The sequence below is a fragment of the Mobula birostris genome, chromosome 20 (genome assembly GCF_030028105.1).
Source record: "Mobula birostris isolate sMobBir1 chromosome 20, sMobBir1.hap1, whole genome shotgun sequence".
Classification (NCBI taxonomy): domain Eukaryota; kingdom Metazoa; phylum Chordata; class Chondrichthyes; order Myliobatiformes; family Myliobatidae; genus Mobula; species Mobula birostris.
In genome coordinates, this window is record NC_092389.1 from 64,484,931 (window position 1) to 64,557,019 (window position 72,089).

Consider the following 72,089-nt stretch of genomic DNA (forward strand, 5'->3'; position numbering starts at 1 on the left):
TTATAAACATCACAAACTTCATTTTATCCGGCAGTGAAGTATCTTTGGTGGGAGAACTGTGATGCTGGCATATCCACTGACGTCACAGTCTGTGCTCTGACTGGGAACACTTTATCCAGTTTACCTGCTCTGCTTGCTGTACTTGTCCATAACAGGCCCTTCTGCTCCTTGTGTTGTTCTGAACCAACTGAACCGGACATTTCATGCCTTACTAAACCAATCCCTCTGCCTACACAAGGAACACATCCCTGTATTCTCCACACATTCAGGTGGTATCTAATAGACTCCATCACATCTGCCTCCACCACCACCCCTGATATTCATTCCAGACACCCGTCACTATGAGTATAAAAAACAAAACTTGAAACACAAATCTCCCTTACAATTCTGAGTCAGGTTTTTAACATCTTTTATAACTGTTTTTTTTAAGCAGCAGCTGTGCCGAGAAAAGATGCAAAATTACACTAAATTACAAAATTCATAAATAGTGCAAAAAGGACCAATGAGGTAGTTTTTTTCTCTTTTCTCCTGAAGTGCATGCCCTCAGGTATTAGACATTTCCTCCATAGAGATCAAAATACGGGTTGTCCACTCTGTCTGTGCTTCTCACGTTCCTGTAAACATCTGTCAGACCTCCCTCAGCCTCAGCCGCTCCAGAGAAACTAGATCTCGAGATTGTCCATTCTCACTTTATCCAGGCAGCATCCTGTTTAGCCTCTTCCACTCACCATCCAAAACCTCCGCATTATTCCTACATTAGAATGCAATTCTCCAGATGCAACATTACTGCCTGACACTGGAACCAGTATCTGGAGTTGTGAACTCGGATTCCAAGTTCCCTCAGTAGATCAATACTGTCCAATCCCGCCCCATGAATATAACCGCAAAGGGGTAATGCTGAGCCTTTATAACACTCTAGTCAGACCACACTTGGAGTATTGTCAATAGTGTTGGGCTCCATATCTCAGAAAGGATCGGTCGTCATTGGAGAGAGTCCAAAAGAGGTTCAAAAGGATGATTTTGGGAATGAAGTGGTTAACATATGAAGAGCATTTGGCAACTTTGAGCATGTACACCCTGGAATTCTGAAGAATGCAGAGGGGATCTCATTGAAACCTGTTGAATGATGAAAGGACCAGATAAGGTGGATGTGGAGAGGATGTTTCCGATGGTGGGGCTATCAAAATCCAGAGGGCACAGCCACAAAAAATGAGGGTCCACCTTTTCAAACAGAGGTAAGTTTATAGTTTTTTATTAGACAGGGAGTATTGGATCTGTGGAATGCTCTGCACAGACTGCGGTAGAGGCCAAGTCTGTGGGTATATTTAAGGCAGAAGTTGATTGTTTCCTGATCGGTCAGGGCATCAAAGGATATGGTGAGAGGTCAGGTGTATGGAATTGAGTGTGATCCGGGATCAGCCATGACAGAAAGGCAGCAGACTCGATGGGGTGAATGGCTTAATTCTGCTCCAATTACTTATGGTCTTATGGACACAAACCCCCTTAATCATGATGAATCTCCTCTGCAGTCTTCCAGCACTAAACATCCTTTGTATGGAAAGCTAAGAAGAACTGAATACAACTTTTCAAGAACTTTGGCAAGTCAGGCACCATCTATTGGGGGGAATGGAGTCGATGTTTGGGACAGAACCTCTCTCTTACAGCACTGACACAGACCTTTCGGCCCAACCTTTCCATGCTGTACTGCGGTACACTTAAACAAATCCCTCTGCCTGTCTTTGACACAGAGCGTAGAAATCTACAGCACATTACAGGCCCTTCAGCCCACAATGTTGTGTCGACCATGTAACCTACTCTAGAAACTGCCTAGGAGTTCCCTATCGTATAGCCGTCAATTTTTCTAAGCTCCATGTGCCAATCTAAAAGTCTCTTACAATACCCTATTGTAACTGCATCTACCACCATTGTTGGCAGTGCAGTATGACTTGGATAGTTTAGGTGAGTGGGAAAATTCATGGCAGATGCAATTTAATGCGGATAAATGTGAGGTTATCCGCTTTGGTGGCAAAAACAGGAAAACAGATTATTATCTGAATGGTGGCCGATTAGGAAATGGGAAGGTGCAACGAGACCTGGGTTTCATTGTACACCAGTCATTGAAAGTGGGCATGCAGGTATAGCAGGCGGTGAAAAAGGCGAATGGTATGCTGGCATTTATAGCGAGAGGATTCGAGTACAGGAGCAGGAAGGTACTACTGCAGTTGTACAAGGCCTTGGTGAGACCACACCTGGAGTATTGTGTTCAGTTTTGGTCCCCTAATCTGAGGAAAGACATCCTTGCCATTGAGGGAGTACAAAGAAGGTTCACCAGATTGATTCCTGGGATGGCAGGACTTTTATATGATGAAAGACTGGATCGACTAGGCTTATACTCATTGAAATTTAGAAGATTGATGGGGGATCTTATTAAAACATATAAAATCCTAATGGGATTGGACAGGCTAGATGCAGGAAGATTGTTCCCGATGTTGGGGAAGTACAGAACAGGGGGGGGGGGGGTCACAGTTTGAGGATAAAGGGGAAGCCTTTTAGGACCGAGATTGGGAAAAACTTCTTCACACAGAGAGTGGTGAATCTGTGGAATTCTCTGCCACAGGAAGCAGTTGAGGCCAGTTCATTGGCTATATTTAAGAGGGAGTTAGATATGGCCCTTGTGGCTAAAGGGATCGGGGGTATGGAGAGAAGGCAGGTACAGGGTTCTGAGTTGGATGATCAGCCATGATCATACTGAATGGCGGTGCAGGCTTGAAGGGCCGAATGGCCTACTGTACCTATTTTCTATGTTTTTCTATGTTTCTATTCCAGACACCATCCACACTCTGTGTGAAAAACTTAACCCCTGACATCCCCCTTGTACCGACTTCCAAGCACCTGAAAACTATGTCCCCTCCTGTTAGTCATTTCGCTCCCTCTTTCATATCCACATTCCTTTTGTAGTGAGGTGACCAGAGTTGAACACAGTACTGCAAGTGCGGACTAAATGTCTCCTAATATAGCTTCACCATTCCCTCACAGCTCTTGAACTCAGTCCCACGGTTGATGAATCCATCACACCAGACGCCTTCTTAACAACACTGCCAACCTGTACAGCAGCTTTGAGTGTCGTATGGACACGGACCCCAAGATCTCTCTGACCCTCCACACTGCCAAGAGTCTTACCATTAATGTTATATTCTGTGTTCAAAACTGACCTGTCAAACTGATCCGCTTCACACGTATCTGGGTTGAACTCCATCTGCCACTTCTCAGCCCAGTTCTGCATCCTATCTATTTTCCGCTGTAATCTCTAACAACCCTCCAGACTCTCCACAACACCCCCAACTTTTGTGTCATCAAGTCAAGTCGCTTTTATTGTCATTTCGACCATAAACTGCTGGTACAGTACACAGTAAAAACAAAACCATGTTCCTCCAGGACCCTGGTGCTACATGAAACAACACAAAACTACACTAGACTGTGTGAGACAGCACAAGGCTACACTAGACTACGTAAAACAACATAAAAACTGCACTAGACTACAGCCCTGCACAGCACTACATAAAGTGCACAAAACAGTGCAGGGCAGTACAATAATTAATACACAAGACAATAAGCACAGTAGAGGACAAATTACAATATAATAATAAATGATGTAGATGTCAGTCCAGACTCTGGGTATTGAGCAGTCTGATGGCTTGGGGGAAGAAACTGTTGCACAGTCTGGTCGTGAGAGCCCGAATGCTTCGGTACCTTTTGCCAGATGGCAGGACGGAGAAGAGTTTGTGTGAGGGGTGCAATAGACAATAGGTGCAGGAGTCGGCCCTTCGGCCCTTCGAGCCAGCACTACCATTCACTGTGATCATGGCTGATCATCCACAATCAGTACCCCGTTCCTGTCTTCTCCCCATATCCATTGACTCCGCTATCATTAAGAGCTTTATCTAACTCTTTCTTGAAAGTATCCAGAGAATTGGCCTCCATTGTCTTCTGAGGCAGAGCATTCCACAGATCCACAGCTCTCTGGGTGAAAATATTTTTCCTCAACCCCGTTCTAAATGGTCTACCCCTTATTCTTAAACTGTGGCCCTGTTCTGTACTCCCCAACATTGGGAACATGTTTCCTGCCTCCAGTGTGTCCAATCCCTTAATAATCTTATATGTTTCAATCAGATCCCCTCTCATCCTTCTAAATTCTAGTGTATACAAGCCCAGTCGCTCCAATCTTTCAACATATGACAGTCCCGCCATACCGGGAATTAACGTTGTGAACCTACGCTGCACTCCCTCAGCAGCAAAAATGTACTTCCTCAAATTTGGAGACTAAAACTGCACACAATACTCCAGGTGTAGTCTCACCGGGGCCCTGTACAACTGCAGAAGGACCTCTTTGCTCCTATACTCAATTCCCCTTGTTATGAAGGCCAACATGCCATTAGCTTTCTTCACTGCCTGCTGTCCTGCATGCTTACTTTCAGTGACTGATGTACAGGAACACCCAGATCTTGTTGTACTTCCCCTTTTCCGAACTTGACAACATTCAGAGCATAATCTGCCTTCCTGTTCTTGCCACCAAAGTGGATAATCTCAAATTTATCCGCATTAAACTGCATTAGCCACGCATCTGCCCACTCACCCAACCAGTCCAAGTCACACGGCATTCTCATAACATCCTCCTCACATTTCACACTGCCACTCAGCTTTGTGTCATCTGCAAAGTTGCTAATGTTACTAATAATCCCTTCATCTAAACCATTAATGTATATTGTAAATAGCTGCGGTCCCAGCACCGAGCTTTGCGGTACCCCACCAGTCACTGCCTGCCATTCTGAAAAGGACCAGTTAATCCCTACTCTTTGTTTCCTGTCTGCCAACCAATTTTCTATCCATGTCAGTACCCTACCCCCAATACAATGTGCTCTAATTTTGCCCACTAATCTCCTACGTGGGACCTTATCAAAGGCTTTCTGAAAGTCCAGGTACACTACATCTACTGGCTCTCCCTTGTCCATTTTCATAGCTACACCCTCAAAAAATTCCAGAAGATTAGTCAAGTGTGATTTCCCCTTTGTAAATCCATGCTGACTCAGACCAATCCTGTTACTGCTATCCAAATGTGCTGCTATTTCATCTTTTATAATTGACTCCAGCATCTTCCCCACCACTGATGTCAGATTAGCTGGTCTATAATTCCGATTTCTGTCTCCCTCCTTTCTTAAAAAGTGCGATAACATTAGCTACCCTCCAATCCACAGGAACTGATCCTGAATCTATAGGACATTGGAAAATGATTACCAATGCGTCCACGATTTCTAGAGCCACCTCCTTAAGTACTCTGGGATGCAGACCATCGATTCTGGGGATTTATCACCCTTCAGTCCCATCAGTCTATCCAACACCATTTTCTGCCTAATGTGAATTTCCTTCAGTTCCTCCGTTACCTTAGGTCTTCCGGCCACTACTACATCTGGGAGATTGTGTCTTCCCCAGTGAAGACAGATCCAAAGTATCTGTTCAACTCGTCTGCCATTTCTTTATTTCCATAATAAATTCACCCGTTTCTGTCTTCAAGGGCCCAACTTTGGTCTTAATTAATGTTTTCCTCTTCACATATCTAAAAAGCTTTTACTATCCTCCTTTATATTCTTGGCTTGCTTACCTAATCTTTTCTCCCCGTTTTGCCTTTTTAGGTATCTTCTGTTGCTCTTTAAAAGTTTCCCAATCCTCTGGCTTCCCCCTCATCTTTGCTATGTTATACTTCTCTTTTATTTGTATACTGTCCTTTACTTCCCTTGTCAGCCACCGACGCCCCTTACTCCCCTTCGGATCTTTCTTCCTCTTTGAATGAACTGACCCTGCACCTTCTGTATTATTGCCAGAAATACCTGCCACTGGTGCGTGGGGCCCTTCACAATACTGTGAGCTTTGCGGGGCAGCGTGTGGTGTAAATGTCTGTAATCAGCGGGGCCTTCTGGGAGTTGTAGTCATACTCCTCGCCTCCTCGCACGCTCCCTGCAAAGACATTTTTCCTCAGCTGCCACAAGTTTTGCCGGAACGGACTGACTGAGGCGACGAAGGAGAACCGCGCCCGTCCTTGTGGACGCCGAGTCCGGCGACCATCGACAGCAGCGACTCGCTGAACTTCGCCATGGCCATGGAGCGGAAGAGGAGGGGCCGAACATGGGGCAGATTTCTACCAGCCTATCGTAGCGCAGACCCACCACTAACCCCTGCTGTCAGTGGCTACAGTGGATGTCGGTCAAATCAGAACTCACACGGTGATTAGTTAATATGAACGTCAGTCAGCCTCCTGTCCTGACGCGCTTGAGTTTGGATTTACTGTATATCGGGGACTGGAAGCCCATATATTTGAATGTGTTTGGTAAAGCAAATTGGGAGAAATGTAAGTTTTTATGTGATGACGCATCAGTCTCCGAGTAACACTATTAATAATAGAAGGGCACAGGCCGTGATGAGGAAGGCGGTGATTTACTGGAATTATATTGAGATAATATTTGAAGGGATATTAAACTTGGAGGTGTTTGCGATGTGGTTAAGGAAATGGGGGGATTTGAAATGATCATATTATTCCAGTGTTGATTAATGAGGGCAAAATGATTGTGACTGAAACAGGGGAGGTTGTGTTACTGGCTGGGTCATTTGCTGTCATTCAAAATCAAGACCATTTAAGTGAAGAAGTTAAACAATGTAGGGATATGTTTTTCAGTGAATAAATACCCTGATGTGTTGGAACCCAGTCATAGTATCACTGATGTAGAGTTTTCTTTGCAGAAATTTAAGAAATCTATTATTAATTCAGGTCAGGCACCCCAGGGAAGTGTGATATATGTAATTGTAATTCTCTCTTGTGAAAATATTAAATTTTTGAATTGTGTTTGGAGATCAGGCCATCTTCTTCCCTCATGCAATATGGCAGCAGTTGTGCCTGTTCTGAAACCTGGGAGATCCCCGTCTGATCCTTCTCGTTTTGGGCCTATATCGTTAATGTCTCATTCATGTAAACTGATGGAATGTATGGTAATCGAGTGCTTGAGTTATATTTTGGAAAAGAGAGGTGATATAGCATTTTATCAGAGTGGATCTTGGAAGGGCAGAAAAACATTAGATTCAGTTTTAGATTTGGAAGATGATATTAGGAAAGCACAGTTAAATAAAGATGTTGTAATAGCAGTATTATTTGCTATTGTTACCACATATGATATGTTATGGACGGAAGGACTTTTGATCAAATTTTGGAGATTAGGAATGAGGGGAGATTGCATAATTTATCTGAGTTTTTTATTTGGACGGACTGTGCAGGAATGGGTGGGCACATGATATGAAATTATATGATTAAATTCTTGAGGAATAGTCTGTCATAAGTTTTCCAGACATGCGAATGGATAATAAACTGACATGGAAGCACCCTATCAGTAAAATAATTTATATGTGTGGCTATTCTAGGGTGCAACAGGAAAATCTTTGTTGATTTTCTATATTTGGTTTAATTCAATCTGTTCTTGATTCTGGCTATGTGGCTTAAGGATCAGCTTCATCTTCAACTTTATTCTGTTTGGGTGTGTACCAGCACAGGCTTTAAGATTGTGTTGTGGTGCAGTAAGGTCGCCTACTGTTTCGGCTTTACTGGTTGAAATAGGATAATTGCCCTCACAATGACAGAGGGTGAAGTTGCTGTTAACATACTGGATTAATTTGAGGGGTAAAGAAATATCATCATGTTAAAGGTGTGCTAGAGGACTGTTGGGAACATCACAAGAAGAATGTTTTTAGTTTTGGGTGGCTGGGTTCTTATCAAACTGGGAATATGTGTGTATTGGATGATACAACATCTCCCACTGTAGCTTCCTCTGTAGCACCACCTTGTTTTTCCAATGACTTCAGTTGATTTTAGGTAACACAATAGGATTATGTTCTGCCTGAGAGTCTGCTGGTTCATCGGTATATTAATGAAAGTTATTATTATTCGGTAACCATTTTTACAGATGGATGAAATGATAATTTAACTGGGAATGTTGGTGTGGCTGTTTTCTTTCTTTGTGTCTGAATTGCAGGTAATGATAAAGAAATGACTTACCAGCCACTAATCAGTACATGAAGCATAATTCATTGTCATCCTTTTAGGCTGACAGTGGGTGGAAGAAATTGGTCCGTGCAAATTTGTAATTTCTTCAGAATCCTTTTCGGTTTTGATAAGACTTAAAACAGGTTATTCTAGCAGTAGGTCAGATTTGCCTTTAGAAACTCATCAAACAGTATTTCATATACAAGGTTTGGTTCATATGTCTACACATTATGGATCCTGCACAGCGCACTGTTAAGGGAAATGATCAGGCTGACTGTTTAGCAAAAACACCTGTTAAAAGTTCAGCTGTGGAAATCAACCTTCCACTTAGCAAATCAGAAGCTAAGGGTTAAGAACTAGTGGCTTATGGCAAGACTTGTAAGATAATGGACACAAGGACAGACACCTTTACAGAATACATAAACCTGTTGGGTTTATAGAAGAAGGCCTGAAAACAAGAAGGGGGAAGAAATTATATTGACAGAACTTGGAATTGTCCACACTATGCTTAATTATACCTTGTATCTAATTGGAAAACTTCATTCTGTGTCATGTACATTTTGACATTATGAAACTGTTAAACACATACTATTTCAGTGTGAAGCGTATCAGGCTGAAAGATCAATTGCAGTCTCAGTATGAACTTTGGGGGCCAGATGGGAGTGACTTTAAGCTAATTCACAGCATTTACTGGGAAAAGGCATGTAATAATGGTAATGTCACAATTGTAATGAGGGATTTCAATATGCAAGGGGATTGGGAAAATCAGGTTGGTGTCAGATCACAAGAGAGGGAATTTGTTGAATGCCTACGAGACGGCTTTTCAGAGCAGCTTGTGCTTGGGTCTACTTGGGGAAAGGTCACCCTTCATTGGGTGTTGTACAATAACCCTGACCTTATTCAGGAGCTTAAAGTAAAGGAACCCGTCAGAGGCAGTGATCATAATATAATTGAATTCATACTGCAATTTCATAGGGAGAAGCCTAAGTCACATGTATCAGTCTCACAATGGAATAAAGAGAATTACAGAGGCATGAGAGAGGTGAATTGGAGGAGGATACTGGTGGGAGGACGGTGAGCAGAGGTGGCTGAAGCATCTGGGAATAGCTCACAAGGTGCAGGATAGACATGTCTCACAGAAGAAGTTCTCAAGTGGCAGGGGTAGGCACCCGTGGCTGACAAGGGAAGTTAGGGACTGCTTAAAACCTGAGGAAATGTCATATAAGGTAGCACAAGTGAGTGGGATGCTGGATTATTGGATTCTTTGAAAATCCAAAAAAAGGCAACTAACAAGCAATAAGAACGTTAAAGATGAAATATGAGGCAAATGAGCCAATAATAAAATAAAGCTGGACACTCAGAGTTTTTTTTCCCAGTTAAATAAGGAGTGAAACGGAGACGAGAGTTGCCATTGGACGACTGGAAAATGATGCTGATGGGGGACAAAGAAATGGCAGATGAACTTAATGAATACTTTGCAACAATCTTCACTGTGGAAGACACAACAGGATTGAGTGACTTTGCTGTTACAAAGGAAAAAGTGCTGGACAAACTCAAAGGTCTTAAGGTGGATGAGTCATCTGGACCAGATGGACTACATCCCAGAGTCCTCAGGGATGTTGAAGAGATAATGGATGCATTGGTCACGATCTTTCAAGAATCACTTGATCCTGGCATGGTCCAGGAGGACTGGAAAATAGAAAATTGCACATTTCAGAAGGGAGAAAGGCAAAAGAAAGGAAATTATAGGCCAGTTAGCCGAACCGCAGTAGTTGGGATAGTATTGTAGTCTTTTTTTGAGGAGGAGTTTTCAAGGTATTTGGCGACTAATGATAAAATAAGTCAATGTCAGCATGATTTCTGTGAAAGAAAACCGGGCCTAACAAACCTTTAGAGGTCTTTGAGGAAGTGAAGAGGAGGGTGGACAAATGAGAGGCAGTGGATATCATTTACTTGGATTTTCAGAAGGCCTTTGATAAGGTAGCACACACGAGGCTGCTGAACACAATAAAATCCTATGGCATTACAGGAAAGATACTGGCATGGACAGAGGAATGGCTGACAGGCAGGAGGCAGCGAGTGGGAATAAATAGGGCTTTTTCAGGTTGGCTGCCAGTGACTAGTGGTGTTCCTCAGGGGTCAGTGTTGGGACTGCTACATTGTTTGTCAGTGATTTAGATAATGTAATTGATGGCTTTGTGGCAAAGTTTGTGGATGATGCAAAGAAAGGTGCAGGGGTAGGTAGTGCTGAGGAAGCAATACGATTACAGCAGGACTTGGACAAATTGGAAGAAGTGTTAAAAACATGGCAGATTGAATACAGTGTTGGGAAATATATGATCATGCATTTTGATCCAAGGAATAATATTACTCAGTATTATTTAACTAGACAGAAAATTCACAGGTGCCAGGGGCTTAGGAGTTCTCCTGCAAGAGTCCCAGAAGGTTATTTCCCATTTTGAGTCTGTGGTAAAGAAGGGAAATGCAATGCTGGTTTTTCTCTGAAGGGGAATAGAATATTTAAGCAAGGAAATAATGCTGAGCCTTTATAAGACACAAGTTAGGCCGTACTTGGAGTTTCATCAATGTTTTGGGTCCCATATCTCAGAAAGGAAAGGGGAGTCTCATTGAAACCTACGGAGTGTTGAACGGACTAGATAGAGTGGATGTGGAGAGGTTGTTTCATGTGGTGGGGATACCCAGACTAGAGGACACAGTCTCAACATTGAGGGGAGACCTTTTGAACAGAGGTCAGGAGGAATATTTTTAGCCAGAGAGTAGTGACCCTGTGGAATACTCTATCACAGACGGCGGTGGAGGCCAAGGCTGTGGGTATATTTAAGGCGGAGGTTGATCATTTCCTGATCGATCAGGCCATTAAAATACATGGAGAGAAGGCAGGAGTATGGGGTTGAGTGGGATCCGGGATCAGCCATGATGGAATGGCGGGGCGGAGTCGATGGGCTGAACGGCCTAATTCTGCTCCTGTGTGTTATGGTCTTACCAAGATTCACCCTGACCCCCCTCTCCCAGTCAGCACCGCCCCCACTTGTCCGATTTAACCTGTCTCAGTGCGGATGGACTTAAGGACCCGGGGGAGCTCAGGACCCGCCGCCCCGCGGCTGCTGCTGAATCCGTGGTGTTTCTGTTCCGTTGTCGGATGTGGTGAACGAGTTAAAATTAACGGATCGATAATTCTCATTTCGTGTTTATTTCACTCTCCGCCCATTTATATTTACAGCGACTTTACTCCTGACGCCGGTCCCAGGACCCGACCCGTTTACAGACCCGGAGCGGAACCGGAGTAGATTCTCAGCCACCGGTTTCCATCCCAAGTCATGAAGAAAGGATAAAGTTTCCCCGTGAATTTATTCCCAGTGAAGGTGTGGAGATCGGACTTGGTCTCCGCGTTGTAAAATGAAACTGTTCCGGACGGGTAACTGAGATAAACTCCCACCCTCCCGGGGATGGGACCGGCAGGGAGACGGGACTCGGGGGAGAGGAACACGTCACAATCCCGATGTATCACGTCACCAACCTGCCCGATGACCCAGAATCCGGTCTCCGGACTCAGTCTGACCTCTCCTTCCCTCTCCACAGACTCTGCGGCGACTCCCAGACCCCAGACTCGATTCCCCGTCACCTCCACCTCCCAGTAATGCCTCCCCGATGTGAATCCCTCCGATCCCAGCACACAAGACCAGAATGTGAATCTCTTCCCGGTGTCAGGGAGATTCCTCCGGGACCCGGTCCATCTCACACTCTTCCGATCCTCAGACACCTCGAGACACGGACTCGCCGTTTCCACATCCAGGGTGACAGAGACTGGGGGGAGAAGCAGATAATTAGAGAGTCCCCGGGGATCGGGGGGAGACTCGGGCAGCGCAGCCCCGGGGACCGGGGGGAGACTCGGGCAGAGCGGTCCCGGGGACCGGGGGGAGACTCGGGCAGCGCGGCCCCGGGGATCGGGGGGAGACTCGGGCAGAGCGGCCCCGGGGATCGGGGGGAGACTCGGGCAGCGCAGCCCCGGGGATCGGGGGGAGACTCGGGCAGCGCGGCCACGGGATCGGGGGGGAGACTCGGGCAGCGCGACCCCAGGGATCGGGGGGGAGACTCGGGCAGCGCGACCCCGGGGATCGGGGGAAAGGCCGCTAGGCCTCAGGCGCGGTCGGGTGGCCGACACGAACCTTTCCCGTGGTTTGACCGAACGAAACCGGGTGGACAACTAATATCTCCCGAAGGGTTTTCCACTGGACGGAGAGCAGAGATTTCCCGATCAAACAGACACAAAATGCTGGAGGAACCGAGCGGGTCAGGCAGGAGGTGTGGAGAGAGATGGACAGTCTACGGTTCAGGTCGACATCTTCCCTCAAGAACAGAAATAAATAGACAGCAGAAACGATTGCGGGAAATGGGTGGATTAAGATGGGAAGGGGGTGGGTGAATAGATTTAAACTGGAGGTCACGGAGGCCCATCGGCCCAACTCGTTTGTGCTGACCAACTTACTCTAGTGAGCTAGTCCCATTTGCCCATTACTCCTTTCACCTTTTCTTATCCACGGCCCTGCCAAGATGTATTTTAAAACATTCTCCCTGTACCCATCTCTACAGTTGATCAAGACCCGGTGTAAACAGAGATAACCCTCTTCCCTGTCCACTGTACCATGAATTTTAGTGTCATTAACAAACCTACTAACTATGTCACCGACATTATCATCCAAATCATTAATAGGAATGACAAACAACCCCGGCCCCAGCACCGACCTCTGCAGGTTACAGGCCTGCAGTCCTCTGTGTTTAAGAGACACTTGGACAGATACTTCAATAGGCAAGGCACAGAAGGAGACTGACCTAATGCTGGCCAATGGGATGAATGTAGATGGGTAAATAGGTCAGCACAGATGTGATGAGTCGAAGGGCACATTTCTATGCTGTACGGCGATGGCTCTGTGAACTGAATGTATAAGAATTCCCAAACCCCCCTCTCCCTTCGGGTGCTGAGAATTCCAAACAGACAGTGACCCCTGACCCTTGACTCCTCAGACAGGGGAAACATCCTCCCTGTATCCTGCCTGTTGACCCCAGAAGAATTTTTTGTTTCCCTGAGATCTCCTCTCTTTCTTCTGAACAGGGAACAGGGAACATAGAACAGTACAGCACAGGAATGGCCCTCCATCCAATGTTAACATTCATTTGTGAGTGTGAAGTGTGAAGTGGGGGAGTGTGAAGGTTCGAGACAGTAAAGAAGGTGATAATGGGAACCAGCAGTGGAGAGATAAATGTCAGATTGAACCAGAACCAGGTGGGGGAGGGGTGGAGAGCCTGTCGGTGAACTGTGCGTGTAGACGTAACGAGAAGCTGGCGGGGACAAAGATGGAGATGAGGACCTCTTTGTCCCCTTTCCCACAACCCCATCGCCCGCAGCCCCTCATTTGGACGGGAGAGAATTTGCAGGGACCCTTAAACAACACAGGTCCTGTTGCAGGATTTCAGCCTGAACCATCAACAGTTCACTCTTTTCCATAGATGCTTCCTTGCCTGCTGAGTTCCTCCAGCATTTTGTGTGTGTGGCTTCACCTTAAATATAGTCAATGAAATATATTCCCTGCGGCAGATTCACTATCCTGTGGATAAAGGAATTCCTCCTCATCTCTGTTCTAAATGGACACCCTCTAGTCGGAGGCTGTGCCTTGTGTTCTCGACCCAGTCACTATAGGAAACATCCTTCCGACATCCACTCTCTCCAGGTAGGTTTCAGTGAGATCAAGCCAAGACCCTTCATCAGGACCTGTGTTACTTGGATTACCAGCATCTGCAGATTTTCTCATGTTTGATTTTTAAAGCAGAAGTTGATATGTAAACTTCTTGATTAGTCAGGGTGTCAAATGTTAATGGGGAGGAGGCGGGAGAGTAGAGTTGAGAGGGATAATAAATCAGCCATTCTTCTAAACTCCCATGAGTACAGGCCCAGAACCATCAAACACTCCTCATATGTTAACTCTTTTATTCCCAAAATCATTCTTGTGAACCTCCTGGACCCTTTCCAATGCCAGCACATCTTTTCCGATATAAGGGACCCAAAACTGCTCACAATACTCCAAATGTGGTCTGACCAATGCCTTATAAAAGCTCAGAATGACATCCTATTCGAATCCTCTCGAAATGAATGCTAACGTTGAGCTTGCTGAGCTTAACACTGACTCAAACTGCAATTAACCATCAGGGAATCCTGCACAAGGACACCCAAGTCCCTTCTGCACCTCTGATTTTTGAATTTTCTCACTGTTTACAAAATCGTCTGTGCCTTTACTCCGCCTGCCAAATTGCATGCACGACTTCCCTACTCGATAATCCATCTATCACATCTTTGTCCATTTTCGAATCTGTCTCCGTCCTTCCCCAGACTCTGAGCTTCTGCACCACTACCTTCCCCTTCACCCAACTTCATCTCATCTGCAAACTTGGCCACAAAGGCAACAATTCTGTCATCCAAATCATTCTTTGTCTATTTCGGCTTTGTGTTCCTCGAAGAATTCCAGCAGATTTGTCGGGCAAGATCTCCCCTTCAGGGAAGGCACGCTGTCTTTGCCCTATTTTATCATGTGCCTCCATGTACCCAAAAGCAGTTCCATTAATACTGGACTCCAGCATCTTTCCAAGCTCACCACATCCAGACTAACTCGCCTGTAATTTTCTTTCCTCAGCTGCTCTCCCGTCATAAAGAGTGAAGTGACCTTTGCAATTTCCAGTCGTCTTGAATGTCCAATTATCTAGTGATTCCTGAAAGATCATTACTAATACCCCCATATTCTCTTCAGCTAACTCTTTCCGAACACTGGGGTGTAGTCCATCTGGTCCAGGTACCTTCAGACCGTCAATCTTCCCACGCACTTTCTCCTCAGTAACATCAACAACACTCAATTCTGTCCCCAGACACTCTCACATTTCTGACATACATCTGGTATCTTCCACAGTGAGGATTGACACAAAATATTAAATAAGTACTTCGACAATGTATTTTGTCACATGTCTCCTCTCCAGTGTCACTTTCTTGGGGTCCAATATCCACTCTTGCCTCTCTTTTACTGTTTAGAGTTTTGTGTCCTCTTGAGTATTGTCGGCAAGCTTTCCCTCATATCTCATTTTCTCTCCTTCGGGCTTTGTAATTGCTTTCTGTTGATTATCAAAATCTCATCAATACTTCAACATCCTGCTAATTTTTGCTCTATTGTATGCCCTCTCTTTCACTTTTATGCTGTCTTTGACTTCCCTTGTTAAACAAGGTTGCCTCATCCTCCGTGGATAATACTCCTCTGTCTTTGGGATTTATCTATCCAAATTGCCCCCAGAAATTCCAGTCATTGTTGTTCTGCAATCATCCCTGCTGGCGTCCCCTCCCAATCTACTTTGGTCAGCTCTTCCCTCATGCCTCTGTAACTAACTTTACTCCACTCTAATACCGATACATCTGACTTTATCTCCCTCTCAAACACCAGGGTGAATTCTATCATTTTATGATCACTGCTTCCTAAAGATTCTTTTCCCTTAGTCTCCCAAATCATATCTGGTTCACTATACAAATCCCACTCTAGAATTGCCTTTCTCCCATTGGGCTCAACCACAAGCAGTTCAAAAAAGCCATCTTGGGGACTTTCTACAAATTCCCTCTCTTGGGATGCAGCACCAACCTGATTTTCCCAATCTACCTCCTTGTTGAAATCCACCATTCCGACTGTCACACTGCATTTTTTTTTTCATTTCCTAGTGTAATTTGTATCCCATTTCGACCCTGGTTACTATTTAGAGGGCTGTATATAATTACCATCAGGGTCTTTTTACCCTTGCAGTTTCTTAACTCTACCCACAATGACTCAACATCTTCCCATCCTATGTCACCTCTCTCTAAGGATTTCATTTCATTTTTTACAACAGAGCCTCCCCAGCCCCTCTGCCTACCTGCCTGTTCTTTGAATACAAGGTGTATCCTTGAATGTTGGGCTTCAAGCCAGCATCTCCTTTCAGCCACAACTCAGTGACGCCAACAACGTTATACCTGCCAATCTCTACCTGTGCTACAACATCATCAACCTTATTCCGTATACTGGAGCATTCAAATATAACACCTTCAGTCCTGTATTCATCAGCCTATTCGACACTGTCCACATGAACTTAAGCAAGATCTATGATATCAATGATAGACCACAGTTCGGGTATTGTCTGCATGTCCACTTCCTCGAATATAGTGAAACATAGAAACACAGAAAACATAGAACACAATACAGGCCCTTCGGCCCACAAAGCTGTGTTGAACATGTCCCTACCTTAGAACTACCTAGGCCTTACCCATGATCCTCTATTTTTATAAGCTCCATGTAGCCATTCATGAGTTTCTTAAAAGACCCTGTCGTTTCCGGCTGCAGCACCACCACCAGCAGCCCGTTCCGCGCACTCACCATTCTCTGCATAAAAAACATACCTCCGACATCTCTGTATCTCCTTCCAAGCACCTTCAAACTATGCCCTCTCATGCTAGCCATTTCAGCCCTGGGAAAAAGCCTCTGACTGTCCACACGATCAATGCCTCTCATCATTTTGTACACCTCTATCAGGTCACCTCTCATCCTCAGTCATTCCAAGGAGAAAAGGCCGAGTTCACTCTACCTATTCTCATAAGGCATACCGTCCCCGCCCCCCAGCAAAAACAGGCAACATCCGTGTAAATCTCCTCTGCACTCTTTCTATTGGTTTCCACGTCCTTCCTGTAGTTGTAGTGAGGTGACCAGAATTGAGCGCAGTACTCCAAGTGGGCTGACCAGGGTCTTATATACGTGCAACATTACCTCTCGGCTCTTAAACTCAATCCCACAATTGATGAAGGCCAGTGCACCGTACGCCTTCTTCACCACAGAGTCAACCCGTGTAGCATGTCATTACACTGCACAGGAAGTTTCAGGAGGATGTTACCGGGACTGGGGGGGGGGGGGGGGGTCTTGGATTAAAAGTAGAGAGTGGATAAGTTTGGGCTATTTAGCTGTAGTGTAGGACGTTGATTGTTGACCCCTTATCGAGGTAAATACATTCACAACGGGCTGAGATAAAGTGAGTCTTTTTTCTGAGAAACGGGAGTACAGAACCAGAGGGCTCAGATTGAAAGTGAGAGGGAAAAGTTTCATGAGGGATCTGTGGGGTAATATTCTTACAGAGAGGGAGGTGGGCAGATGGAATTTGCTGTCAGATGCTGTAGAAACAGGTAAAATTAAAATATTTTCAGATGAACTTACACAGGTACATAGATAGGAAGTGATTAGAGGGATCTGGGACAAACACACACAAACGGGACATGCTCAGGAAGACACCTTAGTCTTGCAGATGGATGAAGTTGGCCGTGGGTTCAATATCCGTCAAACCCTCCCAGATCATCCTCCTGAGGAATCTCACCCTGGAGTCTGTCTGTGAACTGTTGATGTGACATCACGTCAGAGGGCAGCTCTCTGCACAGAACAGACTGGGTAATGACGGCAGATTTCATTCCTAAGTCGGAACGTGGGCCTATTTCTTTGACCATGTGTCACACTCAGATATTATGTGTGTGTGTGTGTGTGTGTGTGTGTGTGTGTGTGTGTTGTTTTGGTAAATATCAGTGTGTTTGTGTGTACACATTGAAGGAGAGTGTGCACATTGAAATATTTGTATGTCACAGTGTGTCATCACATGTCTGGTGTGTGCTGACAATGTGTGACATGTGTGAACTGTTTAAATAAATAAATTACCGTGTCTGAAGAGAATAGTTTCCAGGTTACTGAAGGAAATATCAACGTACATTGCTGCGTGTCTGACTACAATCTGCCAATCCTTCCCGTGTATGTGTGTGTCGGGCTGTTTTGCAAGTCTGGTTATGCTGTGTGTGCTTCTCCTGAGATGAAATCCTGAATGATGTCAATGCTGGTTGCGTTGTCTGGGCTCATTCTCACAATGCTTCAATGTTGTGGTCTGATAACCATAAGCTCATAAGATATAGGAGCAGAATTTGGCCATTTGGCCCACTGTGACTGCTCCACCATTCAATCACAGCTGATCCTTTTCTTCTCCTCCTCAGCCCCACTCCCCGGCCTTCTCGCCACAACCTCTGATACTGTGTGCAATCTAGAACCTGTCAAGCTCGGCCTTAAATATGCCCAACGACCTGGCCTCCACGGCTGCCTGTGGTAACAAGTTCTGCAAATTCACCACCCTCTGGCTAAAGAAATTTTTCTGCGTCTCTGTTTTTAAATAAGACACCCCTGTATCCTGAGGCTGTGCCCTCTTGTCCCAGACTTCCCCACTATGGGAAACGTCCTTCCCACATCTACTCTGTCTTGGCCTTTCAACATTCAAAAAGTTTCAGTGAGATCCTCCCTCATCTTTCTAAATTCCAGTGAGTACAGGCACAGAGCTATCAAACGTTTCAAGTCTGATAACCCTTTCATTCCCGGAATCATCCTTGTGAACCTCCTCTGGACCCTCTACGATGCCAGCACATCCTTTCTCAGATGAGGAGCCCAAAACTGTTCACAATACTCAAGGTAATGCCTCACCATTGCCTTATAAACCCTCAGCATCACATCTCTGCTCCTGTATACTAGACTCCTTGAACTGAATTCTAACATTGCATTTACCTTCCTCACAACTGACTCTACCTGCAAGTTAACCTTCAGGGTGCTCTGCAGAAGGACCCCCACATCCATCTGCATCTCAGATTTTTGAATTGTCCCCCCATTTTAAATAATCTACATATTATATCTCCTACCACAATGCATGACCATGAATTTCCCAGCATTGTGTATCGTTTGCCACTTTCTTGCCCAGTCTCCTCATCCAAGTCCTTCCACAGCCTACCTGTTTCCTCAACACTACCGGCCCCTCCACCAATCTTATTATATGCCAACGTGTCCTAACTTGTCCAGTATCACCAAGTATTCCATTACCTCATACTTAACAATTGACACTAATGTCTTCCCACCCACAGAGGTGAGGCTAACTGGTCTATAACTTCATTTCTGCTGCCTTCCTCATGACTAAGAGTTGAGTGATATTTGCAGTTTTCCAGTCCTCTGGCACCATACCAGAGTCCAATGATTTTTGAAAGATCATTTCAAATGCCTCCACAATGTCTACCTTTACCTCTTTCAGAACACTAGGGTGCAGTTCATCTCGTCTGAGTGACTTATGTCCCTTTTTGAGCACCTTCTCCCTTGTAACAGTAACTGCACTCACTTCTCTTCCCTCGCACCCTTCAACACCTGACACAGTGCCAGCGTCTTCCACAGTGAAGACTGATGAAAATACTCATTTAGTTCATCTGTCATCTCTTTGTCCCCTGTTATTATATATCCAGCCTCATTTTCTAGTGGTCCTATATCCACTCTCATCTCTATTTTATTTTTTTACAATACTTTAAAATCAATTTGATACTGTTCGTTTGTTTGACCTGCTGCGTTCGCCAGCAACTTTGATGTGTGTTGGTTGATATTGGTTGCTTACTTGTTTTATAAAGACAGGTGTGTAAAAAGGGCCTGAAGGATCATTGGAGACCCAAGTCACCCCAACAACAAACTGTACCAGTTGCTACCATACAGGAACTGGTTCCGCAGCATAAAAACCAGAACCAACAGGCTCCGGGGACAGCTTCTTCCACCAGGCTATCAAACTGATTAACTCGTGCTGAGACAACTGTATTTCTATGTTATATTGACTAGAATGTTATACATATTATTTATCATCAATTACTATAAACTGCACATTTAGACGGAAGATTTTTACTGCTTGTTTATAGAAAGGATGTAAGTAATAAAGTCAATTCAATTCAATTCAATTCAATTCAATTCAATTCCATATTTCATTTTTCCCCTCCCAATCATCTTTTCAGTTCCTCTCTGTAGGTATTTAAAAGCCTCCCAATTATAAGATCATAAGACAAAGGAGCAGAAGTCGGCCATTTGGCCCATCGAGTCTGTTCCGCCATTTTATCATGAGCTGATCCATTCTCCCATTTAGTTCCACTCCCCCGCCTTCTCACCATAACCTTTGATGCCCTGGCTACTCAGGTACCTATCAATCTCTGCCTTAAATACACCCAATGACTTGGCCTCCACTGCCGCCCGTGGCAACAAATTCCATAGATTCACCACCCTCTGACTAAAAAAATTCCTTCGCATTTCTGTTCTGAATGGGCGCCCTTCAATCCTTATATCATGCCCTCTCGTACTAGACTCCCCCATCATGGGAAACAACTTTGCCACAACCACTCTGTCCATGCCTTTAAACATTCGAAAAGTTTCTATGAGGTCTCCCCTCATTCTTCTAAACGCCAAGGAATACAGTCCAAGAGCGGACAAACGTTCCTCATATGTTAACCCTCTCATTCCTGGAATCATTCTAGTGAATCTTCTCTGTACCCTCTCCAACGTCAGCACATCCTTTCTTAAATAAGGAGACCAAAATTGCCCACAGTACTCCAAGTGAGGTTTCACCAGCGCCTTATACAGCCTCAACATCACATCCCAGCTCCTATACTCTATTCCTCTAGAAATGAATGCCAACATTGCATTCGCCTTCTTCACTACCGACTCAACCTGGAGGTTAACCTTAAGGATATCCTGTACGAGGACTCCCAAGTCCTGTTGCATCTCAGAACTTTGAATTCTTTCCCCTTTTATATAATAGTCTGTCTGTTTATTTTTTCTGCCAAAATGCATAACCATACACCTTCCAACATTATACTTCATTTGCCACTTCTCTGCCCATTCTTCCAATCTATCCAAGTCTCTCTGCAGACTCTCCGTTTCTTCAGCACTACCGGCCCCTCCACCTATCTTCATATTGTCAGCAAACTTAGCCACAAAGCCATCGATTCCATAACCCAAATCGTTGATGTACAATGTAAAAAGAAGCGGCGCCAACACGGACCCCTGTTGAAAACCACTGGTAACCGGCAGCCAACCACAATAGGATGCCTTAACCCCACTCTCTGTTTCCTGCCAATCAGCCAACACTCTATCCATGTATGTAACTTTCCCGTAATTCCATGGGCTCTTATCTTGTTAAGTAGCCTCATGTGTGGCACCTTGTCAAAGGCCTTCTGAAAATCCAAATATACAACATCCACTGCATCTCCTTTGTCTAGCCTACTGGTAATTTCCTCAAAAATTTGTAATAGGTTTGTCAGGCAGGATTTTCCTTTAAGGAATCCATGCTGAGTTCTGCCTATCTTGTCATATGCCTCCAGGTACTCTGTAACCTCATCCTTGACAATCGACCCCAACAACTTCCCAACCACCGATGTCAATTCTCTGTCTTCCTATTAATTTTCACTTTGTTGTATGCCCACTCTTTTGCATTTGCATCAGCCTTATTAGCCATGATTGTACTATTTTGCCATTTGAGTGTTTATTTATTTTTGGAATATACCTATCCTTCACCTTCCTCATTTTCCCAGAATCTGACATCATTTCTGCTCTGCTGTCATTCCGGACAACATCTCCCTCCAATTTACTTTGGCCAACTCCTCTTTCAGACCACTGAAATTTCTTTTTACTCCTCTGGAATACTACAATGTCAGACTTTACTTTTTCCTTATCAAATTACAAGTTGAACTCAGTCATGTTGTGAGCACTGTCTCCTAAGGGTTCTTTTACCTAATCACCTCCAGTTCAATACATAACACCCAATCCAGCAGAGCTGTTCCCCCAGTAGGCTCAACGACAAACTGCTCTAAAAAGCCACCACATGGCATTCAACAAATTCACTCTCTTGAGATCCATTACCAACTTGATTTTCCCAATTGACCTGCTTGTTGAAATCTCCCATGACTATCGTAACATTGTCCTTTTCATTGGCCTTCTCTATTTCCAGTTGTAATCTGTGGTCCACATCCAGCTACTGTTGGGATCCTGTATATGACTGTCATCAGTGTCATTTTCACTTCTGAATTTCCTTAACTCAACACACAAGGAATCAACATCTTCCAATCCTATGTTACATCTTTCTATTGATTTACCAGGAGAGCCATGTCACCCCCTCTGCCGACCTTCCTATACCACCGATACAATGTGTAACCTTGGAAATTCATCTCCCAACTACAACCATCCTTCAGTCATGATTCCCTGATGGCCACAACATCATACCTGACAATCTGTAATCGAGCAACAAGATCATCCACCCTATTTCTCACACTCCATGCATTGAGATATAACACTTTGTGTACCATACCTGCTACCTTTTTCATTCTGCATCCCTAATGCACTGATACTCACCCAGCTGGCTGCAGTTTTGTCCTCGTATCTGGCTGCCCCATCTGACAGTCTGACTGCACACTATCTTTGCATTTTTACCATCAATCCTACCCCTTCACTCGTTCCTAACCACCCCCCCCCCCCAACAAATTAGTTTAAACCCTCCCCAACAGCTCTATCAAACCTCCCTGTGAGAATATTGTTCTCCCTCGGGTCCAAGTGCAACCCATCCCTTTTCAGCAGGTCATTTCTCCACCAGAAAAGATCCCAATGATCCAAAAACCTGAAGCCCTGCCCCCTGCACCAGCTTCTCAGGCATGCTTTAATCTGCCAAATTATCCTGCTCCTACCCTCACCAGCACGTCGCACAGGCAGCAGTCCAGAAATTATAAACCTGAAGGTACTGCTTCTGAGCTTTCCACCAAGCTCTCCAAATTCTATTTTCAGGACCTCTTTGTTTTTACTTCCAATGTCATTTGTCCCAAAATATACCAACATATCCAGCTGTTTTCCCTCACTCTCTAAAATGCTGCAGACACGACCCGAAGCATCCCTGATTCTGGCACCTAGGAGGCAACATACCATTCGGGTGTCCTACTCACATCCACAGATTCTCCTGTCTGTTCCCCGACTGAGTCCCCAATCACTACCGCTCCCCTCTTTTCCCTCGAACAACAGTGAGAGTTGCAGATCCAGAAGGGGGAAGACCTGCGTCAATCAGAGTCTGCACTCACAGCGCACGAAGGACTTGTATATGTTTCTGACAAGCCCGGTGATCACACTGATGCCCGTTTTTATTCCCTACAATATCATCAAGTCAGTATTAATTTCTCAGCTCCTGTGGTAGGATTCAAACTCATGTCTTGGCGTGTTAGTGCAGTGTGCCTGGGATCGGGACACAGTGGTTCATCTGCCAGTCCCGTGTATTGGTTGTATTGTGACCCTGTGCTGGTGTGTTCAGGGGTCTGACATCTCCAGCTGACCATGTGACAGTGACGCCCCCCCCCCCAGTCGGTGGGGTTGATGTGGAATAGACTTCAGTTCCACTTCAACCCAATATTACAGCAATCTTTGCCTCAAATTTGAAATTAATTGTGATCTCACAAACAAGAAGAAATGAATCTTTGTAAGTTTTACCTCGATTAATGGCATCAAGTGTTTCTCTCAGCACTGTGTTCAGCAAATAGAGGTGATCAAATTTTTCAACCGGTAGGGCCTCATCTGTCACTGACAATTCCGGGACATCATCATTAATCCTGTAAATAATAAACTGATGGTGATAAACTGCTATTCTAAACTATTTTACAAATCCATACAGGGTTTCAGTAAAGAGCATGTCCTACCTCCTGTTCCGATGAGCTTCCTCCTGAAATAAATAAAACACAAATCTGAATGGACAGAGACTATTGACATCCTGAATTTCATCCAAACCATTACAAGGTGTTGAAAATTCCCACTCCTGCAGTCACTCACACACACAGACAATACAGAACCAGGGGTTGAAAATTCCCACTCCTGCAGTCACTCACACACACAGACAATACAGAACCAGGGTTTGAAAATTCCCACTCCTGCAGTCACTCACACACACAGACAATGCAGAACCAGGGGTTGAAAATTCCCACTCCTGCAGTCACTCACACACACAGACAATACAGAACCAGGGGTTGAAAATTCCCACTCCTGCAGTCACTCACACACACAGACAATGCAGAACCAGGGGTTAAATTACAGGAAAGGTTTCTGAAAATTAGATCATTACTGAGAGGATGAAACTTACAGGAAAGACAGGACGGGTTGCGCATTTTCATCTGGATAAGACGTCAGGGTGATAAGATGGAGCAATTGAAGATCAGTGATGGATTTGATTGTGTGCATGTGGAGAAAGTATATCTATTTATGAGCAGATGAAATTCCAGATGGATCTTAATAAATCCCATAAGAAATTTAGTGAAGAGGATGTGGAACTCACTGGCACAGGAGTGATTGAAGCGGAACAGCAGAGATTGAATGTCATGGGGAAACTGGATGAACACGAGGGACCAGGGAGTTCGGGCACTGTTGCTGGGTGCGGTGAGTAGGTGGGAGGAGGTTTGTTTAGCAGGGAAACAGATAGGAGAAGATGGACCGAATGGTCTGTTTATGATGGAGAATGGGATATTATCCTGTATGAAGTTTATCCGAGAAAGTAAAGAAACAGTGAATGTTTCCGTAATCTGATGGAAACTGGGTATGGAGGATAAGTCTGATGTGTGGGTCACATTCTTTGTTCTCAGTGATTGACAGAGAGACCCTCACACCCACCGCACCAGACGCACTCACAGCCTGTGACTGGAACTGGGTGTTAATGGGAGATTTAGAGGATATTTAACAGGTAATTAAGGACACAGCCTGTAACTCTGTGTTATTTTCAGAGCAGATTACATTCTGTCCTGGGATGTACAGAAGTTGTGGAAGTCCAGTTCTGGGACAGCAACAACCCTGAATAGTTTCATCAATTGTCTGGTGAAACAGTTTACTGCCATTTGTAAATGCTGTGTGTAGGAGCAATGCACCTGTTTTCTGTCTGCAGTGTATTCTGTGTTACGTGTTTATTATGGTAACACGTCATGTGTGTGGGGGCGTGGGAAAAGCGAACCGAATAAGTTACATATTCGAACTTTGTTCTCAAAAGTTTTGAGCTGGGGACGGACGGATGTCATATCTTTGTTGAACGATACGTTGCAGCTTAACTTACGATTTATAATGCTTAAGATTCATCGCTTCTAGATTGTACGTTGCTAATAGAGGATTGAATACATATCTTAGACATTTTGGAACATCATCATTGGAGTGATTGGAGGGTGCGTCATTCAAGTATAACAATCTGTGTGAGGTTGCCTGCAGCGGCAATTGATTTGTTAGAACTGGCCACTGTGCTGTGTTTATTTCAAATATACCACTGTTCATTTCGTGCTCTTTGACAGGAACAAATTGAAATATAATTCCTCACCTTGAGAAATATCACACTGTCTTTTTGATCCATCTGTTCCTTTAACTTTGAGATTTCCTCCTGAATCCACCCGATATTCTCTTGAATCTCTCGAATATTTTTTTCCATTCGATTTAGAATCCTCTCCTCTTCCTCCCTGAGATCCCTGAGTAAGCTCTGCTCTTTCTCAGTGATAATCTGGCGCAGTTCTGCAAACTGAGACGTGATGTGGGTCTGAACGCTTTGTGACTGTTCCTATCGAATGAAAGGTGAAGATTAATTTACTATATTGTTGTCTGTATTTCCTGATGACGTTAAGGTGACCATTCGGTCCATTAAAGTTCATGCTTCTGAATCATTCCCGTCAACCCCATTCCCTCACGTTTTCCTGAAACCTCCCTCATTGACCTATTAACTCCCACCTGATTCACATACAATCTCCCCCACCTTCACAGGGTCAATTGTAATTAACCATTCATCCAGCATGTCCTTGGGATGTGTCTGAAACTGTCGTGGTCACAAGAAGAGCATGCAAACTCCACACAAACAGCACCAGAGGTCAGGATCAAACCCAGGTCACTAGAGCTGCGATATTCTGCTATTCTGCATTAAAGGGAGCAAAAGTATACAGTAATATCAGAAAATCCGCTCAGGAAGCCTCACCCGGACTCCGGAAATCTTCTCTTTCTGTTGCTGCTCCTTTTCCTGGAAGTCTGATTTCTTTTTTGTGAGAGATTCTAAGGAAGATTTTAGCTGATCCTGGAAGTCAGAGAGCATAAGAAATAGAAAAAAAAAGGTAGAACAAAAGAAACAGGGGATCAAACGCGACTACCGCACACAAAATGCCAGAGGAACTCAGCATCTACAGTGGCATGCAAAAGTCTGGGCACCCCGGTCAAAATTTCTTTTACTGAGAATAGCTAAACAAGTAAAAGATGAACTGATTTCCAAAACGCATAAAGTTAAAGATGACAGATTTCTTTAATGTTCTAAGCAAAAAATGTTTTTTTATTTCCATATTTTGCAGTTTCAAAATAACAATAACATTGCGGCCTAAAGGTACTAATTTAAATTCATCAGTCCACAGGACTTGTTTCCAAAATGCATCAGGTTTGTTTGGATGTTCTTTAAACTCTTTGAATAGAACTTTCTGGCCACAATGAGCAAAGGTATGTTTGGAGTAAAAGAGGGTGCAGGATTTCATGAAAAGAACCCCTTTCCAACTGTTCAGCACGGGGGTGGACTGATCATGTTTTGGGCTTGTGTTGCAGCCAGTGGTCTGGGGAACATTTACTGGTAGAGGGGGAAATGAATTTAATTAAATACCAGCAAATTCTGGAAGCAAATGTCACACCGTCTGTAAAAAAGCTGAAAAGAGGATGGCTTCTACAACAGGATAATGAACCTAAACGCACCTCAAAATCCACAATGGACTACCTCAAGAGGCGCAAGCTGAAGATTTTGCCATGGCCCTCACAGTCCCCCCGACCAAAACATCATTGAGAATCTGTGGGTAGAACTCAAAAGAGCAGTGCATGCAGGACGGCCCAAGAATCTCTCAGAACTTGAAGCCTTTTGCAAGGTAGAATGTGCAAAAATCCCCCAAACATGAAATGAAAGACTCAGCTGGCTACAGAAAGTGTTTACAAGCTGTGATACCTGCCAAAGGGGGTGTTACTAAGTACTGACTATGCAGGGTGCCCAAACTTTTGCTTTGGGCCCTTTTCCTTTTTTGTTATTTTGAAACTGCAAAAGATGGAAATAAAAACATTTCTTGCTTAAAATATTAAAGAAATGTGTCATCTTTAACTTCATGCCTTTTGGAAATCTGTTCATTTTTACTCGCTTAGCTATTCACAGGAACAGAAATTTTGACCAGGAGTGCCCAAACTTTTGCAAGCCACTGTATCCAGGGCAAAAAAACAGTCGACGTTTCGGGATGAGACCCTTCACTAGGACTGGGCAGGAATGGGGAAGAAGCCAGAGTAAAAAGGTTGGGGATGAGAACCAGCTGATAGGTGACGGGTGAGACAACGTGATGGGGGACGTGGGGGAGGTGATGAAGTGAGAAGCTGAGAGGGGACAGGTGGAAGAGGCAAAGAGCTGAAGAAGAAGGAATCTGATACGAAAGGACAATCGACCATGGAAGAAACGGGAGGAACTGGGGCTGTTTGGGGCCTGAATGGTGACAAGGGAGGGGGTTAGGAGTCGGGTGTAGCACTTGTCCCTCTTCCAGGTGTCAGAGCCAGGAGGGACATCAGTGGGGACGAGCGAGTGGATAAGGGTGGTACAGTACGTAGAGGGCGATCCGTATAGAGAGCCGGGAGTTGTGGGGTGTGGGATGGGCTGTGGGACGGATAGATGCTAGAATCCCGTTGGAGATGGCGGAGGTTGCAGAGAATGATGTGTTGGTTACGGAGGCTCGTGTGATGGCCTGTAGGAGAAAGGAAATGTGTTAAGTATTAAATTAACGTTAATTTTTACCATGTAGATTTTAACAGCTTCTTTAATCGGCTTGAAGCGGTGCTCTCTGTGTTCCTCCGCCACTGCACAGATCAGACAGATCAGTGTCTTGTCCGTTTCACAAAACAGCTTCAGTTCTTCCTCATGTTCCTCGCAGTGAACTTTACTTTCCTTCCCTTTCAGATTCAGGTTTAGATTTCGAAATTTTTCAGCCAGATTTGCCAAGGCCCGATTGACCCTGAAGATGCGGTCAGCAAACACCTCTCTACATTCCGGGCAGGAGTTTCTCTCCTCCCTTTCCCAGCACCGTGTGATACAAGAGCGACAGAAGTTGTGTCCACACTCCAGTGACACCGGATCGGTGAAGAAATCCAGGCAGATGGAACAAATTACCTCCTCGGTTAAACTCTCGACCGGTCCTTTCGAAGCCATGTTAACTCGCGGCACTTCCTGATTCAGAATGATTTCACTTTCGGGGAGCTGCTGATCCCCTGCAGTACCGCGATTGTCCGCTACATTATTTTATATAAAGCTTCCTATCAAAGTAAGCTTTATATAAAATAATTAGAATGATAAAACGTGCAATGCTTTTCCCCAAAGAATTTACATTTGTTGTCTATGCGGTGTTTAGTGTTTTACATTCGTAAAAAACCGATAGGACTGTTGTCGCTCATGTGCCCCCCTCCCCCCCCCCCGGGGATGTTTCACTCCTACAATAACTGAGAGGCTTCCTCAGCCAACCCGGCCCCTCCCGGTCCAGTACTAGAGGTTCTCTATAGTTTCAATGGTTTCCCTGCAGTCTGGAATGTGCCAGTCGGCAGCATTCCTCCACGACAGGGATTCCCAAACATTTTATACCAAAGACGAATTCCATTAACCTTGGACCCCAGGTTCTGAACCCCTGCTCTCCGGACATCTCGATGTCATGGCAGACCAACAAGTTTCGGGCGTCTTTCTCCAAGTTGATGATCTTCCAGCAGCACTTGCTGTCCGTTTTCCTGTGCGTCCTGGGAACAGCCCGAAGATCAGTGACCCTTCTGTCACGCAGCTGCTGTGACACAGGCCCTTGCATCTTTCTCCACATATCTTCACCAGCCCACAGTCCGCAAAGAGGTGAGTGACCGTCTCGTCTCCACTGCAGTAATCTTGGGGCAGCGCGCTGTGGGAGTGATCTCCGGGCATGCAGCAAGGATCAGACTGGGAGGCTCCTCTCGCCGCCAGGCAGCTAAGGTCTTGGTGCCTGTTAGTGAGATCTGGTGATGAGGCATTCTGCCAGATGGTCTGGACTGTTTGCTCAGAGAACCACTCCACTGTGTCCATCCAGTCCTTCTCCCGCAGTAACTGCAGGACATTCCGTGCTGACCACTGTCTGACGTTCTTGTGGTCAAAGCTGCTGATCTGAAAGAACTGTAACCAACATCATTATCACAAGGTTCACATGGAGAAGCTTCCTGACTGAGAGAGACACAGTCTCACAGGGTATTTACAGGGTAGGGGCAGGAATGATATTTCTCCTGGCTGGGCAGTGGAACCGAGGATCACAGACTCAAAATCCGAGGTCACCTCAGCAGGAATGAGATGAGGAGAAATTTCCCCGCCCACAGTGCGGTGAATATCTGGAGTTTTCTAAATTAAAAAGACATATTTAGGGGTTCGGCGATGATGGATGGGAACTTTGAAGGAAAGTGGCGCTGAGGTCAAAGATCAGCCATTTCTAATTGAGGGGCAGCACAGCGCAAGGGGCCGAACGGCAACGCCTGCTCCTGTTTCGTATCTTCTAAAACACGAGTTTACCTTTGCGCCTTGTTCTCCCTTGGTTTTCAGCCATTCGGATTGCACAGGGGTGCGGTGACAGCTCCACAGATCCATCGGCAGCCGCTGCAGTTATTTCATCTCTTGTTATTTATCGCTATTTTTCCATATTTGCATTTGTACCGTTTGTTACCTTCAGCACTCTGGTTGATCTTTCACTACCTGCTTCTGTTATGGTTACTATTCTCTACTTTTTCAAAGTATGTCCGCAGGAAAATGCTTCTCGGGATTGTATGTCGTGACTTATCTGTACTCTGATAATAAAATTTACTTTAAACTTTGAGCTTCGGGGAACTTGTTTTGATTCTGAGAACAAACTGTGACTGACATCTCCGTCTCCTGGCAGCAGCCCGCCCTCAGATACACTCACAGCCAATCAGCGATCAATGCTAGGAGAAGGATGCTCTCATTGGCTGAGGGGTGTCAATGGGCGGGACGCTGAGCGCTGGAAGCGGGCCGGAGTCCGGAACCGGGACCGAGTGAGGCCGGAGACTGGGAGCTGCGCCTCGGGTTTCGGCTGCAACACCGGCGGGTCCTGAATCCTTTCGAAGGCAGAGCTGAAGTGACTGGCGGACATTCCGTGAGATGTTTCAGCTACACGGAGGGCGTCCGGCCTTTCCCCGCCGAGGAACGGGGCCTGTTGTCTGGTCTCGTCCCCTGCTGCTGGGAGACGGGAGCTGCCCCTCAGCGGCTGCCGATGGATCTCCGGAGCTCTCACCGCTCCCCTCTGCAATCCGAATGGCTGAAATCCAAGGGAGAACAAGGCACAAAGGTAAACTCATGCTTTAGAAAATAAGAAGCAGGAGCAGGCGTGGCCATTCGGCCCGTTGCGCCTGTCCTACCCTTTCCTCAGAATACACCCGATCTTTGACCTCAGCGCCACTTTCCTGCAACGTTTCCAGCATCGCAGAGCCCATAAATTTGGCTTTTGAATTAAGAAAACTTGTGAAGAAAATTCCAAATATTCGCCACAATCTGGGTGAGGAAATTACTCCGCACCCTGTCAAAACCCTGTGAAACTGTGTCTGTCTCAGTCAGACCACCTCTTATTTCTCTAGTTTTGAGACAGGCCCAGTCAATGTAATCTCTCTGAGGACACAACCACAACCCTGAAATCAATCTGGGAAAATTCTTCATTCCCTTTATCCCATAGACTGTCTCCGGGAAGGAGACCAGACCTGTGCACAGTGTTCCATGTAGGCCCTCAACAGGACCCCACATACCTTCAGAGGCGCTTTTTATTCTTGTATTAGACCATAAAACCATTTTCCCTGCCATGTCTGCTCACTATTTCATCATGGCTGATCCACTTTTCCTGTCTGCAGCTACAGTATCTCCTGCCGCACCCCCCACCCCGTATCCCGTTACGCCGTGACCAATCAAAAATCAATCAACTTCTGTCTTCAATATGCATAATGACTTGGCCTCCCAAGCTGCCTGGGGCAAAGATTTCCACAGACTCAGTTCTCTCTGCTACAGAAATTCCTCCTCATCTCCGTTCCGAAAGGACGCCCCTCTATTTTGAGGCTATGTCCTCTGGTCTTAGACCCGCCCACCAGAGGAAACATCTTCTCCACATTCACTCCATCACGGTCCTTCAGGATTCAATAGGTTTCAATTAGGGTACCCTTCAGTCTTCTGAATTCCAGTGAATTCAGGCCCAGAGCCAGCGAACGATTTTCATATAACAAGCCATTTAATCCTGGAATCATTTTCATGAACCACATTTGAACCCTTTCCAGTTTCGGCACACCCTTTCCAAGATAAGGGACACAAAACTGCCCTCAGTACTCCAAGTGAGGCCTCACCAGTGCTTTATAAAGACTCAACGTTACATCTTTGCATTTATAGTCTCGTCCTCTTCAAATGAATGGTGACAACACTTATGCCTTCCTGACCACAGCCTCCTGCAAATTAACCTTCAGGGAATCCTGCACAGGGACTCCCAAATCCCTTTGCATCTCAGTTTTTGAATTTTCTCTCCATTTAGAAAATAGTCCATTAGACTAATAGACAATAGACAATTGGTGCAGGAGTAGGCCATTCAGCCCTTCGAGCCAGCACCGCCATTCACTGTGATCATGGCTGATCATCCACTATCAGTATCCAGTTCCTGCCTTATCCCCATCACCTTTGATTCCACTATCTTTAAGAGCTCTATCCATCTCTTTTTTGAAAGCATCCAGAGACTTGGCCTCCACAGCCTTCTGGGGCAGAGCATTCCATATATCCACCACTCTCTGGGTGAAAAAGTTTTTCCTCAACTCCGTTCTAAATGGCCTACCCCTAATTCTTAAACTGTGGCCTCTGGTTCTGGACTCACCCATCAGTGGGAACATGCTTCCTGCCTCCAGCGTGTCCAATCCCTTAATAATCTTATATGTTTCTATAAGATCCCCTCTCAGCCTTCTAAATTCCAGAGTATACAAGCCCAGTCACTCCAATCTTTCAACATATGACAGTCCCGGGAATTAACCTTGTGAACCCACGCTGCATTCCCTCAATAGCAAGAATGTCCTTCCTCAAATCTGGAGACCAAAACTGCACACAGTACTCCAGGTGTGGTCTGACCAGGGCCCTGTACAGCTGCAGAAGGCCCTCTTTGCTCCTATACTCAATTCCCCTTGTTATGAAAGCCAGCATGCCATTAGCTTTCTTCACTGCCTGCTGTACTTGCATGCTTGCTTTCAGTGACTGATGTACAAGAACACCTAGATCTCGTTGTGCTTTCCCTTTTCATAACTTGACTCCATTTAGATAATAATCTGCTCTCCCATTCTTACCACCAGAGTGGATAACCTCACATTTCTCTACATTAAACTGCATCTGCCCACTCACCCAGCCTGTCCAAGTCACCCTGCATTCTCATAACCTCCTCCTCACATTTCACACTGCCTTCCAGCTTTGTGTCATCGGCAAATTTGCTAATGTTACTTTTAATTCTCTCATCTAAATCATTAATATATATTGTAAACAGCTGAGGTCCCAGCACTGAACCCTGCAGTACCCCACTGGTTACCGACTGCCATTCCGAAAGGGACCCGTTAATCGCTACTCTTCATTTTCTGTCAGCCAGCCAATATTCAATCCATTTCAGTACCCTGCCCCGATACCATGTGCCCTAATTTTGGCCACTAATCTCCTCTGTGGGACTTTCTCAAAGGCTTTCTGAAAGTCCAGGTACAGTATAAGAACCATAAGACATAAGAGCAGAATTGGGCCATCTGGCCCATCCAGTGCTCCACCATTCAATCATGGCTGATCCTTTTTTTTAAATCTCCTCCTCAATCCCAGACCCTGGCCTTCTCTCTGTAACCTTTGCTGTTATGTCTAAACAAGAAGCTGTCAATCACTGCATTAAATACACCCAACGACCTGGCCTTCACAGCTTCATGTGGCAACAAATTCCACAAGTTCACCACCCTTTGCCGAAAGAAATTTCTTTGCATCTCTGTTTTCATAGGGCGCCCCTCTATTCTGAGGCTGTGCCCTCTTGTCCTGGACTCTCACAGCATGGGAAACATCCTTTCTATATCTACTCTGTCTTGGCCTTTCAACATTCTAAAGGTTTCAATGAGATCCCCGCATCATCCTTCTGAATTCCTGCAAGTATAGACCCAGAACCATCAAACGTTCCTCATATGATAACCCTTTCATTCCTGGAATCATCCTTGTGAACCTCCTCTGGACCCTCTCCAATGCCAGCACATCTTTTCTCAGATGAGGGGGCCAAAACTGTTCACAATACTCAAGGTGAGGCCTCACCAGTGCCTTATAAAGCCTCAGCATCGCATCCCTGCTCTAGTATTCTAAACCTCTTGAAATGAATGCTAACATGGCATTTGCCTTCCTCATCACCGAACCAACTCAACCTGCAAGTTAACCTTCAGGGTGTTCTGCACAAGGACTCCCAAGTCCATCTGCAGCTCAGATTCCTGGATTTTCTCCCCATTTAGAAAATATTCCACTCGTTTATTTCTACTGCCAAAGTGCCTGACCAGGTATTTTACAACATTGTATTTAATTTGTCATGTTCTTGCCCATTCTCCCAATCTGTCTAGGTCCTTCTGCATCCTACCTGATTCCTCAACATTACCAGCCCCTCCACCAATCTTCGTGTCCTCTGCAAACTTGGAAACAAAGCCATCTATTCCATCATCTAATTCATTAATATACAGAATAAAAAGAAGTGGTCTCAAAACCGACCCCTGTGGAGCACCACTAGTCACTGGCAGCCAACCAGAAAATGATCTTTTTATTCCCATTTGCTGCCTCCTACCAATCAGCCAATGCTCCAACCATATTAGTAACTTTCCTGTAATACCATAGGCTCTTAACTTGGTAAACAGTCTCATGTGTGGCACCTTGTCAAAAGCCTTCTGAAAGTCCAAATACACAATGTCCACTGCATCCCTTTTATCTATCCTACTTGTAATCTCCTCAAAGAATTCCAACAAATTCATCAGCTAAGATTTTCCTGAAAGGAAACCATTCTGACTTTGTACCATCTTGTCCTGTGTCACCAAGTACTCCATCAGCTCATCCTTAACAATTGACTCTAACATCTTCCTAACCACTGACGCCAGGCTAACTGGTCTATAATTTCCTTTCTGCTGTCTTCCTCCTTTCTTAAAGAGTGGAGTAACATTTGCAATTTTCCAGTCCTCTGGCACCATGCCAGAGTCGGTTGATTTTTGAAAGATCATCTCTAATCCCACAACAATCTCTGTTGCTACCTCTTTCAGAACCCTAGGGTGCAGTTCCTCTGGTCCGGGGGACTTACGTACCTTTAGGTCTTTCAGCTTTTTGAGCACCTTTCTCTTGAAACAGCAACTGCACCCACTTCTCTTCCTTCACACATTACAACATCAGGCATACTGTTAGTGTCTTCCACAGTGAAAACTGACACAAAATATTCATTTAGTTCATCAGCCATCTTCCTGTTCCCTGTTATTATTTCTCCTGCCTCATTTTCTAGCGGTCCTATGTCCACTGTCATTTCTCTTTTTAACATACATGAGACAACTCTTACTATCCACTGTGTTATCATTTGCTAGTTGGTTTCAGATTTCATCTTTTCCCTTCTAATGATTTTTTACTTGCTCTCTGGAGTGTGAGGGGATCCAGGAGTGCCCCTATTAACTGATTGAAGAGAGACAGAGAGAGACATTCATCATTGATGGTTTGTTTGGATAGGAGAGAGAGAGACAGTTATTTACCACCGATACGTTGTTTTGAAAAGAGAGAGAGAGACGAAGATTAACGGTTGGACTGTCATTTTAAGGCATTGAAAGTAACTTTGGATTTTTACTGAGTTTGGAGTTGGAGACAGCACCGAGCAGCTCGAAGGTTGCTATTGTGGCCAACAGGATATTATTGATGTTACTTTCGAGGACTTGTTGCCTGCTTGTGCATTTCTTCTCAGACAATGGAAGGAGGGACTCTTTGAATGACAGGTGATGCTCAGCCTGGTGAAATAAATAGGAGGTCAGATGATACAGACCTCAGACACATGATCTGGACACTGAATGAGCGTTGTCGTGCCCGCAGGAAAAGTGGGTTTTGGAGGATCAATCAGGTGCATTGATCCAAATTGCTATTCCAACATAGGAGAAGGGGTTGACTGGTGGGGAGGTGTCTATGTGTCCACCCTCGCCTGGGTGATAGCTCCACCACAGAAGACCGGTCCCCCCTTGTTACAGTCACAGTCGGTGACTTGTAAAGGATTTTGAAGGACGACGAGAATATCAATGGCATCAGCTCACCTGAAGACTCATCTCCCCCCTCTCCCCCCTCCCCCTCCCCCTCCCCCCTCCCCCCTCCCCCTCCCCCTCCCCCTCCCCCCCTCCCCCTCCCCCCTCTCCCCCTCCCCCTCCCCCTCCCCCTCCCCCCCTCCCCCCTCCCCCCTCTCCCCCTCTCCCCCCTCTCCCCCTCTCCCCCTCTCCCCCTCCCCCCTCTCCCCCCCTCCCCCCTCTCCCCCCTCTCCCCCTCTCCCCCTCTCCCCCTCTCCCCCTCTCCTCCCCCTCTCCTCCCCCTCTCCTCCCCCCTTCTCCCCCTCCCCACCTCTTCCCCTCTCCCCCCTCTTCCCGTCTCCCCCTCTCCCCCTCCCCCCCTCTCCCCCCATCGCTATTCAACTAAATACCACAAACTGAACTGAACTTTACTCAACATTGTAAGACTGTATTTTTTTTTACCCCTGGACCTAAAGAAGCTTGGTCTTCATATATATATTTCCACACTTACTGATTTACATACTCATATTCATTGCTAACCTGTGTGATTTATCTACATTGATATTACTGTATTGCGTAGTTACTAATAAATATTAGTAGTTTATAGCAATACGAGACTCCAAAGTGTTTTCTATTTTTTGCTGGTTTCTTTATCCCCGTCACGGGGTACGTGACAGTAGGTTTTTAAAACTGTTCCAATCGTCTATCTTACCATTAATTTTTGCTTTGTTGGGAGTCTCAATAGCAACTTTGCTCATCAGCTGAATTGCTGAAACACTCTTATCTTGGAGAGCTGTCATCATGCCTCCATTGTTCATTAAACTCAGTACCATCATCAGGCTGATCAGAATCATGTATACATTATGAAAGAGACCAAATAAACTGCCCATCTGATTACAATCTATACTTCGACTTGTATCCATAACAACTTCCACTCCAAACCCACAACAATTCTTCTTCCTCTCCATAACATCACTCTGAATAGCAGCATGACCTTGCAGGTGCTGACTTCCAAATGTCCAAACAAAATGCAACAGAGCAGCACATCCTGTCTCAGCAGGCGTTTGTCCTGCAAGCAGGGTCAAAGGTCACGCAACCAATCCAACCCTTTCCACCACTTTATCCAAAAGCCCAGGAACAGCACTTTTCCCATTACTTCCAGCTTTTAAAACATGGTCTACTACAAATGACTGAGAATCCTCACATTCCACTGGTACCAAGGTTAACCCCTTATTCACTGAACCAAGTCCATCTGACACACAAAAACTGCATTCCTTTCCAATCAAGTCAGACACCTCAGACCTTAACTGAGTTTCAACACAAGGTTCAGAACCCTGTGAATCCACAGGTACTTCAACAACCTGAACACATTCAATCGGAACAACTGCCTCTTCTGGGCTGTCATCACTTGTCCCAGTTTCAAATTCAAGGTCACCTCGAACCTCCCAGCTATTCTCTGGCAAACTTCCTTCTGGAGTTAACTCAACCTCACAGGTTAAAACTTCTTCGTCTGCTTTCTTATCAAACCCCCTTCAGGGTGGAGCATCCTCTGCCACTGGGTATGCCCTTACCTCATCAGGAACACAACTTTTAAATTCATCACACGAAACAAGCCCTTCCGAGCTGTAAAAATCATCAGGGTCCGACACTAAACCTCTTTGCTGCAACCTCTCCCTTTTAAACTGTCTCTGCCTTTCTGCCACGTGATCCTCACGTTGCCATTTCTCCCTCTCGAGCTGTCTCTGTATTTCTGCCTCTTCAGCCTCATGGACCCTTCGTCTCTCTGCCTCTCTGACCTCTCTCTCGAGCTGTTTTAATTTCAGTTCATGCTCCCTGTTTACTATTTCCAACAGAAGCTGAAGCTCATCCTCAGTAGATTCACCTTCCACGAACAACTCTAACGCCTCCTCATCAAATGTTCCCTTATCTATATAATATTCAACTATTTTTCTTTGAATTTCTACCTTAGTCTCACCCTTCTTTACCTCAATTCTCAATTCTTTAGCAATGTCCCGCAACTCATACTCTTTAGTTAACTTCAAAGTCACCAGGTCTGGTGATTTCAAAAAGTCGCTAACATCCATTTCTGCTGTGTTTCCACACAACCAAATCAAAAGGGATTCTCCCCAATCAAATCAAACCAGCCTCCCGACCAATTTGTTCATATCGCGGACGCAGGCCCCAATTATGTCACGGACCCCGTGACGGGGATAAAGAACCAGCAGAAATAGAAACCACGTTGGAGTCTCGTATTGCTATAAACTACTAATATTTATTAGTAACTACGCAATACAGTCATATCAATGTAAATAAATCGCACACAATTAATCACAATATTAATTGTCTTCTTAATATATAGCAATGATTATATATAAAAGTAAGTGTGGAATATGTATGTATAAAAACAAAGCTTCTTTAAGTCTAGGGGTAAAAAGATACAGTCTTACGACGTTGAGTAAAGTTCAGTTCAGTTCGTGGTATTTAGTCGAGTAGTGATGGAGAGAGAGAGAGAGAGTGAGTTGAGTCTTCAGGTGAGCTGATGCCGTCGATCTTCTCGTCCTCCTCCGAAATCCTTCACAAGTCACCGACTGTGACCAGGGGCACGGTTTTCCTGTGGTGGAGCTATCACCCAGGCAAGGGTGGACACAGACAACTCCCCACCAATCAACCCCTTCTTTACACGGTGGAATAGCAATTTGGATCGATCCTCCAAAACCCACTTTCTCTGTGGGCACAACCATGCTCATTCAGATGTCCAGATCATGTGTCTGAGGTCTGTATCATCTGACCTCCCATTTATCCCACCAGCTGAACATCACCTGTCATTCAAAGAGTCCCTCCTTCCTTTGTCTGTGAAGAACTGCACAAGCAGGCAACAAGTCCTTGAAGAAATATCAACAACCTGCTGAAAATCACAACATCGAGTGTCCATGAAATAACACCGCCTTCAGTCACCATAGCAACTTACGAGCTGCTCGGTGCTGTCTCCAACTCCAAACTCAGTGAAAATCCAAAGTTACTTCCAATGCCTTAAAGTGACAGTCCAACCGTTGATCTTCGTCTCTCTCTCTCTCTTTTCAAAAGCAACATATCGGTGGTAAATAACTCTGTCTCTCTCTCCTTTCCAAACAAACCATCAATGATAAATGTCTCTCTCCAAACAGTTAATAGGGGCACTCCTGGATCCCCTCACAGTATCATAAAGATTACTTCTGAATTTTTCCAAATTTAGACACAGTATCGTTTGGGAGAACTGTAAGAATGTAGTTGGGGCATTATTCTCCTTCCAATGTTGTAGAATAAGTCTTTTTGCCATTAAAGAAAGAGATGCAATCATACTACGCGCTGAGGGGGGTAAATTACTAGAAGTTTTAGGTAACCCAAAGATAGCTGTAATAGGATGGGGAGAAATATCACGATTCAAAACCTTTGAGATAATATTAAAAATGTCTTTCCAAAATGTTTCCAGAGTCGGACAAGACCAAAACATGTGGGTCAAGGGAGCTATCTTCCCGTGACATCTATCACAAAGAGGGTTAGTATGAGAGTAAAAACAAGTTAATTTATCTGTAGACATGTGTGCTCTATGGACAACTTCAAATTGAATTCAGGAGTGTTTGGGAGAGATGGAGGAAGTATTAACAAGTTGTAAAATATGAGCCCGGTCATCAGCCGGGATAGTAAGGCCCAATTCCTTTTCCCAGTCAGTCCTAATCTTATCGAATGGAGCTTTCCTAAGTTTCATGATAGCATTATAAATGGTTGCCGTTACACCTTTCTGACAGGAGTTGAGGTTAATGATAGCGTCTAAAATATTTGTAGGGGGTAACACCGGAAAGGAAGAAAGTATGGTATCTAGGAAATTTCTAACTTGCAAATATCTTTTAAAAAAATGTGATCTTGATAAATTGTATTTATTAGATAACTGTTCAAAAGACATAAGGGAGCCATCTAAAACTAAGTCCAAAAACCGTGATATACCATTAGTCTTCGAAATTTGGAAGGCACGGTCCATAGAGGAGGGGAGTTTTTGACCATTTTTGTTTGTTTAATTGGATCTGTACTTGATTATGGCTGTGGTTTATAGATCAGCTTCACCTTCAACTTTATTATGTTTTTTGGTGTGATACAAGCACAGGCTTTAAGATTGTGTTGTGGTGCAGTCAGGTCGTCCCCAGTTACGGCTTTACTGGTTGAAATTGTGGCGGTTGAATTAAATGTTAACATACTGGATTAATTTAAGGGGGAGGAAATGATCATCCTGTTGAAGGCGTGTTGGAAGACTGTTGGGAACTTCACAAGAAGACCTTTTTTGGTTTTGGGTGACTGGGTTTTTATCACGCTTGAAATATGGGTTCATTGGGTTATGCAAAATGTCCCACAGTCGCTTTCTTGGTAATCTCACCCTGTTTATTTCAGTGCTTTAGTTGATTACATGATACATGATTTAATGAAGTCTAACGATTCTGTTATGCCTGGGAATTTGTTGGTTCAGCATATATTAAGGAAATTATTGGGATACCTTAACCACAGAAGGATCAAAATAATATTTAACTGGGAGTGTTGGTGTTGCTGTGTCACACATGACTTGCAGGTAACAATAAAGAGATGACATTCCAACCATTTATCAGCATTTACAACAGAATCTGTTGCCATCATTTCGTGCTTACAGTGAGTGCAGCAAATTTGTCCATGTAAAGATGTAATTTGTTCAGATTCCCTTTGGGTTTTTGAGAGTCTCAAAGCAGGTCGTTCTTGCAGCAGGCCAGATTTACTGCTGAGAACTCATCAAACGTTATTTCATATTCAAAGGATTGGATTGTGTGTCCGCACTGATTTGGAAGTGCATGAAGACACTGTGAGCAGTCGGGTCCTGAGGAGTCGGTAGACCAGAGGGATCTGGGAACACAGATTTATAATTACTTGAAAGTGGCGTCACAGGTAGATAACGTCGAAATGAGAGCTTTTGTCACATTGGACTTGATAAATCTAAGCATTGACTACAGGAGATGGGATGTTCTGTTGAAGTTGTATAAGACGTTGGTGAGGCCTAATCTGGAGTATTGTGTGTAGTATTTGTTACATGCCTGTGTGACGGGGTCCTAAATTACCCCTATGAACTGTGCTTTTGAAAAGAGAGAGAGAAAGAAAGAGAGAGAGAGACGAAGACTAACTTTTGGACTGTCACTTTAAGGCACGAGGAAGAAGTGAGAATAACTTTTGGATTTCTGCTGAGTTGGAGAGAGAGAGAGCACCGAGCAGCTCGTAGGTCCCTATGGTGACAGAGGACGGCGTTATTTCATGGACAATTGAGGTTATGGTTTCTCTGGAGGTTGTTTCTACTTTCTCGAAGGACATGGCTTGCTAGTTCATTCTTACACAGAGAAAGGAAGGAGGAGTTATTCGAGAGACAGTTGGTACTCAGTACAGTGAGAAAATAGGAGGTCAGATGGTAGACCTCAGGCACATGATTTTGGACACTGAATGAGATTTGTTGTGCCCACAGAAAAAGTGTTTTTTTGGAGGATTGATCAGTGGCTCTTGCAGTGTGAAAAGGGAGTGACCAGTGGGGAGTTATCCATGTGTCCACCCTTGCCTGTGTTGATGATTCCACCACAGCAAGATGGTCCTCTTTGTTGTGGTCACAGTCGGTGTCTTTTTAAAGGATTTCGGAGGACAACGAGAAGATCAATAGCATCAGCTCATCTGAAGACTCAAATCTCTCCCTCTCTCTCTCTCCATCAGTACTCAACTCAACACTACGAACCGAACTGAACTTTACTCATCATCATAAGACTATGTATTTACCCGTAGACTTGAAGAAGCTTGGTTTTCATATAGATTTTCCACACTTACCTATATATAATCATTGTTAACCTGTTTGATTTATCTACATTTATATTACTGTATTTTGTAGTTACTAATAAATATTGTTAGTTAAAAGCAATACTGGACTCCAAAGTGTTTTCCATTTCTACTGGTTCTTTAACCTGTCACGGGGTACGTGACACCTGAAGGAAGATTATCAACAAAGTTGAAAGAGTGCAGAGAAAATTGACAATCAGTTTGCTGGGACTTGAGGACTGGAGCTTTAGAAAACGGTAAGGACTTCATTCCCTTTAGTGTTGGAAAATGAAGGGAGATTTCGCAGATGCAGACAAAATTATCAGTGTTGTTGACAGGGTAAATGCAGGCAGGATTTTTCCTCTGAGGTTGGGTGAGATGAGAGCTAGAGGTCGCAGTTTAAGGGTGAAAGGTGAAATATTTAAGAGGAACCTGAGTGGGAATCTCTTCACTCCGAGGGTGGTGATGGTGTGGGAAGAGATGTCAGTGGAAGTTATGGATTTCATTGGAGAGAAGTTTGGATCAGTACATGGACGGGAGGGTATTGAGGTCCATGGTCCAGCTGCGGTTATGGGACTCGGCAGAATAACAATTCGGTGCCGACTCCATGGGCAAAGGGGTTTGTTTCTTGGTTATGGTGATCTCTGACTCCAATAAAGTGTTGGTGAATGGGAATTGGTTGGGTCTGTTGTCAGGAAGAATGCGATGTGTTTTAAGGCTTTCCTGCTGGGGATAGAAGTGAACAGCTACTGGACATCCATGGTGAAAGGGAGACGATCAGGGCCAGGGAGTTTAGAGTTGCTGAAGAGCAGACACAGACACCCACATCACACAGGTAGACACACACACACACACACACACACACACACACACACACACACACACACACGTAGACACACACACACAGACACACACAAACACACACACACACACACACACACACACAGGTAGACACACACACACACACACACACACACAGGTAGACACACACACACAGACACACACACACACACACACACACACACACTCACACAGACACACACACACAGACACATACAGGCACACGCACACACACACACACACACAAACACATACACACACACACACACTCCCTCCATATTCCCATTGTCCTTTACCCCTTTTCCCAAAAAAATTGCTCATTCCTCCGCTTTGCCTCAAACTCTGCCCGCTCACCTGCCCCGATTTTCACCCCTTCCCACTCTCGCCACCTCCTCTTCCCCGTTCCCTCACCGTCTCTTTCTCCCCACCTGTCGTCTCCAACTCCCTCATCCGTTTTCTTCCTCCTCTCCCCTCACATATATTCCCCTCTTCCTCACTCTCTCTTTCTCTCTCTCCTCTCTTCAGACGTTCCCTTCCTCACTGCCACACTCTTTCCTCCACACATTCTCCCCGACCATATCCACTCACTATCCACTCCCTAACCTTCTCCTTTCCCTGATTGTCTCTTTCTCCCTTTCTCAAAAACGCTTTGCCTGCCTGTCGCCTCCTCAGCAGTTACTCCTTTACTGCAACACACATAAAAGTTGCTGGTGAACGCAGCAGGCCAGGCTTGTTGTTTCCGGCAGAGGCCAGTTTGTTCCGTTTTTATGTGCTGCAGAATAGGCGAGGGAGGGGACTGTGGAGGAGAGAGGAGAGAAAGAAAGAGAGAGACTAAATATATATATAGCCTCAATCTCTTTCTCTCTGTCCTCCTCTCTTTGTCCGTTCTCTTCCCCGCTGCCCCACTCTTTCCTCCACACACTCCTCCCAACCCTACCCACTCAGTGCCCTTCTTCTCTCCCTTACTGTCCCTTTCTCCCGTTCTGCCGAACGCTTCACCTGCCGATCGCTTTCTCCCCATTTCCCCCTTTTCTGTAGCTCGCTTTCCCCGGCACCCACCCGTCCCCACATCCCCCACCCCCACCCCGCACTGTGATGACGGGTTGACACGCACAGTGAAATTTAGATGTTGGAAAATTCTTCACTGTTTGGAAAGATCCGATGTTCTCTCAGAAAATAACGGCTTGTGGTTTCCAGGAGAGGCCGGTTCGTTCCTCTTTTGTGTGCTTCAGAACAGGCGGGGGTGGGGAGTGTGGAGTAGACAGGATAGCCGTGTGTTCTCAGTAGCTACGCCGTCACGACAAAGACCGAACGCCGTCTGCGAGCTGGTCTCTGACACAAACACACAGACACACAAAAAGACGGACGGACACAGACAAAGACGCATATAAACACACAGAGATGCAGACATACAGAAACACTTTAAAACTGAATGTAGTTTGCATTTTGAACGTTTTAAGATGGAGGCGCCTATTTTGTGAACTGTTTGAAATGATTCTTGCTCTGGGATAATCGAATGTGCTTGTGGGGATGTCAGTGGGTTTGGGGGTGCACATGGAAATGGGGCTGCACATTGATTTGCGGATGTGCGAAGGTTTCAGGCTATGTTGGTGAATATCGGGTGCACACGGATTTTGGAGTGTTGGTGAATTTGGGGGTGCACACTGCTTTGGGCGTTTGAGGGTGCACAGAGATTTGGGCGTATTTAGGTCTGCGCAGAGATTTGGGTGTCTCGGCGGATTTGGGGGTGCACACGGATTTGGGGTGTCCGTGGATTTCGGGATGTAATCAATCTCAAGGCTGTTTCATTTAAAGAGACTTTACGAACAAATGCACTTCAAAATGTGAACTTTGTTCTTGCTATTTGATTTGAGGTGGGGTGTTCGAAATGATTCTTGCTCTGTGATAATCTAATGTGCATGTGGAGATGTTAGCGGGATTGGGGTGCGCTAACATCTCCACATGCACATTAGATTATCACAGAGCAAGGGTATGTGGGTGGATTTCGGGGTGTCGGCAGGTTTGGGGTGCGCATGGATTTGGGGATGCACACTGACTTGGGGGTGAACACTGAGTTAGGGTTTGCGGATGTACACAGATTGGGGAGTGCACACAGATTTGCAGATATGGGAATCCCGGTGGATTTTAAGGCGTTTTGAATCTCGAGGTTGTTTCATTGATACACAGTTTAATAATAAATACAACCTGAACTTCGACCTCTGTTCTTGCTACTTTTTAAGTTGGAGGCAGATAATTTGAGAACTGGTTGAAATGATTCCTGCTCTGAGATCATCTAATCTGCGTGTGAAGGAGTCAGCGGGTTTGGTGTGCGCACAGATCGGGGTACGTTGGTATATTTATGCCTTTTGGCAGGTTCGGTGTGAGCACAGATTTGGGGGTGCACACAGATTTGAGGATTGTGCTGATTTAGAAATGTTTTGGCGAATATGGGGTACACAGGGATTTGTGCAGACATAGCGATTTGTCAGCGAATGTGGGGTACACTGGGATTTGCGCAGACTTAGGGGTTTGTCAGCGAATATGGAGGTGTCGATGGATTTGGGGGCACCAACTGACAGGGGAGTGAGGATCAGTTTGGGGAGGTGCGAAGACTTAAGGAGATGTCAACTAGAATGGGGGAATATGCATGTTGATGCGTGTTTCGAACTTAAACTTTGTTCTTGCCACTTTTCAAGAGGAGGCAGCAGTTTTGTGAAGTGTCTGAAATGATTCCTGCTCTGCGATAGCCTCATGTGTAGGTGTAAGCACGGATTTGGAGTACGCACCGATATGGGGATGTGCGCATGTTTCCCGATTTGTCGGTGAATCTGGGGGTGGTTACAGATTTGGGGTGCACGCGGCTTTACGGATGTGTACGGATTTGGGGGTATGCCAGCGAATGTGTGAGTGCACTGGGATCTTGGGGTGTTACGATCAAAACAGAACACCGCACGTTTGTTCCGATCTAACAAAGGACCAGCAATAATAGATCCCGACCGGAAGCAGGTTCCATTAGTAAAACGACTATTTTTATTCGTAACTACTTAATATACAAAACATTAGTCAAAAAAGGGGGAAAAAAGTGTGTATAAATGTGTATGTAGCTCCCAACAGTTAAGCTTAGGAATATGTCTGGAAAGTTTTTTCCCCAAAAATCAGTCCTAAGAATCTAGTGTTAATAATATTGAGACGTAGTTACGAGAGGATTGTGAGACTGAGTAAACTGAGTGACAGCACCGCCGTCCGAAGTCAAAATCCCACGAATCCACACAGATGTATCCTTTGACTCGAGTGGTCGTCACAACACCCATTGACTACTGTACAAGGGAAGACGAAAAAAATGTGATGCCACTAATTCTTCCAAAATCCACGAAAGGATCAATTAAAGTGACAGTTACTTTAGCCACAGGCACTGTGTCGATCTTTCAATAATTCTCCGGGCAGGGAGAACTATCAAAGTTGTCCGTACTTTGCAACGTGCCTGTCCCAAGCTCGTGGCCCGATGCTTTCCGATGATAGTAGTCCATGGGGGAGACCCATGTCTGCTTTCCCCGGAAAGTCACCGAGTCACAGACTCACTCGCTGATTCACCGGCTTTTCGAGCACAAACACGGTTCATAAATATTCTCTCTCTCTCTCTCTTTGGCTGTCACTCAGAAATCATCCCCGCCTTTCATGACGTCACTCTGTCCCGCCTCTTAAAGTGACGCTCGGAGTTAATAAAACGAGAGCTCGTAACAGGGGCATCGGTTGCTTTGGGGTGCACACTGACTTGAAGGTTGAATGTGGGTTTGTCGGTGAGCACGGACTTGTGAGTGCACACAAATTTGTAGATATGTGCAGAGTGGGTGTGTTGACGGACTCGGGGGTGAACACTTAATTGGGAAAGCCGGTGGGTTTGGCGGTGTATCAAATCTCAAGGTTTTTCCCTTTATACAGACTTCCATAATAAATGCAATATGAACATTAATCTCTGTTTTTGCTTTCTTTTTACAAAAATACGGAGACAGTTATTCCGTGAAATGATTCTTGCTCTGGGATAACCTAACGTGCATGTGGGGCTGTGTGCTGATTTGGAGCTGTGACGAACCTCAAGGCAATTTACAGTGGCAGCATACTGTATACAATTTGTCGGGACAAACTAACTCCCACATATGGTCTAAATATTAATTCATTAATGTAATCACAATCTGTCACCGTGTGGGTTGCGCCTGTCAGATGTTATCAGGTGATCAGCGCGGTGAAATATCCGGTCACCTCGGTGTTTCAGTTCATTAGTAAAGCCGTGGGATCTTTCCCACCACCGACGTCAGGCTAACCGGTCTATAATTCCCTGTTTTCTTTCTTCATCCCTTCTTGAAGAGAGGGACAACATTAGCCACCCTTCAATCCACAGGAACTGATCCTGAATCTAAAGGACATTGGAAAATGATTACCAATGCGTCCACGATTTCTAAAGCCACCTCCTTAAGTACCCTGGGATGCAAACTATCAGGTCCTGGGGACTTCCCAGCCTTCAGACCCAACAGTCTATCCAACACCATTTCCTGTCTAATATACATTTCCTTCAGTTCATCCATTATCCTAGGTCCTTTGGCCACTATTATATCTGGGAGATTGTTTGTGCCTTCTCTAGTGAAGACAGATCCAAAGCACCTGTTCAACTCGTCTGCCATTTCCTTGTTCCCCATAATGAATTCACCCGTTTCTGTCTTCAAGGGCCCAGTTTTGGTCTTAATTTTTTTTTTTTCCCTTTTCACATACCGAAAGAAGCTTTTACTATCCTCCTTTATATTCTTGGCTAGTTTACCTTCATATCTCATTTTTTCTCTGCGTATTACCTTTTTAGTTATCTTCTGTTGCTCTTTAAAAGTTTTCCAGTCCTCCGGCTTCCCACGCATCTTTACTATGTTATACTTCTACTCTTTTATCTTTATACTGTCCTTTACTTCCCTTGTCAGCCACGGCCTCTCCTTACTCCCCTCGGGATCTTTCTTCCTCTTTGGAATGTATTGATACTGCACTTTCTGCATTATTCCCAGAAATACCTGCCATTGTTGTTGCACTGTCATCCCTGCTAGGGTATTGTTCCATTGAACTTTGGCCAGCTCCTCCCTCATAGCTCCATAGTTCCCTTTTTTAAATTTTAATACTGACACTTCCGATTTTCCCTTCTCCCTCTCAATTTGTAGATTAAAACTTATCATATTATGGTCACTACCTCCTAATGGCTCCTTTACCTCGAGGTCCCTGATCAAATCCGGTTCATTGCACAACACTAAATCTAGAATTGCCTCCTCTCTGTTAGGCTCCAGTACAAGCTGTTCTAAGAATCCAACTCAGAGGCACACCACAAACTCCCTTTCTTGGGGTCCAGTACCAACGTGATTAATCCAGTCTACCTGCATGTTCAAATCCCCCAGAACAACTGTAGCATTACCTTTGTGACATGCCAGTTTTAACTCTTGATTCAACTTATACCCTACATCCAGACTACTGTTTGGGGGCCTGTAGACAACTCCCATTAGGGTCTTTCTACCCATAGAATTTCTCAGTTCTATCCATACTGACTCTACGTCTCCTGATTCTATGTCCCCCCTCGCAAGGGACTGAATATCATTCCTCACCAACAGAGCCACCCCATCCCCTCTGCCCATCAGTCTGTCCTTTCGATAGGATGTATACCCTTGAATATTCATTTCCCAGGCCCTGTCCACTTGAAGCCATGTCTCTGTTATTCCCACAACATCATACTTACCAATTTCCAACTGTGCCTCAAGCTTATCCACTTTATTTCTCATACTCCGTGCATTCATATATAATACTTTTAGTTCATTACTCCCCTCACGTCCCATATCAATTCCTATTTCACTTGGCCATACTGTACGATCCCTTCTTGAGCTCTCTGCTCCGTTGATTCTGTTGTCTTTAAATTATATTCGAGTTTAAAACTTTCATGATGTTTGGATGTGGTACAAGCATAGGCTTTAAGATTGTGCCGTGACGCAGTAAAGTGGCCCCTCCTTTCGGCTTCATTGACTGAAATAGGACAATTACCCTTACAATTGCGGACGCTGACGCTGATAGCAGCAGAATGGATTGACTTGAGTGGGCAAATAAATTATCATGTGTTAAACAATTGTGGGAACATCACACAAAGGTGTTTATAGTTTTGGGTGACAGGGTTCTTATCACGGAATATGGGTGTGTTAGGTAATGCAATATCTTCCACTGTCGCGTTCTCGATAACACAACCTTGTTATTAGATAATTAAGAAACGCCCTTATGATTTCTTAACAATTTTACAGATGGTGTCACTGGAAAAGAAGTTCGTCCTCATCTCCGTCCTAAATTTACTCCCCCGAATCTTGAGGCTATGCCTTCTAGTTCCAGTATCAACTACCAGTGGAAACAACTTACCGGCCTCTTACCTTATCTACCCGTTTCATACTTTTATATGTTTCCATAAGATCTCCTCTCATCATTCTGAATTACAGCGACTATAGTCCCAGGCAATCAATCTATCCTCACAGCCTAACGCCCTCATCTCAGGAACCAGACTGATGAATTTCCTCTGTACCGCCTCCAATCTTTGCAACCTCCTTTGCAATCTTCCAATCCTCTGGTACTTCTACCGTCCCTATTGATGATGGAAATATCATCGCCAGAGGCTCGAAAATCTCCTGTCTTGCTTCACACGGTAGACTGTGGTACATCGTCTCAGGTACTGGCGATTTTACCAACTTAATACCTTTCAAAAGCTCCAGCACAGCCGTTTTCTTAATGACTATCCACTCAAGCGCGGCAGTCGGCTGTAAGTCATCCCCACAATTGCCAAGGTCCTTTTCCCTGGTGAAGACTGAAGGAAAGTATTCATTAAGTACCTCCGCTGCCACCTACGTCTGCATGCACTCGATTCCAGTATCGCAACTGACTGGTTCTATTCTCGCACAGCTCATCATCTTGCACTTCACATGCCTATAGAATGCACTGGAGTTTTCCTTAATCCTGCTCACCAAGGCCTTTTCATAACTTCATTCCTAAATTCCTTCCTGAATTCTGCCCTGCAACATCGTAATTTTGCAGATCTCTAACAGTACATAGTCTCCTGAACATTTCGTAAGTTTTTCTTTTCTTCTTGACTAGATTGTCCACATCCTTTGTGCACCATGTTTCTTTTTTTTTACCCACCCACCCCTTCCCTGCCTCAATGGAACATACCTGTGCAGAATGTCATGCAACTGTTCCCTGGACATCTGTCACATTCCTGCTGTGCATTTCCTTGAGAACATCTGCTTCAAAGTCATGTTCACAAGTTATAACATAGAAACCCTATAGCATAGTACAGGACCTTCAGCCCACAAAGTTGTGCAGAACATGCCCCTAACTTAGAAATTGCTAGGCTTACCCATAGCCCTCTATTTTTCTAAGCTCCATGTACCTCTCCAAAAGTCTCTTAAAAGACTTTATCTTCACCACCGTTGCCGGCAGAATTCTGCACTCAAGCACTCACCACTCTTTGGGTAAAAAACGTACCCCTGACATCTCCTCTGTACTTACTCCCAAGCACCTTAAACCTGTGTCCTCTTGTGGCAACAATTTTAGCCCTGGGAAAAAGCCTCGGACTATCCACACGATCAATGCCTCTCATCATCTTATACACCTCTATCAGGTCACCTCTCATCCTCCGTCGCTCCAAGGAGGAAAGGCCGTGTTCACACAACCTGTTTTCCTGAGGCATGATTCCCAATCCAGGCAACATCCTTATAAATATCCTCTGCACACTTTCTATGGTTTCCACATCCTTCCTGTAGTGAGGCGCACAGAACTGAACACAGTACTCCTAGGGGAGTCTGAGCAGCAACATTACCTCTCGGCTCCTAAATTCAATTCCACGGTTGATGAAGGCCAATACACCGTATGCCTTCTTATATAGGCATCCGTAAGTCTCCCGAAATCTTGGATTTGCGCATTGGAAGGTTTCGATGGGCAAGGTTGTATGGAAGACCGGCAGATGCCCATGCTGCAAGTCTCCCCTCTCCACGCCACTGACGTTGTCTTAGGGATGGGCATTAGGACCCATACAGCTCTGAACCGGTGACTTCGCAGAGCAATGTGTGGTTAAGTGCCTTGCTCAAGGACACAACACGTTGCCTCAGCCAAGTCTCGAACTAGCGACCTTCAGATCACTAGACGTAGGCCTTAACCACCCGGCAACGCGCCACACATGTGCCTTCTTTATTTTTCATACAAAATCCCTGGTTTTATTAACAAACAATACAAAGTTACAATGATCTATACTAAAACACTGTTTAGCCTCAACCAGATATTAATGTTCATTTCTGGGTAGTCTTCAGGAAGTTTAGCAGGGCTTCACTCTTTCAGACATTTGCTAGATAGATTCAGGAGTTAAGGGGCTTCAATTATGTGATAGAATGGAGAAGAAATGGTAGAAATGTCTTTTGCAAACTTGTAGGATTTAGCTGTGTTTTGTCGATAATTTTTATTGCAACCTCTCTTCCAGTGAGGATGTGTCTAGCCAGCTTTACCTTGGCAAAGTTTCCCTTGCCTATACTTTTCAAAAGCCCATAATTTCCTATGTGTGCCTGTTCATCAGCACAACAGGTAACCGAATTACAGCATCGTGCTCCCCCAGGTCGGGCTGACCGAGAAGGAACTTCTGAACGGCCATCTATATGTGAAGTGTGATGTTCTGTTTCGCGGTCATTCACCGCAGGTAATGGCGTTCGAGGAGACATTTCGTTTTTCTTCTCGTTGCAATTTAGCGCCGGAGTAATTGTCGCAGACTCAGTTCAACACAGCATGTTCACAAACGGTGGGCTTTCACTTCAGCCAGCTCCACGGATTGTATTTTGTACTGTGTGACATTCAGCAGCCTTTAACAAGTACACACCTGGTGAAGTCAAACACACTTTACTGCCGTCCACATTTTACATCTAAATGATGTGCCAGGGGGATTAAGAGATGTTCTAGTGCAATAATTTTTCAAAGGCTGCCGATTGTTGAGGTCTATGCCCAGAACCTGCGACACAAAGGTAAACCCGCTGTCTTGTCAGCCTCAAGAACAAGGCCGGGCTTCAGTGGGGCGGACGCTCAGCGGCCAGCGCACAGTTTCCCGGCTCCGGACACGAAAGACGTAACGATCCAAACTCGGCTTCTTGCTCGCCAAACATGGAGGCCGCGGGGAGAGAACGATGCCGTCGTGTGGCCAGAGATGCACAGACTGTCGGGTGGGTGGTTGGGGGGCGTGGGGGGAAGGCGAGGGGGAACGAGATAGAGAGGGTCTCGTGAAAATGGCTGCCCCGGTCTCCCAGACTCACACATGTGCCTTAACTACAGAGTCAACCTGCGCAGCTGCTTTGAGCGTCCTATGGACTCGGACCCCGAGAGCCCTCTGATCCTGCACACACTCAAGAGCCTTACCATTAATACTATATTCTGCCATCATATTTGAACTACCAAAATGAAGCACTTCACACTTATCTAGGTTGAACTCCAGCTGCCACTTCTCAGCCCAGTTTTTCATCCTATCAATGTTCCGCTTAACTTCTGACAGCCCTCCACACTATCCACAACACCACTCAACCTTTGTGTCATCAGCAAACTTATTAACCCATCCCTCCACTTCCTGATCCAGGTCATTTATAAAAATCACGAAGAGTAAGGGTCCCAGAACTGTTCACTGAGGCACATCACTAGTCACCAACCTCCAGGCAGAATATGATCCGTCTACAATCACTCTTTGCCTTCTGTGAGAAAGCCAGTTCTGGATCCACAAAACAACGTCCCCTTGGATCCCATGCCTCCCTAAGTTCACAATAAGCCTTGCATGGGGTAACTTATCAAATGCCTTGCTGAAATCCATATACACTACATCTACTGCTCTTCCTTCATCAATGTGATCAGTCACATCCTCAAAAAATTCAATCAGGCTCGTAAGGCATGACCTGCCCTTGACAAAGCCATGCTGACTATTCCTGATCATATTATACCTCTCCAAATGTTCATAAATCCTGCCTCTTAAGATCTTCTCCATCAACTTACCAACCACTGTAGTAAGCCTCACTGGTCTATAATTTCCTGGGCTATCTCTACTCCATTTCTTGAATAAGGGAACAACATCCGCAACCCTCCAATCCTCCGGAACCTCTCCCATCCCACTGATGATTCAAAGATCATTGCCAGAGGCTCAGCAATCTCCTCCCTCGCCTCCCACAGCACCTTGGGGAACATCTTATGCGGTCCCGGCAACTAATCCAACTTGATGCTTCCCAAAAACTCCAGCACATCCTCTTTTTAAATGTCTACATGCTCAAGCTTTTCAGTCCGCTGCAAGTCATCACTTCAGTCACCATGATCCTTTTCCATAGTGAATACTGAAGTAAAGTATTCATTAAGTACGTCTGCTGTTTCCTCCAGTTCCATACACACTTTCCCACTGTCACACTTGATAGGTTCTATTCTTTCACGTCTTATCCTCTTGCCTTTCACGTACTTGTGGAATAGACAATAGACAATAGGTGCAGGAGTAGGCCATTCGGCCCTTCGAGCCAGCACCGCTATTCACTGTGATCATGGCTGATCATCCACAATCAGTATTCAGTTTCTGCCTTTTCCCCATAACCTTTGATTCCGCTATCTTTAAGAGCTCTGTCCATCTATTATGCTTCGGCGCTTTCCTTAATCCTGCTCGCCAAGGCCTTCTCATGGCCCATTCTGGCTCTCTTAATTTCCTTCCTGTTAGCCTTATAATGTTCAAGATCTCTAACATTACCAAGCTCTCTGAACCTTTCGTAAGCTTTCCTTTGCTTCTTGACTAGAGTTACTACAGCCTGCAAAACTCCACGCAAATATTCCCTGAACATTTGTCACATTTCCTCCGTACCTTTCCCTGAGAACATTTGTTCCCAATTTAAGCTCCAAGTTCCTGCCTGATAACCTCATAATTCCCCTTACTCCAATTAAACGCTTTTCTAACTCGTCTGTTCCAATTTCTCTCCAATGCTGTTGTAAAGGAGATAGAATTATGATCACTATCTGCAAAATGCTCTTCCACTGAGAGATGCGACACCTGACCAGGTTCATTTCCCAATACCAAAATACCAAATGAAGTACTGGCTCTCCTCTTGTTGGATTATCTATATTCCTGAACACAACTAACAAGCTGCACCCCATCTAAACCCCTTGCTCTAGGGAGATGCCAATCGATATTTAGGAAATTAAAATCTCCCACCACGACAACTCTGTTATTATTACACCTTTCCAGAATCTGTTTCCCTATCTACAGCTGGATATCCCTATTACGATTGGGCGGCCCATAAAACACCCAGTAGAGTTATTGACCCCTTCCTATTCCTAACCTCCACCGATAGAGTTTCCGTAGACAATCCCTCCATGACGTCCACCTTTTCTGCAGCCGTGAAACCATCTCTGATCAACATTGCCACGCCCCCATTTCATTTGCCTCCTTCCCTGTCCTTTCTGAAACATTTAAAACCCGACACTTGAACTAACCATTCCTGTCCCTGAACCATCCAAGTCTCTGCATTGGAAACCGCATCATAGCTGCAAGTACTGATCCACGCTCTAATCTCATCCGCTTTGTTCACAATATTCCTCGCGTTAAAATAGACAAGTCTCAAACCGTTGGTGTGAGCGCATCCTTTCTCTACCACCTGTCTATCCTCCCTCACACACTGTCTTCAAGCTTTCTCTATTTGTCAGCCAACCGCCTCTTCCTCAGTCTCTTCAGTTCGGTTCCCACCCCCTAACAATTCTAGTTTATATTCTCCCCAGTAGCCTTAGCAAACCTCCCTGCCGGGATATTGGTCCCCTGGGATTCAAGTGCAACCCGTCCTCTTTCTACAGGTCACACCTGCCCCAAAAGAGGTCGCAATGATCCCGAAATCTGAATCCCTGCCCCCTGCTCCAATCCCTCAGCTATGCATTTATCCTCCACCTCATTGCATTCGACTACTGACTGCCGTGTGGCACAGGCAGTAATACCGAGATTACTACCTTTGCGGTCCTGCTCCTCAACTTCCTTCCTGACTCCCCGTAGTCTGTTTTCAGGACTTCTTCCCTTTTCTTACCTGTGTCATTGGTACCACTATCTACCACGACCCCTGGCTGTTCTGCTTCCCACTGCAGGATATCGTGGACGCGATCTGAAACATCCCGGACCCAGGTCCATGGGAGGCAATCTACCATCCGAGTTTCTTTCCAGCGTCCACAGAATCGACTTTCTGACCCCCTAACTATAGAGTCCCCGATCACTACTGCCATTCTCTCCCTTTCCCTACTCTTCTGAGTCACAGGACCAGACTCTGTGCCAGAGGCACGGCCGCTGTTGCTTCCCCCAGGTAGGCTGCCTTCCCCCCGACACACGCGTTGAAACCAGACGATTTGTTAGAACTCGTACGATTTTAATATAGAACAAAAAAAGCTACTGTTTACAGTAGTAGCTATACACAATTCAAAATAATATCTTTCATCCACTAAACAAGCCGATCTCTGTGAAAGAGTGGAACCACAGATCCGACAATATCACACAGCCTCTTTTCTATCTATCCATCTCTCTCCCTCTCCCTCTCCTACTCCCCTCCACTCCCCTTCCCATCTCCATGTCCCTCTTTCTCTCTCTCTCTTCGTCGCTCCCTCTCCCTCTCTCTGTCCCTCCCTTTCCCTCTTTCTCTCTCTGACCCCCCCTCCCCTATCTCTCCCTCTCTCTCTCCCCCTCTCTCTCTCTGTCTCCCTCACGATGTCTTAGTCGCTTCATTATCTCTCTGTCTCTCTCATTCTATTTTCTCTGTCTCTCCCACATGCTCATTGCTTCGCGCTCACTCTCGCGGCATCTTCCTCGTGTCCCGTCCTTCGCGCCGTCTCCGTCACGCCGACTCCCTCGTGCTCTCCCCCTCGCGGTGTCTCCCTCCCGCTCCCTCTCCCTCACGCCCTCTGCTTCACGCTCACTCTTGCGTCATCTCCATGGCACCCTCTCCCTCGCGCCCTCTCCCTCACGTGCTCTCCCGCGCGCCCTTTCCTCGCGATGTCTCATTCGCTCTCTCCTTCGCGCTCGCTTCCTCCATCTCTCTATCTCTCACACAGCGACAAGTGAAGGTAGCGGAACTTTGTCTTCAATTGTGAAACAGGAACATTCACTCACAGGAAGATAGTTCAAGTTGGCAGTGAGAAGCAAAACCTACAGGTAGAGAAGGAGGAGAGAAAAAGATGATGAAGGAAAGGACGGGTTTTGACGGGAGCAGGAGTGGTTGATAAAGACGAAAATATACTCCAAGATCAGGCGGTTTTGTCAGAATCTGGAAGCGGGGGAAACAGGTTCACCTCAAGCTTCAATTTAACAGGGCGGGACGTGAGGCGTGAAGGAGATTTGTCTGGGATGGTGAGGCCAGTGATGCCGTCGGGATCAGCTGTAAACAGCTGTTTTGTAACTCTAAGGCAACAGACACAAAGCGGGAAAAGAGTAAACAGTTAACGGGACTCTGATGAAGGGTCTCGGCTCGAAACGTCGGCAGTTTATGTTTTTATTTTTCCCCTCAATGCTGTCTGTCCTGCTGAGTTCCACCAGCATTTTGTGTGAGGGAAAGAGTGAACAGTCGACGTATCGTGGCGAGACCCTTCATCAGGATCTGATTTTGTGTGTGTTGTTTAGTATTTCTAACGTTTCATGCGTTTCAAAATCCGATTCAATGGGTATTGCACGGCATTCTTCAGTTCCTCTCAGAATTTGCTCTGGGTCAGGGCGTAAATACACGTGTTGGTGCAGGAACTGAGAACTTGCAGCATTCCCGCTGCCTGTTGTGTGATGTAACGGGGATCCGTGACAGAATAAACAAAACTCCTTGAAATCCGTCTATAGATAAAAAATACCACGTATGTTCCCCACAGCACTATGAAACTACCGGCTATGCTTAAGAGCAAAACGATGGATTTGCGTCGGTTCTCCATCTCCCGGTCCTTGTCATTCTCTCCACTCTTTTGTCCCCGGAGCCCCCTGCAGTCTCGACTGGCCGCTAGAATCCGCCTGATAGTCAGAATATTCAACAGCAACATCAGGAAGAATGGGGCACAAGGGGTTAAAATAAGGTCAAACATTTCAAATGCCGACCATGAGGGAGAGTTTGTGAAGCTCGGTGTATAAACACAATCCCAGGGAACACCATCAATTATTTCTCTGGGCCCGTATGCAAAGCCCCAGGGGACAGTCTCCAAACCGGCCAGCACACTCACTGTCCCGATAACCACAGCCGCCGTTCTCTCGGTGCAATATTTTGTTTTCAGCTTCTCACAGCAAATCGCCACAAATCGATCGACGGTGAAAGCGACAGTCAGCCAGACTGAGGTCGCAGTGCTCGCAGAAATCAACCATAGACAGAGTCTGCACACAGGAGTGATGAAATGGAATGATCGGGGAAAATAAATCAGAGCAGTCCAGTTCATCAGCGGATCGGAGATAACGACCAGGAGATCGGCCGCTGCCATTCCCACCCGGTCGCGAGTGACACATTTGGAGAGACCGCACTTTCCCCGGGACAGGATCACAATCGCCACGGAGTTCGCTGGAAGAGAGACAGGAACAGCAAGTTGAGAAATTACTGAGCGGAGGCTAATGCAGTAGTTTGAGGGGATCCTGTAATATTTCCACTTTATTGTTGCATTTAGCGGTGGGAGGGTCGAGAGAGAGCGTAGAGCTGGCGGAGACAGGGAAGGGGTTTACATAGTAAAATAAAGTCAATATGATCTGAATACAGTTTCCTTACTGATGACCGAAATGTAAAGTGGCAGCAGAAAGCTAAAACTGAGCAACTACCTCCTCAGAGTCAATACTGGATGGAACAAATTCTACCCTTCCGCGTCTCGTCTGGTTGAAATGTATGAATCCGGATGCTAATGGCGGGATTCGTCCATTAGACAATCATCAACTTCCATGGCGATCCCTGTCAGCGACAGAACAGCCGACGAACGGAACAAAAACAGGAAATGCTGGAAACACATATGCAGACAAAACAGAATATGTGGAAAATAGTTAAATTATCTCTCCTCAGAATTGTTCTCAGAGAGACCCCTGACGCGAGTGTTAACCGGTTTCTCTTTCCATATGAACTGCTTGGGGCTCCGTGTTTCCAGCATTCCCCGAGTTTGTTTCCTATTCCGGAACCTCACTGACTTTACAAGAGAACATTGACTGATTCCAACAGATACAGCGCTGTCTGACACAACCTCACAGACAGACATGACGCCTCCCACTGAATCCGTCACAGGGAAGCAGGGGAGAGGATTCGAACTCGGTGCCGGAGTGAGATGTCTGTAACAGTGTCAGATGTAAATATATTATAAAACATTTCACAGTATTGATAACTATGAGGCACCACGGCTGGTGTGTTAATGGACTTCATTGTGTTGTCCATCATTTGCTTTATATTCAGTCATATCTCAGACATTTACGAAAAATCCACGACAGTTTCCTGTTACAACACGGAACTCCTCACTTTTGTTAAAGTGTTATTGCAGTCGATGGCTTGGATTGTTGCTCCTAAGTAGACAATCACTCACATTCAAATGCAGACGATCAATTGGCATAAACTCCGCGGGCTGTATAAACACAATATCTGCAAGTGAAGTGCAGCTTCGACAAGACAAAAAGCAGAGAGCCGAACATCTCATTATTAATCACAAACCGCTGGAAGAACGCTGCCTGACCCGCTCAGTCCCACAGAAACTGGCTGATTCGCTGAATTCCTGCAGCGGTTTGTTTTTAGATCCAAATCCCAGCATCTACAGCCCCGGTGTTTCCACCCCGATGCTGAAATGCTGAATACTGGGACTGGAATGTGACTGTTTAAACCAGCGGCTGAATCAATCACATCACTGGAATTAAAACTCAACAGCCACCCACGGCAGCTGACACCGCGGCTTACCGGGAATTCCAAAGGCAGAAATAAATGGATAGTAAACCTCTTGTATCCGCCAGATGACCAGAAACACCATTTCAGTGAGAATTTGTGATTTCTGCTGCTCCTGCATTCACAGCTCTGGCAGACAGCTGATGCATTCCAAGCGGCGCTGATTTATAGAGAGGATCTGTCTCCAGAGATACGGTTATACACCTCATTAACTTTAGTTACAGTTGCTTGAACAGACAGTTTAATTCAATACCATTTTCTCTCTTGTAAATATTGACGCGATTGGAGACAAATGCATCAAAATTCTTTGGCGTTTTCTCAGCAGCGTCTCTGGTGGAAATAGGCCGGTAGATTTACTTTCAAAGACTGATCTTTGTCAGGGTGCAGCTACACTTACAGATTTCATCTTTTTGTTGGCTACTTAGTCATCTCTGAACTGAGACCAGCAACACCCATCGACCCCTACCTCTGTCCCTGCAGTTTCCCATGTTGGACTGTCCGTCAGTCCTTCAGCTTCTTCCTCGTGACACTCAGACTCTCTCTCTCTCTGTCTGTCACACACAGACACAGACACACACACACACACACAGACACACACACACACACACACACACACACACTCACACACACGGACACACACACTCACACACACACACACACACACACACACACACACAAACACACACACACACACACAAACACACACACACACACACACACACACACACACACACACACACACACACACTCACACACACAGAAACAATTGCACAAATGTGTTTCTATGTTATAGTGACAAGTTACTGTAAGTTGCACATTGCACATTCAGGCAGAGACATAACTAAAGATTTTTACTTCTCATGTATATGAAGGATGTAAGTAATGAAGTCAATGCAATTCCAAATACACAAACACAGATTCGAACAGAGATACAATAGAGAGACCGAGATCAGGATGGAAACGGTAAAATCAGCACGTTGCTAATGTGCAAACACTAGAAAATCTGAAGATGTTGGGAATCCAGGGCAACAATAGGAACTCTGCACCCGACTCCATCAACGGCCCCCTTCCACCAACTCCATATCAAGGCCCTGCCCAAGAGGAAATAGGCGAACGAGTGAAATTATATCCCCGTAATGGGAGGGGAAGGAGGCGGTCATGGTCTGGGAATGAAGGGAGTGACGGAAAGGGACTCCGAAAGCTGTTTGAAGGGATGGTCATGTCACAATCAACGCTCGGCCAAATAGGGCCGTTGAATAAAACTCTCAAAATGGAAAACGAAGCCTACACTGCGGATGAAAAGAACAATTAAATATAAAATGAATACGCTAGCCTTTATGCTTCTGTACCTCCTTACTGATGGTAACAGTGAGAAAAGGGCATGTCCTAGGTGCAGGGGTTCCTTTCTGAAACACTGCTCTTTGAAGATGTCCTGGTACTTTGTGCGCACGTACTCAAGATGGAGCTGAATAAATGTACGACCCCCTGCAGCTTGTTGCGGTCCTGTGCAGTAGATCCCCCACTCCACACCAGACAATGATGCAGCTTGTCAGAATGCTCTCCACGGTACAACTACAGAAGATTTTAAGTGTAGTTGTTGACATAACTAATCTATTCATCTCCTAATGAAGTATATTCGCTGTCTTGTCTTTTCAGAGCTGCATCGTTATGTTGGGACCAGGACTCAGAGGTCTTATTCGGTCCCAGAGATCTTGAAACTGCTCACTCTCTCCACTTCTGATCCATCTATGAGGATTGGTATGTTATCCTTCCTCTTACCCTTCCTGAAGTCTACAATCAGCACTTTCGTCTTACTGACGTTGAGTGCTAGGTTGTTGCCACCACACCACTCCACCAGTTGGTTTATCTCGCTCCTGCCCGCCCTCTTATCTTCATCGAAGATTCTACCAACAATGGTTGGTATTTGAGCTATGTCTAGCTATACAGTCATGGATTTAGAGACAGTAGAGCAGTGGGCTGGGCACACACCCCTGAGGTGCAGCAGTGTTGATCATCAGCGAGGAAGACATGTTATCACCCATCGGCACAGATTGTGGTCTTCCTGTTAGGAAGCCGAGGATCCAACTGCAAAGGGAGGTACTTAGGCCCAGGTTCTGCAACTTCTCAATCAGGATTGTGGAAATGATGGTGTTAAATGTTGAGCTATATTCGAGGAACACCATCCTGACATAGGTGTTTATATTTCCCAGGTGGTCTAAAGCCGTATGAGGAGCCATTGAGATTGGATGCGCCGTTAACTAATTGTGGCGATGGGCAAAATACAAAGGGTCCAGCTCATTGCTGTGTCAAGAGCTCAGTCTTGTGATGACGAACCACTCAAAGCATTTCATTACTGTAGCTGTAGGTGCTACTGAGTTTTTGGCTTTTTGAAGGAAGTGAGAACTTCCGCCGTAGCAGAGAGAGGTTGAAAATATCCTTGAGTACTCTGACTTTGGTACAAGTTTTCAGACCCTTAATTGTGGCCTTTTGCCTTGTGATGGTGCACCCTCTTTAAAGACAGCCTAACATCAGCCTCCTAGACAGAGATTACAGGGTTATCGGCTGCAACAGGGAACTTCACAGGTGCAGTTCTATCCTCTCTTTCAAAGCAGGCCTAGATGGCGTTGAGTTCATCACATAAGTTCTGCATAACACTAAGGGGCAGAAAACGCTGGTGGGAATTGTGTACAGGCCACCTAACAGTAGTAGTGAGGTCGGAGATGGTATTAAACGGGAAATTAGAAATGTGTGCAATAAAGGAACAGCAGTTATAATGGGTGACTTCAATCTACATGTAGGTTGGGTGAAACAAATTGGTAAAGGTGCTGAGGAAGAGGATTTCTTGGAATGTATGCGGGATGGTTTTTTTGAACCAACATGTCGAGGAACCAACTAGAGAGCAGGCTATTCTAGACTGGGTATTGAGCAATGAGGAAGGGTTAATTAGCAATCTTGTCGTGAGAGGCCCCTTGGGTAAGAGTGACCATAATATGGTGGAATTCTTCATTAAGATGGAGAGTGACATAGTTAATTCAGAAACAAAGGTCCTGAACTTAAAGAAGGGTAACTTTGAAGGTATGAGACGTGAATTAGCTAAGATAGACTGGCAAATGACACTTAAAGGTTTGACGGTGGATATGCAATGGCAAGCACTTAAAGATCGCATGGATGAACGACAACAATTGTTCATCCCAGTTTGGCAAAAGAATAAATCAAGGAAGGTAGTGCACCCGTGGCTGACAAGGGAAATTAGGGATAGTATCAATTCCAAAGAAGAAGCATACAAATTAGCCAGAAAAAGTGGCTCACCTGAGGACTGGGAGAAATTCAGAGTTCAGCGGAGGAGGACAAAGGGCTTAATTAGGAAGGGGAAAAAAGATTATGAGAGAAAACTGGCAGGGAACATAAAAACAGCTTGTAAAAGCTTTTATAGATATGTGAAAAGAAAAAGATTGGTTAAGACAAATGTAGGTCCCCTACAGACAGAAACAGCTGAATTGATTATGGGAAGTAAGGACATGGCAGACCAACTGAATAATTGCTTTTGTTCTGTCTTCACTAAGGAGGACATAAATAATCTTCCAGAAATAGTAGGAGACAGAGGGTCCAGTGAGATGGAGGAACTGAGGGAAATACATGTTAGTAGGGAAGTGGCGTTAGGTAAATAGAAGGGATTAAAGGCAGATAAATCACCAGAGCCAAATGGTCTGCATCCCAGATTGCTTAAGGAAGTAGCCCAATAAATAGTGGATGCATTAATGATAATTTTTCAAAACTCTTTTCATTCTGGACTAGATCTGGACAGTGGATTGGAGGGTGGCTAATGTAACCCGACTTTTTTAAAAAAGGAGGGAGAGAGAAACCACGGAATTATAGACCGGTTAGCCTAACGTCGGTGGTGGGGAACCCGTTAGAGTCAGTTATCAAAGATGTGATAACAGCTCATTTGGAAAGAGGTGAAATCATCGGTGAAGTCAGTATGGATTTATGAAAGGAAAATCATGCCTGACGAATATCATAGAACGTTTTGAGGATGTAACTAGTAGAGTGGAGAGGGGAGAACCAGTGGATGTGGTATATTTGGATTTTCAAAAGGCTTTTGACAAGGTCCCACACAGGAGATTAGTGTGCAAACTTAAAGCACACGGTATTGGGGGTAAGGTATTGATGTGGATAGAGAATTGGTTGGCAGACAGGAAGCAAAGAGTGGGAATAAATGGAACCTTTTCAGAATGGCAGGCAGTGACTAGTGGGGTACCGCAAGGCTCAGTGCTGGGGCCCCAGTTGTTTACAATATATATTAATGACTTGGATAAGGGAATTAAATGCAGCATCTCTAAGTTTGCGGATGACACGAAGCTGGGCGGCAGTGTTAGCTGTGAGGAGGATGCTAAGAGGATGCAGGGTGACTTGGATAGTTTAGGTGAGTGGGCAAATTCATGGCAGATGCAATTTAATGTCGATAAATGTGAGGTTATCCACTTTGGTGGCAGGAACAGGAAAACAGATTATTATCTGAATGGTGGCCGATTAGGAAAAGGGGAGATGCAACGAGACCTGGGTTTCATTATACACCAGTCATTGAAAGTGGGCATGCAGGTACAGCAGGCGGTGAAAAAGGCGAATGGTATGCTGGCATTTATAGCAAGAGAATTCGAGTACAGGAGCAGGGAGGTACTACTGCAGTTGTACAAGGTCTTGGTGAGACCACACCTGGAGTATTGTGTGCAGTTTTGGTCCCCTAATCTGAGGAAAGACATCCTTGCCATAGAGGGAGTACAGAGAAGGTTCACCAGATTGATTCCTGGGATGGCAGGACTTCCATATGATGAAAGACTGGATGAACTAGGCTTATACTCGTTGGAATTTAGAAGATTGAGGCGGGATCTGATTGAAACATATAAAATCCTAAAGGGATTGGATAGGCTAGATGCAGGAAGATTGTTCCCGATGTTGGGGAAGTCCAGAACGAGGGGTCACAGTTTGAGGATAAAGGGGAAGCCTTTTAGGACCGAGATTAGAAAAAAAAACTTTTTCACACAGAGAGTGGTGAATCTGTGGAATTCTCTGCCATAGGAAACAGTTGAGGCCAGTTCATTGGCTATATTTAAGAGGGAGTTAGATATGGCCCTTGTGGGTAAAGGGATCGGGGGGTATGGAGGGAAGGCTGGTGCAGGGTTCTGAGTTGGATGATCAGCCATGATCATACTGAATGGCGGGGCAGGCTCGAAGAGCCGGGTGGCCTACTCCTGCACCTATTTTCTATGTTTTTATGTTTCCATCTGGTAGTGAAATATCGCTGCCATTGGGTTTTGCTTTGCAGGAAGTCAACCCTGTGTCAGAGCTGCTGTACATCCGATGTCGCCTCCATCCTCGTTCGAAATAGTCTCTTCTCACTTTAGATAGCCCTCCGCAAGTCATGCCTGGTTTTCTGGTACAGACCTGCTTCGGCGGGCTTGAAGGCTTCAGCAGATGACGTACCTCATGGTTCATCCACAGGTTTTGGTTTGGCAATGTACAGCGAGTCTTTCTTCTTTGCGCGTTCAACTTGGTTCTTGCTTATTTTTCTAATGCGGAGCAAGAAATTTTGTGAGCTGCCTGAAATGATTCTTGTCCTGGGATAAACTATTGTCCCCGCGGCAGAGCGAGTATGGGTGGAGACAACTATTTTGTGAACTATTTGAAATGATTTTAAGTTGCATGATAGGTTGTCAGAGGATGTCTGGTGCACATAGATTTTGTGGTGCGCTCTCATTTTGTGATTGTACATATTTTGGGGTGCGCACCCAAATATATGCAGATTTAGGCTTTCATGTTTGTGGGGCTGTCAACGTGTTTGGGTGCGCACTGAGTTGGGGTTTGAGCTCTGATTTGGTGGTTTGTGGGCACATAACTTTGGGGGTGCATGTGGATTTGCGGGTGTGCGCAGAATAAGGGGCTGTGTTGTCGAACATGGGGGTTCACACGAATTTGATCTGTGCGTGTGGGCGGATCTGGAGATGCAAACACATTCTGGGTGCACGGGGATTTTATGTGCAGAGGCTGTGAATACTTTGAACGGCGCTGAGATCAGTTATGATGCATGTGTGTGTGTGAGCGTGTTTGGGGAGGGCACTGTTTTGGGGATCGCGCCGATTTAGATACGTGTTAGCACACTGTTTTAGAGTTACATCCAAAGTATGATGTGTCGGCCGATCTGGAGTTGCAAATGAATGCTGGGGTGCTTGGGGATTTTTAATGTTGCGACTACCATTTTCTGAATTGTTTGAAATTGTTTCTGCTTTGAGATAATCTGTTATGATTGTGGAGGTGTCAGCGTGTTTGAGGTAGGCACTTATTTGGAGATTGGGTGGATTTAGAACACTGCCGGCAAATGTGGGGATACACACTGGTTTGGGGATGCGAACATATTTAGTGATGTGTCCGCCAATCCAGGGGTGAGCACTGATTTAGTGATGCTCATTAATATATGTGTCCGCCAATATATGTTTTCGGATTTCGGGGTTCTCTCAGATTTGTAATATTGTGGATTTAGAGTTGTTTCATTTATAAATAATGTTGTAATAAATGTGCTTTCAAATTTGAACTATTCTTGTTCCTTAATGGTCGAGGCAGCAATTTTGTGAATCCTTGAAATGATTCCAGTTACTGTGATTCTCTACTGTGAATGAGGGAATGCCAGCGGGTTTAGATTTTGGGGTGCGCACCGATCCATGGGTGTCGAATTTGGCCGAAATTCCGCTAAATCTGTTCCATCCCCAAATCAGTGCGCGAGAATACGCCGGTTAATTTGTGTACCACCAACCTTCTCTGGCACTGTGAGCAATGCGCAATTCCTTGCGCACTCCAAACCTGCTGACAAAGCCATGTGCATATTGGGTTATCCCAGATATTTATTGGATTGTCGTATCACACAGGTCAGAAAATGCCTACCTCGACAATAAATATCCCTCGACATTAAAACGCCAAAAAACCGTGTGCAGATCCTGATCAGCCGACACAGCCAAATACGTGTGCACCCCAAATTTTCGAGAAAGCACACTTAAATATGCATATTACCAAATACGTGTGTGAGTCCATATTCGCCAACCCGCTCCTAAATCTGCGAAGATTTGGGTCACCAAATGAGAGCGCACCCTAAAATCTACCTGCACTCCAAATCCTCTGACAACATGATACACACATTAAAATCATTTCAGAAAGTTATGTGAAAATCTTCCCAGATCCCTCTGTTCTCTGCGGACCACAAACACCTACCAGTCATTGAGTATGTCCGACCCTAGTTGTTCCCGGCAATGTGCAACGCCTCAGGTTGGATCACATTACATTCCAGCTGCAAAATCTCCAGCCCAATTATCCAGATGTTACACTCATCGCCAAGTTTTGACAACCTACTTCTCTGTCCACTCCTCTGATTCCTGTTGCCATCTGCAAATCCAGTTTGACATATTGCCATTGAAATCCATGGTATCCATTTTGCAATTATATATCCTGTCCGTTACAATGTCTTCCAATAGGCGAGCCTCTTTTGCCAGATGTGCCTGCCACTGCTGTCCCGGCGTATCCTCAGAGCCTTTCTTGAACCATAGAAGCTAAACTCTAACATCTCACCCGTGGAGAAAGGCATTGTAAAAATCTCTGCCAAGGCCCCTTCAATTTCCGCGCTGGACTTCCACAAGTGCGGAGGTGATATGTGTCACGAGCAGGAAATTAGTCCGACCTAATTTAGACCACAGAACCATCAGTTACAGTAGTGGGATTACGCCATGTTCCCCATCGAGTATCATCCGCCAATTCCTCATGTCTAATCCGTTTACCCTCTCAGCCCCCTTCCCCATCCATCTCTCCAGATCCCTTTATGCCCTGTGCGAACAAGAATCTATCAACCTCTGCCTTAAGTATACGTAAAAATTTGGTCCTCCCTGCTGATTATCACAAATAATTCCGCAGATTCACCACTCTCTGGCTAAAGAAATCCCTCCTCCTCTCCGTTCTAAATGGAAAGCCCGACATTCTCAGGCTGTGTCCACTAGCCTTAGATTCTCCCACCACAGGAAATATCCCCTCTACGTCCACTCTGTCAAGGCCTTTCAACATTCGATAGGTTTCAATGAGGTCACCCCTCATTCTTCTGAATTCCAATCAATTCCAGAGCTATCAAACGCTCTTCAGGTGACAAGCCGTTCAAACCTAGATTCGGCCCAGTACATAACGGGTAATCCCAACCTAGCTACAAAGCGTATCTGCATAAAATGTTGTCGTAGGAATGAGGCATCCAGAAACAAAGGTCCACACCACCCAGGTCATGCTGATGTCATCAGCCGCAGTTTGGTTCGCTCAGCAGAGGCCCATTTCACAGTGCGGGGGATCTTACAAGATAACACGCAATATTACAATGTTGTCACTGTGTCGACAGCTCTACGGCAACCACGGTGATGAGCGTCCTACTGCAGCCCGCGGGAAGTCAGCAGATACAAGACCCTTAAGCAATTCCTTGTAGAGACCTTCGAAATTTCCTCTTCTGAGCGCGCCCTTCGGCTCCTCTCACTGCCCGGCTTAGGCGACTCCAAGCTGTCCGAGTTGATAGACAACACATTGTCCCTCTTTGGCGGACATCAGTCGTGTTTCATCTTCAGAGAGGTTTTCCTGCAACAACTGTCTGGCAAGGTGCGGTCGGATTTAGCTGGTTGTACACTGAAAGACCTCCCGGCTCTGGGGAGAAAGGCTGGCCTGTGTTTCTCTTCACCGTGTGACCACGTGGCTGGACGACTCTGCCGCCTAGTCAGCACCTGAATATGGACAATCGCCGCGGCTCCACGCAAGTTTTTTACCCTATGTTTCGACTACTCGAGGTTTGGGCCTAGGCCTAAGAAGTGCCGCGCACACTATGGGTTCAAGCAGTCGGGAAATGGAATGACCGCCGTCCAGTTTGCTGTTATAGGCGTCGGCAGGTGAGGCTATTTGTTCTTCGTTACAGACTCTGCTTCCGGACTCAACGTCCTCTGTGACATAGACGCTCAAGTGAGTGACGTCCCCGTGTCTAAATTGTACATGCCAACTGCAGAATATGGACCGTGTATCGAGACTGCGAAAGGCAGCGGCAACTGGACTTTTGGTAAACGTGAGCTTGCGTTGTGGCTTGGTGGACAGAGGTTCCGCTGGCATTTTGTTTTGGCGGTGATATCTACACCTCTACTGGGGAACAACTTCCTCTGTGCCAACAGCCTTCTTGTTGATGTCCGGAACCGGTGGCTCGTCAACGCAGACACTTTCTCCTCCCAATCCAGCACACTCAGCACCACCGGCACTTCAAAGTTACCAAGGCACTTCCCGCCTTCGGCGACTTCCTCCGCACCTTACTCTCTGACCTCAACGAGACGTATACCAGTACCACTGAGGAACAAAGTCAAAGCTGAAGCTGAGAGAATGGAGGAGTATGACATCATAACGAGATCTCAGTTTCTCCACGACAGCTTCCACTCCGTCGTCATGTTCTACACTTGAACCTCTGAAGGCTCTGAAGTTCTGAACCTCTGATGGTGTGAGCAGAATTATCTGCAGCTTAACGTGAAAAAGACTAAGGAGCTGGTGGTAGACCTGAGGAAAGCTAAGGCACCGGTGACCCCTGTTTCCATCCAGGGAGTTAGTGTGGACATGGTGGAGGATTACAAATACCTTGGGATACGAATTGACAATAAACTGGACTGGTCAAAGAACACTGAGGCTGTCTACAAGAAGGATCAGAGCCGTCTCTATTTCCTGAGGAGACTGAGGTCCTTTAACATCTGACGGACGATGCTGAGGATGTTCTACGAGTCTGTGGTGGCCAGTGCGATCATGTTTGCTGTTGTGTGCTGGGGCAGCAGGCTGAGGGTAGTAGACACCAACAGAATCAAAAAACTCAATCGTAAGGCTAGCGATGTTGTGGGGATGGAACTGGACTCTCTGACGGTGGTGTCTGAAAAGAGGATGCTGTCTAAGTTGCATGCCATCTTGGACAATGTCTACCATCCACTACATAATGTACTGGTTGGGCACAGGAGTACATTCAGCCAGAGACTCATTCCACCGAGATGCAGCACAGAGCGTCACAGGAAGTCATTCCTGCCTGTGGCCATCAAACTTTACAACTCCTCCATTGGAGGGTCAGACACCCTGAGCCAATAGGCTGGTCCTGGACTTATTTCATAATTTACTGGCATAATTTACATATTAATATTTAACTATTTATGGTTCTATTACTATTTATTATTTATGGAGCAACTGTAACAAAAAACAATTTCCCCCGGGATCAATAAGGTATGACTATGACTATGACTAAGGTGAGTATATCGTCCATATTGCAGACTACTCCAACTAGATGAACTTACCGACTGGTGTACGGACATTCTTCCTTTTCCCTAGCCAGATGCTACGTGCGGATCTCTGTTGATCTGACAAAATTGAATAATGCAGTGAGGCGAAAGTGGTTTGTCCTGCTCTTTGTTGAGCACACATTGGATTCGCTGGGTGGAGCAAAGTGACTGTAATTTCAATGCAATTCTATGGACAAGAAATACAAATGTAACCCTCTGGTTCGGCCTGCGGCGTTAGTCTAGGGAAGACAGTCTCCTGTCCCACCAAGCGTGTAGAGTCTGAGGTGCAAAACCTCTTGTTTGTGTGGATGCTGTGTGATCGGTTCCCTAGTTACAAACCAGAACCATCAAACAGTAGACAGCACTACATACGCAATTAAATGATTTAGGTTTATTATTCTTAATTTGACTAAATGGTTAGTAAAGAAAACAAAAAAAATAAATAAAAGGGCCTATTTTAACGAAACAGTCCAATGTTCACAAGTTGGAGCTCGCGGTTTCTCATTGTTGGTCCTCCATTGACTTCCCGGGCTTCGTCGACTCCCGACCCCACTCCAAGTCCACTCCGTCCTGTTGTCTACGACCTCTCCTTTCTGGCGTCTTCTCCCTTCATCTCTCGCCATACAAAAAGGCCCAAATCTCCTCGTTCTGAGGCGCTGAACAAGAGAAAAACACTCCCAGTAGTCAGGCCGCACTTGGAGTGTTATCAACAGATTTGGGACCCATATCTTAGAAAGGACGTGTTGACATAGTTTTTACGTTTGAGAGGCAAGGGACGTTTAGACAAAAATAAAACACGCATTCTTATCTGCTGACATCCGATGGAAAGATCTGTCTGTCTGAAGGCAACTATAATGTTCACCAAAACAGCGTCATATTGTTCCGTCACGATTCAGACTCTGACAAAACACACTATATCCCAGTTATCGCTTTTCAGTGGACATCAACGACTGACCGGACGATATTCCACGAACGGTGGGGCTTCAGAAATAAAAATGTTTATCAAGAACAGATTTGGGTATAATGAGGCATGATTTATTGGAGATATAAAGACAGTATTGCACTTATACATGCAGAGACAGCTCGAGTAAAAGTTATTGTCACTTCATGTCGCTTCCGTTTGGCGATGATCATGCAGTTATCTTAAATACAAAGTGTCTTCTATCTAGTCAGGAAACAATGGAAAATAGCCTCACCTATGGATAGACATCCGCTTTCAACCGTTACATACCTTCTGATTTCATTAAATTTCTGACCGTTTCTTAGTCATTTGAAATTTGCACACACATACATATATGAATGAAAATAATACAACTGAAAGACATGGCACACAATGTCAATGATGAGAAGCGAGGTGGGCTGGTAAGTCAGCGGGAGAAATCCGAGTGCATTTCTATGTCCCAATATTCTGTTTTTTTCCGTTCATTTATTTTAGTTTTTCGTGAAACTGACTCCTTGCATTGATCACAGATGATTCTCATGTCAGCCTGGATGTGCTAATCTCCTTCGAGCAATGTAACTATTCTAACTGCTCGAGCAATGTAACTACTCTAATTGTTTACTCAGTTATTTCACATCCACGTTGACCTCTTTTGTGACACCAAACCAGCCAAACAGCAAAGAGGCATGAACATTCCCCTTCCAGGGAAAGATTATCGAATGTAACAGCCAATTAAATGCCGTTCCATAACAGAGAATTCTGAATACATTGCGCCTGCCATTAATTATTTGAAAGTGATAGCGCACATAGGGAAAAAAAAACATGGAGGCATAGAATTGTCTCATTTAAAACTAGTAAACTCTGTGCACGAAAGAATGCTCAACATGAGGGGTGCTATAGTCCCAGTGGAGGTTGATGGGATTAGGCAGTTTAAATGGTTTCGAAATGGACTGGATGGGCCGAAGGTCCCATTTTTGAGCTGGACTTTTATATGTGTTTATATGAGTTTATTCTCATTTTACAGTGTAAGTGAACGGCATTAAACAAATTGTTATTCAGTCTGTGCAAATATGTTCTCCGAGTCGTGATTTTCATTGCACCATGACGCAACTGTTATCGATTGTTTACCTGAAGGGTTTGTTCAGTGGACTGGGTCTAATGTGGTTAATTAGGTGTCTTAGTCTTTGATGGAAACGAAATAAAACACCTTGGTTACGAAGTGGAATAAGTTATTCAGGTAGGTATTTGCTGTTAAATTGAGTTGCGGTCAGAATGGGCGAAAAATGTCGAGGTGCATCTTTTTTGCCGGTGCCTGGTGATCTGTAGAAGAGCCAACATCGATGAGAAGAAAACATTGCTCCCGAAAGGGAAACATTAATAAGCCGTCCCATCAGATTTCTGAACGGACAGTGAATCCCTGAACACAACCTATCTTCCTTCTGTTTTTAATGCTTCTTTAATTTAATTTTCCCTTTATATCTACTTCTTTCAAATTTATAGTTTTATTATTATTCATTGAAAGGATGGTGCCGGTAAGCAATATATTTCACGATATATACCAGTGATGCTAAACCTGATTTGGTTTCTAATTCCGAGTCTCAGCTACTAATGTTCGTTAGGCTTCATGAATATGTGAGGTATTTACTGAAGAAATGAATTCTAAAGAAATTCATTTGATTTACCAAAACAACTGACAGTTGCATTTGTGTGTTATCCAGAGAGCCGACCATATAATGTCACCAGATGTCTGACAGTCCTCCGAAGCATGGGGACATCAAGTGGGCGGAACAGAAAATACAACGGATGTCACAGTGCTACGGGAAGACTCAATGGGACGCCTTCTTGATGCTGACATTATTTTGTTCTTTCATTTACTGCTATAGAATCCAACACAGGTGCCGTGTAAAGCATTATTCGGGGCCTGTTCCAAGATCATTGCAACTTGCGAACTTTTACTTTCATAACATGCGTAGACACAATATATTCGATCCAACGCTTTGCAGAGCGGGAATTTTAATTGCGGGGAAAAATAAAGCAAGAAGAAAATCCATAGCTGTATTTCTAGCACCAACCCCTCTCGGGAAGACTGCCAGACAACTCCATTTATGGGTCAGACTAGGACGTCGTGAAGCTTTAGACCCACTTTGGAAAGCTTTCTGAATAAAAGGCAGTACTCAACTGCTTTGCACTGGTACAATGGAAATTAGAAGACTAAGGAGCTCACTTTAACTGAGACAACATTTCCACATTTCAGGGATGTTTCTCCAATTGTTACAGAACTCCCTGGATTAATGCATAGACTAGTGAATTAGAATACAATTCTACCGATGTAAGGAAAATCATACTGGCTTCACATTGTTCGTTGGCCAAGATTCTGGCATCAATCCATATTTTTAAAAACATTTTTGCTAATGTAGCGATCACATCAACGCCTATTTGTTGTTTCTTGCTCCACATAATTGAAATAATTTTGTTGACTTTACTGGAACAGACAAAAACTAATATTCGCTCGCCTAACTGCAGGAACATAGGCACATTTACCAGACAAATAAATAACAAGAAACGTATTTGAACTCCCTTCAACGCTTAGAATTCGATTTGTCTTTTACCTACGGAGCCGACCATTTAATATAACCAGACGTTTGACTCCACCCTTCAGCTGCTCCCTGAATCTCCTCTGTGACAGAGTGTAGATACACGTGTTGGTGCAGGTACAGAGAAACTGCAACATGAGCGCAAATTGTTGCAAGATATACGTCGGGGTATTCAAATATCTGTCTGTGTAAGAGTAATTCTGAATGTGCCAGTTCATAGTATATACAATATAGGGGATCCACAATA

At 45.1% G+C, this 72,089-nt stretch overlaps 2 protein-coding genes and 1 long non-coding RNA gene across 3 annotated transcripts; 1 reads left to right on the forward strand and 2 right to left on the reverse strand.

Annotated features, from left to right (window-relative positions):
• Positions 1 to 11,275: 11,275 nt before the first annotated feature.
• On the reverse strand, positions 11,276 to 29,664 carry LOC140185301 (zinc-binding protein A33-like). Its single transcript, XM_072238690.1, has 7 exons — positions 29,579 to 29,664; positions 27,806 to 29,191; positions 25,985 to 26,080; positions 25,343 to 25,576; positions 23,694 to 23,716; positions 23,488 to 23,606; positions 11,276 to 11,905 (listed from the first exon to the last, which is right to left on the reverse strand). Exons 2-7 carry the CDS (start codon positions 28,214 to 28,216, stop codon positions 11,361 to 11,363), a joined length of 1,428 nt encoding a protein of 475 aa, XP_072094791.1. The 5' UTR covers positions 28,217 to 29,191; positions 29,579 to 29,664; the 3' UTR covers positions 11,276 to 11,360.
• A 378-nt stretch (positions 29,665 to 30,042) lies between these two features.
• Positions 30,043 to 41,229, forward strand: LOC140185409 (uncharacterized). The gene is made up of 3 exons (XR_011882614.1): positions 30,043 to 30,368; positions 38,798 to 38,863; positions 40,141 to 41,229. It is a non-coding gene; the product is annotated as an uncharacterized lncRNA (long non-coding RNA).
• Positions 41,230 to 50,435: 9,206 nt separating this feature from the next.
• LOC140185044 (MAP/microtubule affinity-regulating kinase 3-like) lies at positions 50,436 to 50,771 on the reverse strand. Its single transcript, XM_072238264.1, has one exon. The coding sequence runs from the start codon at positions 50,769 to 50,771 to the stop codon at positions 50,436 to 50,438; it is 336 nt and encodes a 111-aa protein (XP_072094365.1).
• Positions 50,772 to 72,089: the final 21,318 nt, after the last annotated feature.

Coding starts and splice junctions, on each gene's coding strand:
- LOC140185044 (XM_072238264.1), bottom strand. CDS start 50,771: ATGTCTCCTCGAACGCCATTACCTGCGGTGAATGACCGCGAAACAGAA.
- LOC140185301 (XM_072238690.1), bottom strand. CDS start 28,216: ATGGCTTCGAAAGGACCGGTCGAGAGTTTAACCGAGGAGGTAATTTGT. Junction 23,717..25,342: donor ACAGTGTGATATTTCTCAAG/GTGAGGAATTAT, acceptor TATTTATTTCAG/GAGGAAGCTCATCGGAACAG. Junction 23,607..23,693: donor GAAGCTCATCGGAACAGGAG/GTAGGACATGCT, acceptor TATTATTTACAG/GATTAATGATGATGTCCCGG.